This window comes from Schistocerca cancellata, chromosome 5 (assembly GCF_023864275.1).
Source record: "Schistocerca cancellata isolate TAMUIC-IGC-003103 chromosome 5, iqSchCanc2.1, whole genome shotgun sequence".
NCBI classification, from domain to species: Eukaryota; Metazoa; Arthropoda; class Insecta; order Orthoptera; family Acrididae; genus Schistocerca; species Schistocerca cancellata.
Window position 1 is genome coordinate 529,585,086 of NC_064630.1, and position 72,089 is coordinate 529,657,174.

General features: G+C 41.9%; 1 protein-coding gene across 1 annotated transcript; it reads right to left on the reverse strand.

Moving 5' to 3' along the window:
• Window positions 1-24,021: 24,021 nt before the first annotated feature.
• LOC126187802 (uncharacterized) lies at window positions 24,022-53,423 on the reverse strand. Its single transcript, XM_049929087.1, has 2 exons — window positions 53,391-53,423; window positions 24,022-26,454 (listed from the first exon to the last, which is right to left on the reverse strand). The coding sequence occupies exons 1-2, from the start codon at window positions 53,409-53,411 to the stop codon at window positions 26,095-26,097; spliced, it is 381 nt and encodes a 126-aa protein (XP_049785044.1). The 5' UTR covers window positions 53,412-53,423; the 3' UTR covers window positions 24,022-26,094.
• Window positions 53,424-72,089: the final 18,666 nt, after the last annotated feature.

A 72,089-nucleotide genomic window follows, 5' to 3' on the forward strand; every position in this document is an offset into this window, starting at 1 on the left:
AGAAAGAACACTTCCAGATCTCCAGGTGTCATTTTATGTACATTTTATGCAAAACTGTGCCACAAAAATCATGACAAATTCCTAAAGTTGTTGAAAATGATTTATTTTGTTAGAATTTCGCTTAGCAGCATTTAATTCGGTTCATGAGAGAGACGCGTTACGCTTAGTCACAGCTGAACGCACGACTTAACGGTGCCAGTTGAAGCGAACGTTCCGCTGGCTGGGTGCTAAGAGACGGAATGACTCGTCGGCATCCGCAGTTCGATAATTGCCGGAGGCTGCGAACTCGTCGGCACACAACAGGTGGAGCGATGACTCCGCAACGCAGAGCCCAGCTCTCGCAAGTGCTGAAGTGAGCCTATTGTCTTAATGAGCTGTTGACTCTCCACTTACAATGCTTCCCTAGTTAATCGTGGCCGCACACTCCGTGACAGCTGCGTCTATTTGAGGAGCACTCGACGGGCTGAGTAGTGCAGCTCTCTCACGGCCGAGTGTCGCTGCACCTGGGTAGCGGCCGTTTCGTGTTTTCACCTACTGTCTGCAAGGGTGTTGCGCCAGGGTCGGACGTTGTTTAACAGCGTTTTCCAGAACGACATCTTCACTCTAAACTGAAGCATACTGTGTAGTGAAGCTTCCAAAGTGACTAAACCTGTCTGCTGGATCGGGTATCAACTTAGTACATCTACATCTGCATCTACATGATTACTCTGCAATGCACATTTAAGTGCTTGGCAGAGGGTTCATCGAACCTCAATCATACTATCTCTCTACCATTCCACTCCCGAACAGCGCGCGGGAAAAACGAACAGCTAAACCTTTCTGTTTGAACTCTGATTTCTCTTATTTTATTTTGATGATCATTCCTACGTATGTAGCTTGGGCTCAAGAAAATATTTTCGCATTCGGAAGAGTAAGTTGGTGACTGAAATTTCGTAAATAGATCTCGCCGCGACGAAAAACGTCTTTGCTTTAATGACTTCCATCCCAACTCGTGTATCATATCTGCCACACTCTCCCCACTATTACGTGATAATACAAAACGAGCTGCCCTTTTTTGCACCCTTTCGATGTCCTCCGTCAATCCCACCTGGTAAGGATCCCACACCGCGCAGCAATATTGTAACAGAGGACGAACGAGTGTAGTGTAAGCTGTCTCTTTAGTAGACTTGTTGCATCTTCTAAGTGTCCTGCCAATGAAACGCAACCTTTGGCTCGCCTTCCCTGCGATATTATCTATGTGGTCTTTCCAACTGAAGTTGTTCGTAATTTTAACACCCGGGTACTTAGTTGAATTGACAGCCTTGAGAATTGTACTATTTATCGAGTAATCGAATTCCAACGGATTTCTTTTGGAACTCATGTGGATCACCTCACACTCTTCGTTATTTAGCGTCAACTGCCACCAGCCACACCATACAGCAATCTTTTCTAAATCGCTGTGCAACTGATATCACTTCAGTTTTACTCGATGATTTGCCGTCTATTACTACGAACTGCGACCTTCCTGACAGGAAATCACGAATCCAGTCGCACAACTGAGACGATACCCCATAGGCCCGAAGCTTGATTAGAAGTCGCTTGTGAGGAACGGTGTCAAAAGCTTTCCGGAAACCTAGAAATACGGAATCCACTTGAGATCCCTGTCGATAGCGGCCATTACTTCGTGCGAATAAAGAGCTAGCTGCGTTGCACAAGAAAGATGTTTTCTGAAACCATGCTGATTACGTATCAATAGATCGTTCCCTTCGAGGTAGTCACACCGTAACTCAATGCCTCTTCAGTACTTTACAAAGACTCTTCGGAATAAGGACCATCACACCTCAGCGGTGGTAAAGTTATCAGTAAATGAAAAATTATTCGTTAGCTATACGGGGACCAGTATACAGTTTTAATGTGGCAGAAAGTTTCAAAACAATTACAAGTTTTCAGGAGACAATAAGTAATATTTACCCTGTGAGCTCTGAAACAGGGCTGCAGCAGTTACGACAAAGCACAGTACAATGCTGGATCCAGTATACGTGTAAGAACGTCGATTCACTTTCTAAGAACGATATTATGACGGATATAGTCTCGTGGCAAAAGTAAGTTACCCCATGAAGAGAAAACAAACTGTTAAGAAGGGTAAATAATTATAATTTTTGATATATCGTCTGAATGATACAGACGAAGAAGAGATATGAGAGGAAAAATAGCGATATTTTTTGCATATCAGGTATTCAACATAGTCAGTTAAAGAAAAAAGTTGTGCTAAATCTACAACAGGAAACTGTTACTACTTCAGTTTTGTGAATTAGTAATTTGTCACTCTTTATTTGCACCCAACTTTTTTTCAGAAATTTCTTTAAATTTTATAAAGTACATTTCATCCATTCCATTCCCTTTTAACTAACACTTTATGAACTGGTTATTTGATTAAAGATATTAATATAGATGTCAGGTAGAAAATAGTTGTTCACATTTGAAAAATAGTATTAGGAAATATGCATAATCTGATCTGTTTTAAACTACTGCTTGCTATCTTAGTTCAATGGGCGTTCAGACGAATGACGTTAAGAAGTCATGTCAGTTGAGATGAAAACAAAAATTATCAGTAAAGGAGCCGTTCACAATTGAAAAGTTTGAAGATATGCCATAAAGCGTGTGACTTTTTTTCCCCTGAGAAAGGTCCATTCTTCTCCGTCGTAGCATTTTATTGGAGGCTAGAACATCCATCTAGGTTTACTAATAAGTGAAATAAGCGTATTTCTAATATTTTTGAAGAAGTCCATCGAAGGAAGGTTGTTTTTTCACTAGCACACAACACTCAAGCACAATAACACTCAAGTATTGCTTTGGAAAAAAAAATATTTCTTCCACGACGAAATCAAATATTATAGTCATTGAGAAAACAAGAGATCTCCTTGCACGAAACAAAAAAAGAAAGAAACCATCAAGGAAGTTTACAGTTGCTCAATATTCAACTAAGTGGCACTGAACATGAACGAAACAAATGGCATTAATTACAGTTTGAAGAGGAAATGTGACACTGTTAAATTAATTACAGGTAGTTCCTGCATGGATGCGTGATAAACAGAGAATTTTTAGGAATCAGTTTTGATTCTCAGTTGAGTTGCTGTGAACACAAAGAGATACTTGCAAACAGAATGTCAAATGTCATCAGCACGTTATGCCCTTAGAGTCTTGTCATCAGTATATAATGTCAGTGTCTTTAGTTACAGGTTGACAATTATTGAACGACTCGTATATGGAAAATACATAATTTAGTTACAAATTACGATGTGCACACACTTTATTCAATATGTAAACGTCACTACAGATATTCGGATTTATGTTATGACATGTTCGATATTCCTGCCGTCATTGACGATGATATGGCGCAGACGAATAACGAAGTTATGATTGGCCCGCTGAACTATCGGAATATCAATGCGGTGAATGACTTCCTGAATGGCTGTTCTCAGCTCAGCAATGGTTTTGGGGTTATTGCTATACACTTCGTCTTTAATATAGCCGCACAAAAAGGATTCGCATGTGTTCACAGCCGAAGAATATGGCGGCCAACCGAGGTCCGTACCAGCGGTCTCTGGGTACCCCAGAGCCAAAATGCGGTCCCCGAGGTGCTCATTCAGGACATCACTCTTCTGCATTGATGGGGTCGAGCTCCGTCTTGCATGAACCACATCCTGTCAAATCAGGATGACTCTAGATAACGGGGATGAAATCATCTTCCAAAACCTTCACGTGCCATCAAGGAATATCGTGATTGGATACTGCAACCACACAGGCAATCGTCGAGGATGAAGAGACTTCTCGATCGCAAAATGCGAATTCTCAGTCCCCAAAATGCGCCAATTTTGCTTATGACGAACCCATCCAAATAAAAGTGACTTTATCGCTAAACCATGCTCATGCGCACACTAATTCCCATCATACCCCGGAGCCAAACATGCGTTTGAACGTCCTAATGCAAACCGTTCAGAAGTTCTGATGATTTTATTTCATGTTGTTGTGGTCTTCAGTCCAGAGACTGGTTTGATGCAGCTCTCCATGCTACTCTATGCTGTGCAAGCTTCTTCATCTTCCAGTACCGACTGCAACCTACATCCTTCTGAATCTGCTTAGTGTATTCATCTCTTGGTCTCACTCTACGATTTTTACCCTCCACGCTGCCCTCCAATACTAAATTGGTGATCATACCACCCGATCCCTTCTTTATTCAAGTTGTGTCACAAATTTTTCTTCTCCCCAATTCTGTTCAATACCTCCTCATTAGTTATGTGATCTACCCATCTAATCTTCAGCATTCTTCTGTAGCACCACATTTCGAAAGCTTCTATTCTCTTCTTGTCCAAGATATTTATCGTCCATATTTCGCTTCCGTACATGGCTACATTTCCTACAAATACTTTCAGAAACGACTTGCTGACACTTAAATCTATACTCGTTGTTAAGAAAACTTCTCTTCTTCAGAAACGCTTTCCTTGCCATTGCCAGTCTACATTTTATATCCTCTCTACTTCAACCACCATCAGCTATTTTGCTCTCCAAATAGCAAAACTCGTTTACTACTTTAAGTATCTCATTTCCTAATCTGATTCCCTCAGTATCGCCCGACTTAAGTTCATGTAGTTCAATAATTGTCACCCTATACTTCCTACTCAATGAAAATTCAATTATTAGCTGCGAAATACTTTTCTTGGGAACATACGCACAAAATATGATCACAGTTTTCAAACTACCAAAACGCTCTATAAAAATTATAACCGAAAATCGTAGTCGAGCTCATTGTAAAGATCTGTTCAAAACACTGGCGACTTTTATTTTACCATGTAATACGTTTACCAGTCATTTTTGCTCACCAACAATGACATTGATAATTACTGCACATACATCTCCCTACCACAGGTACTAGAACTCGAATGAACTTATACTTACCAACAAGAATAACCAAACAAACTTATTTATTATAAATGCAGTTAACAATAATCATTAAGAAAACACACTATACATTGGAGGTAGTTAAACAATTAGAGTACTGGATGTGTAAAAATGTAACACATATCGATAATAACAACAACGATAATAAGACGTGTTGTTTCACATATCACCTTTACACAATGTTTTCTCTTCTCCTTTTTCTACTTGAAAAACTTAATCCCAAAAGCTATACAACGTATAATACTAGCACCTTATACCGTTTCTGAGTTCATCATCGTGACGTCAGATGGTGGTGTGTCCAGTGTTGTGTTTGAAACAATGTATGTAGTGTGCGTAGTATCTCGAGTGACGGGCGGTGAGAAATGAATGCACAATCTAGCACTAACCTTTTACATTATTAAATAACTTCTTTGTAAAACAGTATTGTACACTGGGTATAAACCGAATGTGGTAGGTTTTAAACAGAGAGGCCTTGTATTCGGGAGGGTGGAGGCTCCGTGCTTCATCCTGCCATCTAGGTTTAGGTTTTCTGTGGTTTCCCCATATTGCTCCAGGCAAATGCCGGGATGGTTGCTATGATAAGGCTACGGTCTACTACCTGTCCCATACTTGTCAAACTAAATATGTATGTAGATGCCTGTATACATGAATCACGTTGTTTTTATTGTTCTTAAACTGTAATATGGAGACATGTCAAATATCTTTGTAGTAGCGATCTACCGATGAATAAAATTGCTACTTCTATTACTAGCACTAATGCTGAAATGGAGTACCCGGTACATTGTTGACATTCTCCCATACTTCTTAAATATCAGTTCCGAGATTGCTAGCTGAAAGGATTTACTACGCATATGGTAGACGGAACCCAAATATAAACACACGCCCGCCCAGCGATTGGTCGTCTGGTGGAGCGCAGCTACAGCACATATTGATGTGCCACTGGAGAGAGAATGTTGTTATGTATCAGTTATGAATGGCGAATGAGGCACACGAAAAAGCACTGAACTTCTTTAGTGTTTTCACAGATCACCGTGTTGAATGATCAGCTCGTGTAGTTCTCGGTTGGACGTTGCTCCCTTTGTTCCGCCAGTGTGATCATGTGGTCTTGTCGTTCCTAAGCGTCATGAATATGTGTGCAGTTGCTGCGTTTTCCATGGTGAAATACTTGCGAGGAAAATCGGATTGTTTTTAATGCCTACAGGAAACTTTTAGAAAAGGAAAAACCGTCACTATCGATAAGGCATATTTAAGAAATAACATCTGAGTCTGCAACACCTTCGAAAGAATTCATTTCGTGGGAAGAAAAATAGAACACAGGTAAACTATCTACTGCTGAAAAATGGCAAAAAAAATTTCAGAGGTCGAAGTCATTAGAGCCGGAGCTCAAGCTCGGATTGATTCGAATTGTTTCGGAGGAACCACCCGGCATTTTGCTGGACCGATTTAGGGAAATCACAGAAAACCCAAATCAGAATGACCGGACGCGGGTTTGTACGGTCGCACTCCCGAATGCGAATCAAGTGTGATAAACACTGCGCCACCTAACTCGGTTACAAGGGCATGAAAATGACAGTCGCCTCTGGTAGGAAAATGTGACGATTTTGTGAAAAGTGGTCAACAGTGCTTGCCTGCGAATTAAAAAGCTTTACGGATACTGTTGTAGATCGGCTCTTCATCTCTGTAGCAGATCAAAGTCCCAGTTATGAACAGGAGTAGTCGAATTTTACAAATGAAGGAGCTGAGAGATTACCAGGCGACTGACTGACTGTATGTGTTGCCTCCTGTGGTTTCAATACTGGATTATACCATGAAATCTCGATAATATGCTTTCATAAAGCAAATTTGACGCCGGAAAACATCCCATGGTAGCGACACGTTTTCCTGCTCCTCGCTTGCTCTCGTAGGTTCCGCTTGATACCTTGCGAAGCGTATTAAGCAATATTAGAGCATATTATTTCATCAATTATACAGGAAATGTGCGTTCTGTTGTTCGGCTGTTGCTATACATTAATGCTACAGCCTACAGCTGCAGCGTAATCCTCACCTGTTGCAGACACCAGTAGTGTGGAGGGCACCTCGGCTGCAGGCTTAATGCGCCTGTAGGGCGATGTACTCGTTTCGTAACTGCAGTGCAAACGTACCGTAATAATCGTACACGACTGTATTCGACAGGGCGTGATTTCCTTTCCTTGGGAAAAAGACACTAATGAGGTAACAACAAACGAGAAGGAACACAAACTGCAATGTTTCCTTCCGTGTTAAACTTACGATTAACAGATAACAGTGAAAGATTTTTTTTTCTGTCAGAGGGTCGCAGAACAGAACAACGGTGCTCTCATTATCTTGGCTGTTTGCAGTGAGAGAGATGTGCAATGTGACCATATTCCAGAAGTATATTTTACTGCGTCTATTTCAGTCTCTGATTCTGAGAGCACAGTAAGCCATCTATAACACTGGTGAACTGCTCTTCGTGATGCATTTTAATCTAAATCCATCAGCGACAGCACTACCCCGGCCCGCGTTAATTGCTACTGCCAGGCATCCAGCGGTACTGAGACGCAGCTATACTGCTGTTTATTCTTCCTGTTTTACTGTCCCAGTTAACGTATATCCATAAAACAAGTATCGGATTAGACTAATTTGGGACCGCTGTATCGAATTCCGATTTAAAAAATATTTTGTTGCTAATGGGAAACAAACCGACGCTTTCTGTAGAAACTGGGCGTCGCATGAAGACGTGACGAGAAATAATTGTTTGGACTTCCTCCAGCTACACAATGGAAAAACTAAATTGGAAATATCTGCCGAAACACCAGAGAAAATGCGCGTAACGGTTCTTAGGAGAGATACTCGGTAGGTGGGGAAAAGTTATCCCTATGATACATGTATCGACAATGTAATATTAAGACATAAATATGAATATTATTTCACAAATATCGATATTTTCCACACGTAATGTGGCCGGGGAGCTAGAAAAGTATGGAAGTTGATAAATCCTTACCCTACGGGGTTTCACAGTGAGGTAATGCTGACTATGCTGTCATTGAATATATGGAAAGATGGCAGACTGATTGTATAATAATTTATTACATCACCACCGTTTCGTACATAAAAGTTTTTCAATATTACCAGTTTCGACCAATGATTGCCATCTTCAGACATGCTTAAACCACTAAAAGGCTTAATACAGGTGTGTAAAGGAATATAGATAGGCACTCTGAGCATCAGTGAACGTGAATCATATCGTCACATGACAAAAAGACTCAAACGTGAGCATCTCTCAGTGTTATTTTATAGGGATATAGAAAAGACAGAGTGCAGGAAAATTTCTGGACGGGTGAGGCGTGGATTAACAGGAGTAGGGGAAAAATCGTGGTCAAAGCAGGCGGATAATAGTGTACTCTATAATTGCTAATGTTTTCTGTAGTCAGTCATGTTAAACTGACATTTTAGAAAACAAACATGGGCAAGAACACAAAAGATTAAAGTTATAAAATTTTGAAAATTTGTAACTTGTTTAAAAAAACTGAAAAATAAAATAATTACCCACGTATTAGCGACAGTCGTATCTCAAAATCATAAAAAATTATTTAAACTTTTCTACGATTAATTTAATATTAAAAGCAAATTTGTTAAAAAGGATTGTACAAAAGCAAATTCTCATGTGAAACGGCTCACTTGCTTAAAAACAAAAGACTGATAAAATCATTTTTAAGTACATTTTCTATGAATATGTGTCATTAACGAAAAACATTAAACAGAAAAGTGTCATTGAAAATAAATTGGAAACGTTATCTGTGTTATATAAAGAATACAAACAATCGTCATAAAAACAGTTAGAATGAAATTATAATTTAATGAAATGACATTAGGCTTAAGACGCGACAGTCGATATACTATCATTCGCATATATTAAATGACTCATGCTGTTCAAAGTGCCCGACTATATTTGTTTATGTGTTTGTAAGAAGCATTTTAGTGGGTTAAGCATATGTAAAGACGGAAACTGCTTGCCGAAACCGGTAATGGGAATATTTTTGCTCGTCTAAACGACCATGACGTAATAAATTATTATGCAAACATTTACAAAACTCTCATTTTTCTAGTTGGCAGTATCTCAGTTTTTTCGAAAGGCAGTCTGACTGTTTGTTTCTTGCGGCTTGTGATCGATGTCTCGTTTCGAGTAAAGCTCTTTTCTGGATTCGGAGGGGTAAGAAAACACCGAGACGGCTACTTAATGGAAGGTGGGCGGATGGCAGGATGGCACCAAGAAACATGTAGGAGCGACGTGGATGCGTAATGCATGGGAAGTGCAGTGAAGTATTTTATCCAAGCAGGCGGTACCATACTGCTAAATAAGATGAAGATGACGATATTAGTTTCATTTACAAAAATGCTCTTATGTAACTCTGAAGTCATGAAATTATAATGGTGTCATCTTTGTGTTTATTACGTTGACGTCAGTGTTGCAGAATGGCCACTTCTACCCCGAGGATGGTGTTTGTGGGAAGTTTGGGGGTTGAGTGTGGTGTTAAAATGCTGGCACAATGAAGGATTCTTTACTGTTCAATGATTCTCATGCAGAAGGTCGACTTCTACGGCCTAGTTGTTGACCGTGGATAATAGCAATGAGTGGGTCCACTGAGACAGCGGAATGATCAGACAGTGTACCAGACGCGACAGCGGCCTTCCCGCTGCGAGACGGTGACACAACGAGCTCACAGCAGTGGTGGCATATTCAACCCATGGCCCAAGGCGGTTGCCAGGTGCGTGAAGACGCCCCGAGTCGTTCCCACAAGGGCTCTCTATGGTTGGCTAGAGAGTCAGGCGATGATGACTAATGAGATGCCAGATCGGAGGCCGAGCTCTAGGTGGCGCCTTATAGACCAACGGCTTAATCTAGGTGATATTACTGAGTAATGAAGCTGCAAATGCTTGACTACACATCTCACTGATAACTGATGTAGAGACTTCACAGAGAAATGTACGTCGCCGATGGAATGGAGCTGCTGGCTAGACTGGGACATATACGAGGAGCATGAGATACGAAACGCAACACACCCTCCTTCTGGAAGCAGGTTGGTTTTATTCAGTATTCCAAACGGTACATTATTGCCCATTATTCTGGCTACAAAACCCTATCTCTCAACGTAATCTCAGTTCAGTGCGACGGCCTTACGCAACCTTACAGTGACGGCCTGTATACCCGCATGGTAAGACTCTATTGGTCGACGCTGTAGTCAATGTCTTCCTGCGTTATAGCCTTCCCGTCATCCACGTACAGCATCTCGAGGAATGCATCTTCTATTGGGCCAAACAGATGGAAGGTGCGAGATCCGGGATATAGGGTAGATAAGGACCTTTGAGTACCCCAACTGGTAGACGACTGTGTCAGCACTACGTGTGGAGACGTCCAGTTGTGCAGCGAGGTGTTTGATTGTGATCCGTCGATCACCACGGATGAGAGTGTCCGCACGTTCCAACACTGCAGGAGTCACAGCTGTGTGACCGACCTGCACGCGGGAGGTCGCGCAGGTTTGCGCGACTTTGTTCCTATGATGACAGATGACACGCTTAACAACTTACCCTGCTTTTGTTCACTGGAAGGTCTCCATAGACATTCTGCAAGCGACTACGAATACCTACGATGCTCTATTTTGCGCCAAAAGAAATTCATTGCAGTTCTCCGAATGGAACTCACCTCGGTTACAGTCGCCATTTTGAAGGCTACGTTTAGCGCTGCCACCGAAAGGAACTTCATGATACTCTAGGGGCGAAGCGAGAATATTCCTCGACGTCCCTCAACAAATTGCTCTTTTTCTGAACCAAAATTGGCAGTGAGAAATAATGAATAACTTTACTTATTGAGTGGCCCTCGTACTTGTTCTGACCGTGTGTTGTGAAAGTGGCCGAGTTCCTATCACACAGCCAGCTGCGAAACGTTGCCTTTGCTACAGCATGTAGGAATCCATCCCATTGGTGCAGAGGGCTATGCCAAGACTACTGCAATGCCCAATGACAAAACTACGCTGGCCCGCAATGACCTTACCTTGTTGGTGTGATCTCCCTGAGACAGGATGCTATAACAATCTATATTGCTAAAACGCTATCCCGGAACACGGAACCCAGAACCCAGAACCCGACACCAGTTGCAGCGTAGTGGGGGAAAAATCCAATATTTCTCGTAATCGTCGAACGAATATTAGAATTAAAATGCTGTCGTAATGTACTCATTAAGAGGTGTAATCCAATGTTAAAAGTTTAACACAGAAAGACAGATATTACAACTACGACCTGCTGATTTGCGGCCAGGCAGCGTAACAGATGCAAACGCACGGAATTCATGGATCCAGCACTTGAAAATGGGAGAAACTAGGGCTTCTTAAAAAATTTACATGTCGTTTCAAACCTCTACGAAACTTTTACTTGCTGACACCCTTCCACCAGCCCACCATCACCACCACAAAGTGTCAAGAGAAAAATGTTTATCACTTACATTTTCACTCTTCACGTGAACTTCAACATAAGGTATAACGTTATAATTTAGTACTTATTAACTAGTAAGTTTATTCGTAATAGAATTTGTAGGTAGTACCCACATATACCAATGAATGTACTTGCAAACAGGAGATGTGACGTCATAAACGTTTAGTTCCTTTACAAAGGGAAACCCAGGAGTGTTGTCCCAATTTAATTCTCGTATCATCGACGATAAGAAACAGCTGAAATAGTCCAAACTAGCCCGACGGCTCGATGGAATCCCTGTCAGGTTCTATACCCAATTAGCAGCTGAGTTAGCTCCTCTATTTACCACTTTCTGTCTTAGGTCCCTTAAACAAAAAACCCTGCCCAGTAGCTAGAGCAAACAACAGGTCATACCTGTTTACGAGAAGGGTGACAGAAGCGATCCACATAACTGTCGTAAAATATCCTTGACGCCAAATTGTTGTAGCATCTTAGAACATGTTCTCAGTTCAAAAATAATGAGATATCTCGAAAAGAACGATCTCTTCCATGTGAACCAGCACGGATTTCGAAAACATCGACTATGTGAAACCCAGCTCGCACTGTTCTCGTTTCGAAAGCCGTGGATCAATGCAGTCTGATAGATGAAGTATTTCTCGATTTCCGGAAAGCGTTTCACTTAGATCACTCCAATACTTATTATCAAAAGTACTATCAAATGGGGTATTAGATGAAAGACCTGACTAGTCTGAGGATTTATTTTTAGGGAGGGCGCAACGTGTTATCTTGGATAAAGACTCATCTTTTGGATGTACCTCAGGGGTGTTGTGGCTATTCCTGTTCATGTTGTTTATTAATGATCTTCTGGACATTATTTATAGTAACCTCAGACTTTTCGTAGATGATGCATTTATCCACAACAAGATACACTCTGAACGAATTTGTACAACTATTCAGTCACAACTCGATAATATTTCAAAGCAGTTCAGTGTTTTGCAACTTGCTTTAAATGTTCGGACATATAAAACTGTGCACTTCACAGAACTAAGAAACACGTGTTCTATGAATATAATATCAGTGAGTCACAGTTGAAATATGCAAACATGCAAACCTATATACAGTAAATACTTGAGTGTAAAGTGGAATGAACGCATTGGTTCAGACGTGATTAAAGGATGTAGCAGACTTCACTTTATTCGTGGAATACTAGGAAACTGCACTTAGTCTGCAGAGAAGATTTCTTACAAATCACTCATGTGCCCCACCCTAGAATATTGCTCAAGCGTGTGGGCCTTGTGCTAAATGGGGGAACAATCACTTTTTCCGCACTCCATTCGATAATCTAACGGAAAAAATCCCTAATAACTGATACAGTGCTACGTACTCTCTGCTGTGCACTTCACAATAGCTTGCATAGTATGTATTTAGATGTAGGTGTAAATGCGTGGAAAAGCTTTGCGAGCAGCATAACATGAGCATCAGACCTGAAGTTATAATTCATTACTTCTTTACCATTAACACTATTTGCGACGTAGTTTTCAGATATCCACGTCCATCACTGAACGTACAAAAATTATGTCATTGTACGACACATAATTCAGAAAATATGCCGCCATGAACATTGACACGCGTGGAAAACAGCTTTTGCTAAAAATGGAGCTCAAATTTTGCAGTTTATATTAATTCAGTGATTAATAATAAGACCACATGGCGACTTCCAACAAAATTTAAACATAATTTCAAACCTTTCTTAAACGTTTTCGCGCTCACGTGCTTAAATATTTATTTAGCAGGGTAACTCATTTGCAACGTACTCAGACGTTTGAAGCTGTTTTATACATGACAGTTGGAGTCTTTTACTGGTGCACACCGTTACTTTACAGACTGTTCTGTAGAAGTCATTTGCTTTCCGTGTATTTGACCACGTAAAACTCGTTGCTTCTTTTTAGTGTTGCTTTCGGTTGGACTGACGTATCATTGAGGAGGAATACTTAACTCCGCAAACATTGTGTAGAGATCCCATCGCGGAATTTAAGACAGCAGCGCATTGTGGTATATATGCAGATTCCAGAAAATTACGGAAAAAAAGGGATCAGAAGAAAAACTTCTCCATCTGTCTTTGCTGGCATTGTCAGCAACTGTCATTCAGTGGAGAAAGTTGCCTTCGAAAAATTATAGTGCCGTTAACGGTCGATTTTTCACTGCGAGTGTACCAACAATTTGAAAACACATAGTTAATTTATTAAATCAATTATTAGCACAGCCGTGTGACAACTCATTATGAAACAGTATGTGAAGATTACGATTACAGCAGCTACGTCTAGGGTCATATTATGCATTCAGTTTCTTAAGTAGTTTGAAATCCCACCTTATTTTACATTCACTACCCAAATGCTCAATGAAGGTGAGGTACGTATACAGTTAAATAAGAATTTTTGCAGCCAAGATCGCGGGTTGAAATAATTTTATTTCCTCATTGATTGTTTTCGAAAGGCGTAGCTGCCATCTTCGGGACTTCTGTAGATAACATTATTATGCATGAATCGTACAATGATAACGAGAACACACTACATTTGTAAGACAAATACGCCACATTCGCTTGTCAAGTACATAGAAGGGAGTAATTAAAGAGTAGATAGCATCAACAGTGTGCCCCGCGGAGGATCCGTTGTTCAAATGGTTCAAATGGCTCTGAGCACTATGGGACTTAACATCTATGGTCATCAATCCCCTAGAACTTAGAACTACTTAAACCTAACTAACCTAAGGACAGCACACAACACCCAGCCATCACGAGGCAGAGAAAATCCCTGACCCCGTCGGGAATCGAACCCGGGAACCCGGGCGTGGGAAGCGAGAACGCTACCGCACGACCACGAGATGCGGGCGGAGCCGTTGTTGCTACGGCCCATCAGGAAACACTCAGGAATGTTATTTCCAGATCTGAAGATGAAAGCCAGGTCTTTCGAAAACGGTCATTGAGGAAATAAAATTATTTAAGCACCCGATTTGGCTGCAAAAATTCTTATTTATCAATAAAGATCAGATCGCACCCAGCGACCTGTGCAACTTATACTATACATAGGGTCCGTAATTTGATACCTCTACTTAAGTAAAATGCTATGTGATAGGAAGAGATTCTCATAATCTGCATACAACCTCACTACTGCCTCCAAAGTATGTGTGAAGGTCACACTTCAATAATTATGTGTGACTGGCTTCAGGGCTGCTACGAATCCATACAACCTCGAATGACGACGAAAAAGTTATTTGGCTTCAATTAAAAGAATTGAAGAAATAGGAAATTGACTGTAAATTTGTTGTTGGCTACAAAGTGTTACAAAATTCTGGAAGTAGTGTAGCCCGCAGCTACGTGTAGGGTCATATTGATGCCTTCAGTTTGTTCAGTCGTCTCAAATCCCAGCTTATTTTACATTCACTACCCAAATGCACAATGAAGTTGAGGTACGTTGTATAACACTATAGTGATTAGATCTTTTCGTTATAACGCACATGGTATTTCTCATACAAAATGGATGGAAAGGGCGATTTGCAATCTTGGATTTTCTTCAGCCAGTTGTCAGTGGTTCTGGATTTTGGAGAATAGTGTGTGTGTGTGTGTGTGTGTGTGTGCGTGGCAGCGACGGTCATTCTATAAATTTAATGAAGGATGTAACTGGTGAATGAATAAAATTTCGATGTATTGGCAAATAAAGTATAATGAATTGTTTCACACAACATGATTGTATTGTGTCTCTTTCGTCTTTAATACCAGTTCCGGCATAGATCGTCGTAAGGGGCTACGGGGGACATGCCCCTCTCTCTCTGGGGACCATTTTACTATAACCGTTTATGCTTTTAGGAATAACTGTTTCCAAATGTCTTAGTTAAATTTGGAGTACGAAGAATAATGAGAGTCTCGAAAGTCGCCAGCAACTATAGAAAATTAAGACCTATACGTAATTCAGAATACGTTTCAGTGTATGTCTGAGTACTAGCGCATGCCTGACAGAGATCAGGAACATTCATCCAGATTAGGAGGACCTATCACAGACTCACCGTAACTATTGCCAACAAGAAAATCGACACAGTTTGCAAATCCACTAGCTGAATCGTCAAACCACAGGAAGTTAAGTAACACAAAACAGAAAAGCAAAGATCCTCCTCTAAGGAAAGATCCTACTTTCCCGAACGTAGGCGGATGTGAGGTCAGTCACACGCACACATAGCCATGTTTACCAAATCTGCTTTCACAATCGTACTACTCAATGGAATACTGATACTGGGAAATGCGCACTAAGATTTTACATCACGTAAATCACGCAGTTGTCAAAACTGTTCAAAACTGTTGCTATTAAAGCTCTTAATTCAGACGCATGACACAATTTTCGAACAAATGGTCCTAAGATGCTCTGAAATATACTTCTCGTAAGCAAATTATTATTTTGTCTTAAAATATGTTTTGATTGTTAAAATTCTAACTATTTGTGCACATCAAAATTGGGAGCGGTAGAGACAAAAACAAGCAGTGGAAGTCCCACAGTCAAAAGCGACCCCTTGGTCCATGCCTGACTCTATTCGTTGGTCGTGAAAACTTCTACTACAAACAGGGAGGGGTGGGGATGCTGTAAAGTTCTAGAACAGCTATTCCTTCGAGTAAGAGTTTCACACTGCCAAGAGGGTACCACCCACTAATTTGACAGCAGAGCAGAGCTGTCTCATAAGTTTCAGATCTATGTGACGACGGTGACGCTGTTCTTAGCAGTTGTGCCCCTTATGCGATCTCGCTTGCTCCAGAACTTGCGTGGACACCCAAACAGTGTAAATCTTTATTTTCGAAAATCCGTAATCGTATCAGTGTCAACCTGACCACATCAGTTTGTTCCCAGTAGCGACAGGGTGCAGCTCCCTCAAAATTTACGCACGGTTGCTAATTCGTACCACTCTTAGACTTCGGTCACTCTTACAAAGTGAGTAGAGGGAAGGATGCATTAAGCTGCTCCTCGGCTTTAGGTAATATTCAAGAAAAGACAATATGTAATTTGTATGTGTTTGCAGAGCAAGTGACAATAGAGCATGAACCTGAAGGATTAAAAGTGTGGTGTGCCAGACCGGAGACTCGAAACCTGGGACTCGATAGAGTACTTGGCCGCTAAAGGCCAATGTCTAGCTTCGTGTCCCATTCCGGTAGATAGTTTTAACGTACCAGGAACCTTCAAATTGTGCACGCTCCACAGCAGAGTGAAAAATTCATTCTGATTAAATAATATTTTCGAGTGAAGCCTCAGTTTCAAATCCCTACTTTCAATTTTTCAATCCCTCATCGTTACATTCCTTATTAACAACACAGGAAAATTTCCAGCGACTTTGCGTTGCCTTGGTGTTTGAGTTGAATGAAGCCATACAACAAATTTGAATGTCAAAAAGTTCATCCTTCATCGATCTAACGATTTTTTTCTGTTGCATATTACTTCTTTTATCTCTGACTATTATTTGAAATAGATCCTGATGCACCACAACATTATGACGGCTCACATTAGATAGAATGCCACTTGGTGGCGTTAAGACCACGTTAAGCGGTAAGGAAAGTCACAAGGTGATTCTGTCACGATATTACAAATTTTGAGGGATGAAGGAGAAGGTTCAAATGGCTCTGAGCACTATGGGACTTAACTTCTGAGGTCATCAGTGCCCTGGAACTTAGAACTACTTAAACATAACTAACCTAAGGACATCACAAACATTCATGCCCGAGGCAGGATTCGAACCTGCGACCGTAGCGGTCGCGCGGTTCCAGACTGTAGCGCCTAGAACCGCTCGGCCACCCCGGCCGGCGACGGAGAAGGATCATTTGTAAATTTGAGGTAAGGGACTCTGGATCGGCAATGACAGAGTTGAAAGTTAAAAGCGAAAATCGGTTTTATACTTCTGAGGGTGGACCTTTTTTACTGGAAACTGTTTGCTTTCCATGTTTTCTGAGGAGACAGTATGGTCCAAAACAAGAAAAACTGTCTAGTAATCTTTGTTCTTGTGAAACATATCTCTTCTGAACAAGAGCTCATGCCTCTTAAAGTGTGCATTTTAGAACCTATGTTTAGTAGAATATTTTTTATTGTTTTGTTCCATACTTTCTCCAAAAATATGCAAAGCAAGGAGCTTACAGTAGAAGAGGCCCACTATCAGAGGCACCAGAACGATTTTCGCTTGTATCTGTCGACTCTGTCACTTCCGAACCAAGGTCTCTTACCTCAGACTGATACATTTACCAGCCGGCTACTGTGGCCGAGCGGTTCTAGGCACCTGAGTCCGGAACCGCGCGGCTGCTACGGTCGCAGTTTTGAATCCTGCCTCGGGCATGGATGTGTGAGATGTTCTTAGGTTAGTTAGGTTTAAGTAGTTTTAAAGCTACGAGACTGATGACCTCAGACGTTAAGCCCCATAGTTCTTAGAGCCATTTTTGATACATTTACCTGTATCCGTCATTCCTGAAAGTTTGTAACCAGCACAGAATATCTCTGTATAAGCGGATCAAAGACGAATTGTAAATCATTCTAGCAACGATATGGGCGACAGATCGGGAAATTCCTTGGCATAGACCACTTTAAGAAAGAGCAGATTGTTGTGGTCCGGCCACTGCGGGAATCTTGGAAAGGTGAAGCAGTTTGGCCGTTCGCCTGCCACTATCACGAGCATCTATATAAAGTGATAGAAGGACTGTGAAACCACATGTGGGTGACTGTCTTACAGTTCTAGCTTTCATGGACAGTGTCTTTGGTAACTTTTGTTTTATGAGCTTTAGGCCGTGGTACAACGTAAATTTTTGTGCCTAGCGTTTCCTGTCCTAGTGTCAGAGAACCATCAGAGACTGTAAGGACTCATCTAGCACTCTGAAACTTATATAAGTCCATTTATACGTATACATACGAAGGTAGGTTTGTGGCGTTATCAGACCATTGTCTGATGATAGCGGAGTCTCGCAGACGTATGTTGTGGAGCTGCTAGTAGGGAAGAGTTGGCCCTGTTTGCTTTATTTAGTTCTAAGAACCACAAGTTGTCTACTTTAAACCCTCATTATTTGCTGTCAGTGTTGTTATTAACACCATAGTCTCTAAGAAACAAATTTGTGGCTCCCTGGTCCAATTGCATGACCTGCTACCGTCGATTTACCCATATTTACAGTACTGATGCACCTTTCTTGATAGTTTGAGCACTGTTTCAATACCGTGTCTAGTTAGCACTCTACTGATGCGATCTGTAACTCTTTTTTTTCTTTTACGAATGGGAGGAAGTCAACAGAGATGCATTCAAACACGTTTGTTGCATCACGGCGGGTTTAATTCAAAACATCATGTTATACTGCCAGCAGTCCCCACAGTAAATCCACGCAGAGTTGTGTCAATATCACTAATTAAGAAGTGTCACATCTCTGTGGGGATTTGGTATGACGAATGTTGGCAGTGTAACCAGATAATGTAACCGGTCCTGACATAATAAACGTATATCAATACTGCTGCAGTGGTGTTTTACTAATATTAGCAAGAATCGGTTGTGGAGCCGAAGATGACTAAGAAGCTCCACTTATTGTCCTTTTCTTCTTTTTTTTCACTAGAAGCTGGAGATCTTTGAGGTTGTAGTGCCCTATTGTCTTTGACAACGTATCCGTTTCTTCTGAAAGTAGTTGTGATAAGATCGAATTCCTCCAAGTATTGTGGTACGCAGGTTCCTTTAGCCCGGTCCATCAATGTTTTGATCGCTCCTCTTCTCTGCTTGGGATGGTAGTAGACATTTTTTGTGTAGGAATCTACTCGTGTGTGGACATTCTATAGACATTGCGCGCTAAAGCTCCATCAGTTTTTCGAACTACTTTGACATTCCACCCGTAAAAGCAGTCACATTTTTTCTTTTGGCATCCAGTGATGAATAAAGGCCTCCTCTCGATTTCCCTAAGTATTACACTCTGTAACTGTGTGCACCCAAGCGGCTCCTGCATGTTCCCTAGGGTCATATTACCACCTTCCATTAGATAGCCATATCGTCTCTCGAAATACACAAAAGTACTATCATCAATTCAATGAGCGCGAGCTCATGGAAGCTCGACCATGGATCAATGGCAACGTGTCGCCTGTTCATATGAACCACGTTTATTGTTGCAACATATCAATATTCGTATCTGGATGCGCCGGTGCCCAGGAAAACGGCTGCTCGAAATATGTACGGCGGGATGTACACAGGCCGATGGCGCTTGTATTATGCTACGTGGACTTCACTGGGATCTGTGATAGCAATCGATGGCGTAATGACAGCTATGGACTAGCATCCCTCTACGCTTTATATCTTGCCCGGCAGTGATGGCATCTTCCAGCAGGTTAACTGCCCATTGCACATGGCCAGAACTGTGCTACAGTCGTTCTAGGAGCGTGACAGATAACTCACGTTGACGTCTTGGCCACCAAATTCGCCTGATCTCAACTCGGTGGGATGCATCTGGGACGGTACCAGATACCAGCTATGCGACCACAATCCACCGGCCTGTAATTTACGTGTATTTGCGTGACCTCTGTGTAGACTTCTCGTGTCACATACCTCCGGGAAACTACCACGGAATTGCCGAATCTATGCTAAACACAATTTCTGGTGCATTTACTTTAACCATACTATCTGTGAGAATGCCCTAGAGTAAATGTCCTAGAGTAACTTTCCTGGTTTATACTCAGTCTAACTTTTATACTGTGCTAACTTTCATACCAGGCTTGGTCTCAGTGAAACAATTAGACTCTATGATGATCTGATGTAACTTTACGCTGACTGGTGGCTTACGCAACCACTAACTATACTGCATATGAAGCTTCTGTGTTTCAAAGTAAATACGCGCAATATTACGTATATTATATGCAGTCCTCCAGAATGAGAATTTCACTCTGCAGCGGAGTGTGCGCTGACATGTAACATATTAGCGCACACTCCGCTGCAGAGTGAAATTCTCATTCTGGAAACATCCCCCAGGCTGTTGCTAAGCCATGTCTCCGCAGTATCCTTTCTTTCAGGAGTGCTAGTTCTGCAAGGTTCGCAGGAGAACTTCTGTAAAGTTTGGAGGGTAGGAGACGAGGTACTGTCAGGAGTAAAGCTGTGAGGACGGGACGTGAGTCGTGCATGCGTAGCTCAGTTGGTAGAGCACTTGCCTGTGAAAGGCAAAGGTCCCGAGTTCGAGTCTCGGTCCGGCACACAGTTTTAATCTGCCAGGATAGTTTCATATGCAGTCCTGATGAACACAGCATCTGACCTACCACATTTCAATATTATGTTGCTGTATAAACTTTGTAAGAAATCTCAATATTTTGACTCTTCAGTGCAAAGCACTTATACAAGCACTGAACTGAATAATGTCAGAAAATATTTCAAACCGATTGTTGTTTCACTGCATGCAATCTGAATAGACAGCCACTGTTCCCTAATTATGCAAAATATTATTTCATTTTGCCCTTAATAATCACTTGGATCGATGAGTTACACTGTACAATCGCACTCCACTGCTGCGAGCTGAAATAAAATTAATTGAATAGGTCTTGCGTGTGCAGTGCAAGAGTGTTACTCGTCAGTATAAAACACAGTTTACAGTCGGATCACGTTGGCTGAAATGCGATTCCATACTAGTTTATTTTAAAACTTTTAAACAGCGTAAAGGATGTGGAGGCTCAAAGTCAAATAATCTGTAAATTAACTGCACTCCTAGCTTTTATTCACTAGAAGAAGTTAGATGATATGGACATACCTGAATATATGAGTTTACGACATATTGAAGCAAAAATACAGTAACAGTCAAGCAATGCAGGTTACGAAATTTACAACACATATCTGAAAATGTTCCCTAAATGCAACATCTCATTTTCTGCAAAGCCAGCGCACGTGGCAATAGCATTCTGAAATTGGGTCACCAATACGCACATCTGCTTCAACCAACGCTCGACATCCAAGTCTCTCCGTCTCACGCGGACTGACTACTTGACGACAACATAATCTTCGGAATCCAGAGAACCTCCTTCATATATGCACTCAGGAAAAGTGTTATCTGTGGCCAGTATCACGTACAAAAATGCCACGTCTCTTAATGTAACAACGTCTCATACCGCAACAACCTTTTACACAAAATGAAAATCATCTGTTAAATATGTACAGCCTACTTGTGAGTAACCGTATTAGCAGGCGTTAACAATGGTCATTAAAAAGATTATATTCATTCGAAAGTAGCCACAGTTTTTCATAACAGAGAGACAAATAATGGTCATGTTGTGCAACATCACTTCCGCCTTAAAGCGAGACTTCGTTTTAAAGCCTTCTGTGTTAGTGCGAAAATCTTAGTATTCATCGTAATTTTATAGTTACTTTCCCATAGTATCTCTAACCATTTTGATGTATTTAACACAAAAATGAAAATACTTAAACGGATGAGTGCTGCGTCAAGTAATTAGCAAAACATTCTCGCAAGCACTAAGAATCTGAACCCACTGTATTGCAGGGGTTTTACAAGTTCATTTCAACAATATTTACTATCAATAATTCAGGTTCTAAATCTGCAATTTCAAACAAGTGAACCTTGAAAACTTCGTAAACATTACTGTTATCCTCAAAAAACGAAAATTTTGTCACATACTGTTTACTCTTCGGTTACGGAATGTTCTTTTCAGTTTGATTGTGACCGTTAAGATATTCAAACATACGGTTTTACTTAGGTAACATTTAAAGAGTCCTCTTCGACTCCGGCATAATTAGCTAACTCTGCAAAAAGCTTTCTAATACCCTCAGATGCCGTTGTGGAGTTGGTCCAGTGGTTAATCGACACCAAGCACACTCAGCAGATCATCTCTTCATGTCTCTGTGTCTTCAAGCCCAAAACACTGTAACGTTCTCCACAGTTAGTTTCTACTCTTGTGTGCTCCATTAAACACCGCACTAATTACGTACTGTGAGATCGTTGAAATGTAATCACGATGAATGGGTAAATAAAATACTTTAGGTGGTCCAGGACACAGTCTTCGTGCGGAGCGGTATGGTTTTCGATGTCCATTTTTCCTTTACTGACGACTGTGTCTGACAGCGTAGCTCGTTTCAGCACGGTGAAAGGTCACTAGTGATAATCCTCAGGTTTTAAATGAACCACTGAGCGAGTTAGATTGTGAAGAACTGAGCAGAAGTAGAAATCATGTCTGAACTACAGTGGACCCGTCTTCATGTAGAATGTTGGTTGAAATACTTGGACCACTCTCTAGGCAAAGATAGGCTGATATTTAACCTCTCACCAGCGTCGGAGCCGCGACAAAGTATTAATTTAGGTGAAGTATTTTTTGGGAAGGAAAAGAATATCTAAGAAAGTTTTCAGCAACCGATCAAATTTTAGAGAAACAGTTGGAAACATAAATTAGGACGGCTGAACGCGCGTTTGAACCTTTCTTACGAATACACTTGCAGCCTCTTTATCATTGGACAATGTTACTTGACCTCAAAGTCACATTTTGCATTTCCACGTGAGTTACGCATAAGTGATGCGTCTATTCAACTCTCGAAAACTGGTTAGTCCACACTAAAATTCTAGAAACCAGCTTGGGCATATTCTCTTTGACAACTCATTGCGCACTACATCTTATCACGACTAACATCACTGGTGATGCAATCAAACTGATTTTCGATGCTATCGGTCTCTACCAATCGTGGTACTCTTTTTCCACGGCACTCTAAAATAAATTGGTCCTCACCTAATTCTTGATCCAGGGAACCTGACAAACGTCTGCATCATTTTTGTTCTGCTAAGATACTAATTCAGATACTGATTCTTTCCGAAGACGAAGAAGAAGTAGAGAAAAAATTACTGGTACGAGCATTGCCAACGTACAACTTACTAAATTTTCAGCTTCGTGAGACAGTATTCTCATATTCATTTAAGTCGCATACCTCTGATTTATAGTGAGTGTAGGAATAGTGATGCTTATAGGTCAATTAAAGCGTTTCAACACATTAGCTGGACAGCTAAGAAGTAAACTGAAAAAGCAAACCACTCAATGAGCAACATTAAATGTTGATGTATACACAAACTCCAACAAAGTTAGGTATTAAGCCGTCACTTATCTTTGTTCTTTACGAACCTGTTCATCAAATTGCTCATGATGTTCCGATTGTCTACGCTTATACAAAAATTACCTCTATAAATGGCCCATAATCTTACTTTAATTTGCAATTTCATTATAATCTGGCTTTGTAGTGCCGCCTTTACATACTGTTGACGCGTAATATTTGACGTCTGTTCATATGTGTGTGTGTGTGTGTATGTGTGTGTGTGTGTGTGTGTGTGTGTGTGTGTGTGTGTGTGTCTGTCTGTCTGTATTAGCGTCAGTATCAATGCTAGCTTTCCGCTCTTCAGTTACAGTGTACGAGTATTTTACGCTATTAGTGTTATTTCAAATGCATTTTGATTGTCATGTACAACTAACAACTTTCTGAAATTAGCAACGCTCAAGGTTGCTTTCAATTCCTCATATTGGTGGAACAGTTATTGAAGCAGAGATTTTACAGGCAAATCACTGCTCACTATGACAAGTGAGTGAATCGTATAGTATAACAGTAGGTTTATTCAACAAAATCCTTACAAATGGTCTGTTAAAGCATGTAAATTATTATTACTAAGATACAATGCAGTGGTGTCGAATACAACCAACACTTTTTTTAAATCAGTTACACTCAAAGTTGTTTTCAGCTCTTCCAATTACTGAAACTACTTCAGCGGTGAGTATATCACACAATATAAAAGTAGGTTCATTATAAAATAAATCAATACAAAAGTTTTGCCGAAGCACGTACTAAATTACTAATGACAGTTGTTATTAAGTCGCAATGCGGTGGTGGTACTATTGGCCAATTTTCCCTTTCGTCTTCAATTTCATAGACTTGCCTTCAAGTACGAAGTTCACCAGTCTTAGGGGATACATAGAAGAACTCTTCTAGTGTTGTTTGGTGGTTATCATGTAGCATTGTTCATAACGCAGCAGTAAGAAAAACAGTGAGGGTGGAATTCAAAGTATTTATAGCGTGCATATGGTGATCACACCATTTCACTTGAGACAAAGGAACCATGCATCTGTAAATGCAGGGATATTCATGATGCCCACTGGGTTGCAGAGGACGACTGGACGAATACTACAACACATACACAAAACAGACGTATAAGTGGATGGAGGATCTTTCCAAGCTTTTACGTCACGTTGCAGATGTTCAGTATGAGCATTGTTTGTGACGCAGAAAACGTCAAAACAGGCGCAAGAGCACGTACGTGCAATTCACTGAACTCACAATCGCTGCTGCCTGGGGAGGCACAACGCCAGCAACCCGCTTTGGAGATCTGCTCACTAGTCTGCCTACCTGCAGGAGCGAGCTAAATCAATGCGACGCTACGAAGCAGCAGATTTGTCTACATCTTTGGTCATCAAGCTGCGGCCACAATCAAGTATTCGTGCGAACCGCGGCTCTCAGCCGTGTTTTACGAAATACTCGTATGCATATAGCAACTAACACCTGAATCCAAAAACGTCAATTAACGTTAAGAGCTTCTGAAGAGTATAGTTTCCCTCGTGAGTAACATATAAATCTACTTACAGAGACAATAATGTTTTAAGAGATGTTTCATTTAAATTGACGCTGATGAATTCGGCTAAGTTGACCTCTTACCACAGGGGCTGAGGGGTAAGTAGCTTCGTTCTTCCGGAGTTACATGATATGAGGAGTTAATGTTTTGTTTCTCTTCCATTACTGACGACTCAAACGAAAGTAACATGTCATGACTGTACGTTACAGACTATCCTCAGAAAAAGCGGTACACGTCTGTAGCAAGGAATATGGAATTAAATTAAGGATTTTGTCATGCAATACAATGGGTAACAGAAAAATGACATTCAAAACATGTAGCAAACATGGGTGATCTTGTCTCATATTGCATAATTCATTTAAGTATAAATACAATTACTGTTATTAATCAGTTAATCGTCCATACATACAGACAAAACAGCAATACTTCGTCCGGTAATTATAGTGTCTCAATTTTCGAGTCGCTAAGGTGGCAGCAATCTGGAACAGAGCACAGGCCACACGAAGTGTTCCGAATGGTGGCGACTTTTACCGATCAGTACTTTGGGGGTGGGCGCCAATCTCATCGTGTCCATCCTTAACTCGTCCATCGGAGATTCATAACACAGTAATTTATCTAGGTTACCAATTAATAACAAGCTCGTTACATTTACGACCCGAAGTGACGCCGCACGATGTCAGCACTCTTGAGCACAAAAGTTTGAGGACCACTGGCCTTCATATTCTGACACGTTTGCCTGCTAGTGTTGCGCTTTGCGACTACTCTGCAGGTCGTATCACGAATCAAAACTTGGAGAGATGCTGTATCCACTGAAACCTGTATCTTTCACTGTGTGTTGTAGTTTTCAGGCAGTCGTCTCCTGAATTCCCCGGAGGTAATTTAAACCTGTAACTATGTGAAAGCCCTTTATTGGCAAGAAAGGAACTCGATGAAGAGATATTGACAAATGTGGAGTGGTGCAGGTACAATACAGCGACCTCGTGTACGCTGGTTCCTGGACGTGTTACGCTGACGGCACGGCTCGCCAATAGACGATGCTGTCGGCTCGGTCCTAAGGCGGCGCATCACCAGTGGTTCCTGCTGCTGCGGTAGCGGCGCTCGGCGCGCATCCGCCGGCGGTTCCTCTGCTGCGCCCGGTAGCGGAACAGCGGCCGGAACGCCATGGACGCCGCGGTATCCATGTCGTCGCCGCCGGCAGCGTACTCGTCTTCCACGCCGGTCGGTGCCGCTGCGTCCGTGTCATTGCCGTCGTAGGTGTAAAAATAGGCGTCGTCTTCCTCTCTGTTTACAGCGTGCTGGTCATGTCCGCTGGTCTGTGGCAGTTCTGCACTCGGTGAGACATCGATTCCAAGTGCTGAGTTCGTTGTGGCTGGTGTATTCTGGGCCGGAGCGGCAGCAGTGTTGCTGAGGAATGCAGCGAGCATCTGGCAAACAGAAAAGTTGTTATTACATTCTGTACTTCTTAGCCAAACGAAGATCAACACAACCAAATGCAACAAGGAAAGAAACGTATTTCTTCTTATAATGGTACTTTGCGGGCAGGCGTGTCAGTTAGCATCATATTAATTAAAACCGTGTACCCGTGGTCTAGGGGTAGCGTCTTTGATTCATAATCGAAACGTCTTCGGTCCCGGGTCCGATCCCCGCCACTGCCTGAATTTTGATAAATAATCAGCATTGGCGGCCGAAGACTTCCGGCATAAGAAGTCAGCCTCATTCTGCCAACGGCCTTATCAAAGAGGGCGGAGGAGCGGATAGAGGTTCAAGGCACTCTCTTGTCCTAGGGGTGGAAAATTGCCCCTAAAGGCGGAAGAATCAGCAATGATCAACGACATGAGGATGCAGAAGGCAATGGAAACCACTGCATTAAAGACACGTAACGAGTATCCACAGGGCATGTGGCCTGTAATTGAAGAAGTGTCATGATGATCTCTCCATGGGCAAAAGATTCCGGAATAGTCCCCCATTCGGATCTCCGGGAGGGGACTGCAAGAGGGAGGTTACCATGAAAAAGAGATTGAATAATCAACGAAAGGATAACGTTCTACGAGACGGGGCGTGGAATGTCAGAAGCTTGAACGTGGTAGGGAAACTAGAAAATCTGAAAAGGGAAATGTAAAGGCTCAATCTAGATATAGTAGGGGTCAGTGAAGTGAAGTGGAAGGAAGACAAGGATTTCTGGTCAGATGAGTATCGGGTAATATCAACATCAGCAGAAAATGGTATAACAGGTGTAGGATTCGTTATGAATAGGAAGGTAGGGCAGAGGGTGTGTTACTGTGAACAGTTCAGTGACCGGGTTGTTCTAATCGGAATCGACAACAGACCAACAGCGACAACGATAGTTCAGGTATACATGCCGAAGTCGCAAGCTGAAGATGAACAGATAGAGAAAGTGTATGAGGATATTGAAAGGGTAATGCAGTATGTAAAAGGGGACGAAAATCTAATAGTCATGGGCGACTGGAATGCAGTTGTAGGGGAAGGAGTAGAAGAAAAGGTTACAGGAGAATATGGGCTTGGGACAAGGAATGAAAGAGGAGAAAGACTAATTGAGTTCTGTAACAAGTTTCAGCTAGTAATAGCGAATACCCTGTTCAAGAATCACAAGAGGAAGGGGTATACTTGGAAAAGGCCGGGAGATACGGGAAGATTTCAATTAGAGTACATCATGGTCAGACAGAGATTCCGAAATCAGATACTGGATTGTAAGGCGTACCCAGAAGCAGATATACACTCAGATCACAATATGGTAGTGATGAAGAGTAGGCTGAAGTTCAATACATTAGTCAGGAAGAATCAATACGCAAAGAAGTGGGATACGGAAGTACTAAAGAATGACGAGATACGTTTGGCTCAAAATGGCTCTGAGCACTATGGGACTTAACATCTGAGGTCATCAGTTCCCTAGAACTTAGAACTAGTTAAACCTAACTAACCTAAGCACATCACACACATCCATGCCCGAGGCAGGATTCGAACCTGCGACCGTAGCAGTCCCGCGGTTCCGGACTGTGTGCCTAGAACCGCTAGACAACCGCGTCCGGCAGATACGTTTGAAGTTCTCTAACGCTATAGATACAGCAATAAAGAATAGCGCAGTAGGCAGTACAGTTGAAGAGGAATGGACATCTCTAAAAAGGGCCATCACAGAAGTTGGGAAGGAAAACATAGGTACAAAGAAGGTAGCTATGAAGAAACCATGCGTAACAGAAGAAATACTTCAGTTGATTGATGAAAGGAGGAAGTACAAACATGTTCCGGGAAAATCAGGAATACAGAAATACAAGTCGCTGAGGAATGAAATAAATAGAAAGTGTAGGGAAGCTAAGACGAAATGGCTGCAGGAAAAATGTGAAGACATCGAAAAAGATATGATTGTCGGAAGGACAGACTCAGCATACAGGAAAGTCAAAACAACCTTTGTTGACGTTAAAAGCAACGGTGGTGACATTAAGAGTGCAACGGGAATTCCAATGTTAAATGCAGAGGAGAGAGCAGATAGGTGGAAAGAATACATTGAAAGCCTCTATGAGGGTGAAGATTTGTCTGATATGATAGAAGAAGAAACAGGAGTCGATTTAGAAGAGATAGGGGATCCAGTATTAGAATCGGAATTTAAAAGAGCTTTGGAGGACTTACGGTCAAATAAAGCAGAAGGGATAGATAACATTCCATCAGAATTTCTAAAATCATTGGGGGAAGTGGCAACAAAACGACTATTCACGTTGGTGTGTAGAATATCTGAGTCTAGCGATATACCATCTGACTTTCGGAAAAGCATCATCCACACAATTCCGAAGACGGCAAGAGCTGACAAGTGCGAGAACTATCGCACAATCAGCTTAACAGCTCATGCATCGAAGCTGCTTACAAGAATAATATACAGAAGAATGGAAAAGAAAATTGAGAATGCGCTAGGTGACGATCCGTTTGGCTTTAGGAAAAGTAAAGGGACGAGAGAGGCAATTCTGACGTTACGGCTAATAATGGAAGCAAGGCTAAAGAAAAATCAAGACACTTTCATAGGATTTGTCGACCTGGAAAAAGCGTTCGACAATATAAAATGGTGCAAGCTGTTCGAGATTCTGAAAAAAGTAGGGGTAAGCTATAGGGAGAGACGGGTCATATACAATATGTACAACAACCAAGAGGGAATAATAAGAGTAGACGATCAAGAACGAAGTGCTCATATTAAGAACGGTATAAGACAAGGCTCTAGCCTTTCGCCCCTACTCTCCAATCTGTACATCGGGGAAGCAATGATGGAAATAAAAGAAAGGTTCAGAAGTGGAATTAAAATACAAGGTGAAAGGATATCAATGATACGGTTCGCTGATGACATTGCTATCCTGAGTGAAAGTGAAGAAGAATTAAATGGTCTGCTGAACGGAATGAACAGTCTAATGAGTACACAGTATGGTTTGAGAGTAAATCGGAGAAAGACGAAGGTAATGAGAAGTAGTAGAAATGAGAACAGCGAGAAACTTAAGATCAGGATTGATGGTCACGAAGTCAATGAAGTTAAGGAATTCTGCTACCTAGGCAGTAAAATAACCAATGACGGACGGAGCAAGGAGGACATCACAAGCAGACTCGCTATCGCAAAAAAGGCATTTCTGACCAAGAGAAGTCTACTAATATCAAATACCGGCCGTAATTTGAGGAAGAAATTTCTGAGGATGTACGTCTGGAGTACAGCATTGTATGGTAGTGAAACATGGACTGTGAGAAAACCGGAACAGAAGAGAATCGAAGCATTTGAGATGTGGTGCTATAGACGAATGTTGAAAAATTAGGTGGACTGATAAGGTAAGGCATGAGGATGTTCTACGCAGAATCGGAGAGGAAAGGAATATGTGGAAAGCACTGATAAGGAGAAGGGACAGGATGATAGGATATTTGCTAAGACATGAGGGAATGACTTCCATGGTACTAGAGGGAGCTGTAGAGGGCAAAAACTGTAGAGGAAGACAGAGATTGGAATACGTCAAGCAAATAATTGAGGACGTAGGTTGCAAGTGCTACTCTGAGATGAAGAGGTTAGCACAGGAGGAATTCGTGGCGGGCCGCATCAAACCAGTCAGTTGACTGATGGCAAAAAAAAAAAAAAAAAAAAAAAAAAAAAAAAAAAAAAAAAAAAAAAAAAAAAAAAAAAAAAACGGGGAAGAATTAAAAAGGGGAAAGTAATACAAAACTTAAATAACTGCACAGTATTACTAAGAACCAATATAATGAAAAGTAATAAAAATCAAAGTAACAAAGACCAAGCGGAACAGAAAGATATAGGGGCGCGTTTGTTTTTTAGTACATATAAAAGCACATGTAACACATTATTGAGCTCTCTACCTACAGTTATCACGATCGGGGTAGTCGATGAAAAAGTGGTACGCGACTGCGAAATTCGTTAAGGAAATTATCTAAAGACTCTTCAAGCACGTTTAAAATACATTACGTGTGACGAAGTGATCAGAGGCGTTTATTGTCGGGTGAAGTGAAAATGATTCCGACAACGTAATTCGAACTTTGTGTTAGCTGGTAAAAATACTCTTCGGAAACTATTATGGTTGTGGAACCCACGAAAGTTGTACGCAACGAAAAGCTATAGCTTACGTAATTCTGCATTTTTTTTAAATTGTGAAACGCGTGTGCGCGGAACATTAAGAGAATCTTATCATTGGACGGTTGCGGGGGTAACTAATACATAAAAATAGTCCGCTTATTAACTACCATATATTAATTAACGGGCACCTAAAATACTAAAAACAGTGTATACACCGTTAAATTGAACCCTGCGTGTGAAAGACAATCACATCGAACAATTCGAGAGCGAAGAATAAACATTTAAGTGCCGAATTGATAGCCTGGGTCGTGTCGATATTTGGACATTATATGACACGCGTTATTCAGAACACGTTATCGACCATTTTAATACTGGAAAGAAGGATAGGATTATCACCCCCAATCCCGATTCATATTTCATATTTAGTTAGTGAGAAGTAAAGTGATAATAAACAAACTACATTTCAATTTTATCCACGATTTTAGCTTCATTACGTAGTCTTGACTACATGATAAACAATATCTGTAGAAGTTGTATACGACGTATCGTCATAATATTTAGCCAACCAATATTGTGGGACACCAAAAATATAAATACATGAAATTGTTCTTACAGCGGATGTATAATGTGTGAGTGCGACGAACTGTATTGAGAAACTGAACATCCATTACGTACTTGCATGTTTATCTGCGAAAATGGTCCTTGTCGGTACATCAGCATAGAGTTCGAAAAGAATCGCTGGAACATTGATAACCATTCAGATTAATTGAACACCTAAATACGCATAATGCTGGTATCACCAGGACGTGTTCTTTCTCCTCACCCCCGTGGCAGTAATTGAGCTATGAGTCAGCCGGGAATAACATTTAACCATTAACATTAACCATTGAGCTAGCGTCACGAATTTTCAAACGTCCACTGCCATGTATGAAGGTGAGTGACATCACGAGTGTTAACGTCGATCGAGGGGTGTCGTCGTGATCGTATTGAATGACATTGAGCGGTCACATTCTACAGTGAATAAGGAAACTGACGACATTGAACGAAAGAAAAAAGTAATGAAACAAACTCCATCCCTTAAGTTGACCTTTCTTACTTTTTTTTCTTTCCTCTCCTACATTACCGGTGCTTTAGTACCGTGACTCAGCATGAAGATACTCGATTATACAGCTAAAGAAGATTCTGATACAGGAGGAACGACATGATCGCCGGAAGAATAAAAATAGTTAGGCATGAAGAAAATGTAACTTATTTTTATTTGTGCGAGGCGCGTTTTTTAAGTAAGTACCGTTTTGAAATTAAAAAAAGACATGCTAAGATATGTCAATAATTTTATTTTTACATGAAAGCCTGTAGCTTAATCTACTTTTCTACATAACTTCCCTCAATGTTGAGGCACTTGTCATAACGTTGTGCCAGTTTTTGAATACCCTCCTCATAGAAGTCTTCCGCCTGGCTTGTTAACCACTGCATCACCACTGTCTTGACTTCGTCATCGTCTTGAAGACGCTGAACGCCCAGGTGTTTCTTCAAGTGCAGGAACAGATGGTAGTCACTGGCCGCAAGATCGGGGCTGTACTGAGGATGGTCTAGAGTTTCCTATCGAAAAGATGTCATGAGATATTTGGTCTGATTCGCCACATGCGGACGGGCATTGTCGTGCAGCAAAACGATGCCCTTGCTCAACTTGCATGGGCTGTTGCTTCGATTCTGGTGTGACGTAGGCCACCCATGTTTCATCGTTCGTAACAATTTGGTTTAAGAAATCATCACCGTCGTTGTAGTGCCACTCAAGGAAAGTCAATGCACTGTCTAAACGTTTGGTTTTGTGCACAACCATCAACATTTTCAGTACCCAATGTGCGCACAATTTTCGGTAATTCAAGTGTTCGGTCACAATGCCATACAAAACACTACGAGAAGCATTAGGAAAGTCATCCCACAAGGAGGAAATCGTAAAGCGTCTGTTTTCTCTCACGTTATTGTCCACTTTCTGCACCAAACTTTCATCAACGACCGAAGGACGCCCACTCCGTTGTTCATCATGCACATTTGTGCGGTCATCTTTAAATGCTCTCATCCACTTTCTTACCGTTCAATCACTCAATGTTTTCTCCGTAAACTGCACAGATCATGATGAATATCGATCGCTTTTAGGCCTTTAGCACTAAGAAACAGCCCGTACTTCACAGTCGTTGGGACTCACGATTATCAGAGGCATCTTAAACACTCAGTACACAACGTAAACAAGGAAAAATTAGACTGTAATGGCGTCATTGCGTAGATTAAGGTACAGGGTTTCATGTAAAAATAAAATTATTGATATATCTTAGCACGTCTTTTTTTAAATTTCAAAACGGTACTTACTTAAAAAACACGCCTCGTATTTTGGAGCGTCATTTTTCAAAAATGCTGTTATAACCAGTCTTGACTTCGTACCACGTCATCCTCAGATGAATTTTTTAAAAGGAAAGGAAAAGATAACGGTAAAATAGTGAGAAACTTTAATCATCATTTGGTTTTGAACCACAAGCCACAGCCATGTTTGCAGACTAAGTTACTGGAATTCAGGTCCTTCTGTTACGCAAACACTTGTTCATAAAAACCAAGGTATGTATCAGCATCTTTATGTTACCAGCTGTGGGTTCTCTTATTCAGTTCTGTGAAATGCAAACGTGGTTTAAGTAACAACTATTCTAAGGAAACTGGACCTAAAAGCAGTTTATATCATTTTGGGTTATTACCATATTTTCTACATTGTTGGGTTCTGTAGAAATTTTTTTACATTAGTGTGTATGAATAGCGTACCTTCTACTACTTATAATGATACTGTGAGTCTGACTGATGAGTTAACAAAAAAAATGTGTGTGAAATCTTATGGAACTTAACTGCTAAGGTCGTCAGTCCCTAAGCTTATACATTACTTAACCTAAATTATCCTATGCCCGAGGGAGGACTCGAACCTCCGCCTGGACCAGCCGCACAGTTGATGAGTTAACTAATCAGCGTATCTATATAGAGAGTTTTGTTATTCGAAACGACTGCGTGCTGTTCAGATGACCAATGGTCCAAGGTCGAAACGTTGACATGAGTGACATATAAGCATAATTCCGACAGACCGTGCAGAATTGGCTGCAGTTCCTTGCCTCAGGAGCGAGTGGTAACGATATTTGTTCAGGATAATAGTGTGACAAGAGAAGTAGGCATGGATCCGTCCAGGAGATCTGTTTGACGATAGGATTGTCTGATTGTCTCTGACGAGTATATGGATGACAACAGCTGACATCTTATCTGAGGCTACAACGGGGAGGGTGTCATTACGAACCATTGCCATCAAATCAGTGGATGATGGGTTAAGACCTCGAGGTGCGATACATCGTTCGCTGACATAATCCCACAGGCAACAGAGATTTTAATGGCGTAATGCCAGATTCAACTGGGTGGTGTTTCGCGATGAGCCTCGCTTTCGTTTGAGGTCATCGCCTTGACGCCAGTGTGTCCGCTGACGACATAGCGCCTCTAAGAACAATGATTCGCGAGACCGCTACCTCTGCATCTCCTGCAGTCATGGTGCTGAGAAGTATCTGATATGACAATAGTATTGATTTGGTAATTATTGAATTGAGACCGAAAGCTTGCCAGCATGTCGCGAGAACTGTAAACCTCGTTGTCATAACTTTCACAACCAGAGTGCCAAATAGGATATGGCCGTAAGATAATGCAAAACCCGACTCTGCTGATCGAACCAAAATCCAAGGAACGTACACCGAGCGAGGTGGCGCAGTGGTTAGCACACTGGACTCGCATTCGGGAGGACGACGGTTCAATCCCGTCTCCGGCCATCCTGATTTAGGTTTTCCGTGATTTCCCTAAATCGCTTCAGGCAAATGCCGGGATGGTTCCTTTGAAAGAGCACGGCCGATTTCCTTCCCCATCCTTCCCTCACCCGAGCTTGCGCTCCGTCCCTAATGACCTCGTTGTCGACGGGACGTTAAACACTAATATCCTCCTCCTCCTCCAAGGAACGTACGGATCCTCGTCTGACTTACTTAGTAACCCCTTTTTCACCTAGAGAGCTTGTCTGGGACGTGATCGCGAAACGTTTATTTTCATACCGGTCTCCGTCGAGCAGCCTTCGTGTTCTGACAGCACGTGTTCCTTGCGTGGTAAGAAATTTCTGAAGATGACATTACGAGACTCTCTGCATCAGAGGCACAACGAATACAAGCCATACTGATGTTGATGAAGGAGATCAGTTCAGATTGTAATTACAATTTAATTATTTAATATCCCTTATGTTATTAACGGCTACACAAAGTTTGACAAATATCGGACTGGTACTTCACGATACAACACTTTCCATTATCGTCGATGTAGAGTGGACGTGTCTTGTATGACTAGTGGAGCTGGCTGAAGAGGTAATGTACGCGCAAGAAATGGTATACGAGGAAGATTTTTCTATATAGCTTTATACATAAACGTGATACAAAGTGTAGTTCTGTAGGACTGCAAATCAAAATCGTTCATTACAACACAGCTAATAGGTATAATGTGTACTGGGCTAAGCTGCTAATGGTATATCATGTCACTAATAACTTGACGTTCTCCTGAAGAGACACAAACAAAATTACGCAACAATCTATTTCGAAATTTTTCTTTCTCCTTGTACGTCTGATAGGTATGATGTACGTGTGGAAAAAGATCACGTGGGATATGATTCGTTAGTCCAGTTCACATACTCCTTCTAGAAAATTATCTTTATTATTGTTCTTGTGACTGCCTTATTTTCTTCCTGTTCCTAACGAACAACGAACGGGTGTCTACTGTGTTAGTGTCAGTTAACAAGTTTTAGTTCCGACATGATACGTTGTACGCTTCGGATCTTTGTGTTACGGGCTGCGTGCCCCTCCAGGTGTTTAACGCATTTACCCGTTATTGATATGGAACATGCGACTACGATGAATAAAGGTTTTCAAAAATAATTGCAGCCAGTCGAGTTGTTGCAGCTAGTTCTGAAAACCTTAAACCTCATTTGTTTTGCATTGAATAACGCAATCTTCGTTTTATCTCCATATCAAGTACATTTTTAAATCCATAAATGATGTGATATTTGGTGCTTGTAAAACTGAACGTGATATTTCCGTTAATACACGGGAAATGTTTTACGAAGCGGCGACGAGAAACACGGTACGCTCATTAATTGTGCCCGGACAAAATAACTGATCGCATTTCGCCCTAGAGTTATTACTCGACGCTAAGTATATTCAAGACATCTGGTGTATTGAAACTAATCTTACCGTCAAATTGTTTGTTAATGTTGTCAAGAGAGGTAGAACACTTGCTAACTGCTAAGTAGAAAAACTAGTTGCAAACTCAAAGTGGCCTATCAGGTGCATAACGCCCAGTCCTAGTAAAAGGTTGCCTCCCTAACGGCTTCTAGGGGCAACAAAAAATTGATTATCAATATTTCATATTGTTACGGACTGAATTTAAAAATTTAAAATTCTTTCATAACCTAGCCATTAAGAGGTACACTCTCACGCTAGCCGCACGGGATTAGCCGAGCGTTGTAGGGCGCTGCAGTCATGGACTGTGTGGCTGTTCCCTGCGGAGGTTCGAGTCCTCCCTTGGGCATGGGTGTGTGTTTGTCCTTAGGATAATTTAGGTTAAGTAGTGTGTAAGCTTAGGGACTGATGACCTTAGCAGTTAAGTCCCATAAGCTTTTACACACATTTGAACATTTGAACCCTCATGCTAAAAGTTTAACCAACTAAGACAAATATTTCAGCTAGAATCAAAGTACACTCCTGGAAATGGAAAAAAGAACACATTGACACCGGTGTGTCAGACCCACCATACTTGCTCCGGACACTGCGAGAGGGCTGTACAAGCAATGATCACACGCACGGCACAGCGGACACACCAGGAACCGCGGTGTTGGCCGTCGAATGGCGCTAGCTGCGCAGCATTTGTGCACCGCCGCCGTCAGTGTCAGCCAGTTTGCCGTGGCATACGGAGCTCCATCGCAGTCTTTAACACTGGTAGCATGCCGCGACAGTGTGGACGTGAACCGTATGTGCAGTTGACGGACTTTGAGCGAGGGCGTACAGTGGGCATGCGGGAGGCTGGGTGGACGTACCGCCGAATTGCTCAACACGTGGGGCGTGCGGTCTCCACAGTACATCGATGTTGTCGCCAGTGGTCGGCGGAAGGTGCACGTGCCCGTCGACCTGGGACCGGACCGCAGCGACGCACGGATGCACGCCAAGACCGTAGGATCCTACGCAGTGCCGTAGGGGACCACACCGCCACTTCCCAGCAAATTAGGGACACTGTTGCTCCTGGGGTATCGGCGAGGACCATTCGCAACCGTCTCCATGAAACTGGGCTACGGTCCCGCACACAGTTAGGCCGTCTTCCGCTCACGCCCCAACATCGTGCAGCCCGCCTCCAGTGGTGTCGCGACAGGCGTGAATGGAGGGACGAATGGAGACGTGTCGTCTTCAGGGATGAGAGTCGCTTCTGCCTTGGTGCCAATGATGGTCGTATGCGTGTTTGGCGCCGTGCAGGTGAGCGCCACAATCAGGACTGCATACGACCGAGGCACACAGGGCCAACACCCGGCATCATGGTGTGGGGAGCGATCTCCTACACTGGCCGTACACCACTGGTGATCGTCGAGGGGACACTGAATAGTGCACGGTACATCCCAACCGTCATCGAACCCATCGTTCTACCATTCCTAGACCGGCAAGGGAACTTGCTGTTCCAACAGGACAATGCACGTCCGCATGTATCCCGTGCCACCCAACGTGCTCTAGAAGGTGTAAGTCAACTACCCTGGCCAGCAAGATCTCCGGATCTGTCCCCCAATGAGCATGTTTGGGACTGGATGAAGCGTCGTCTCACGCGGTCTGCACGTCCAGCACGAACGCTGGTCCAACTGAGGCGCCAGGTGGAAATGGCATGGCAAGCCATTCCACAGGACTACATCTAGCATCTCTACGATCGTCTCCATGGGAGAACAGCAGCCTGCATTGCTGCGAAAGGTGGATATACACTGTACTAGTGTCGACATTGTGCATGCTCTGTTGCCTGTGTCTATGTGCCTGTGGTTCTGTCAGTGTGATCATGTGATGTATCTGACCCCAGGAATGTGTCAATAAAGTTTCCCCTTCCTGGGACAATGAATTCACGGTGTTCTTATTTCAATTTCCAGGAGTGTATATGACATGAGGCAGCATAACTAATCGCGCCCAGTTACCAATAAATTTTTCTTCGAGTATTTGAGAATAAGAGCAGGTAGCGATTTGTGATATTCGCTATTTTTGGCTTAATTAAAACAGCAAATTCAGCCAGAAGGCAAATACTTGTTTATAAAGAATGATTAATATATAATGAGGCGTCGCATAGCGACGGTGGAATTTTCTAAATAATGTAATTCGTCGTCTTTGGGCGGCAATATAAACAGAAAAGTACTGATAGATATGCGATCCTTCACTATTTTGTTCGCTGGAGAACAAATGAAGCCTTGAGCGCTAAAAAGACTTGTACTGTTTTTCTCGAGTGGGACGGACGCGGATTTGTGGCGGTCTGATCTAATTATTTTTACTAAATGTATAAAAACGTGTTCCGTCTAAGTTTGAGTGAAGTGTAAGAAGAACTGTTAAAACTTATCGTGACGACGCACGGGTGACTCGAAAGGACAATGGCTATATAAAAGAGCGCTCAATGGACATGATATGGACATAAAAATCTACCGTCATTGTAGTATTAAGCTTAAGGTACGATATATGTTTTAGTTATAATAAATATTTGTTCTGGGAATACTGAATCATTTAGCAGTGCTCATTTCTATTATCTCCTCAGTATTATTTTCATTTTAATTATGCATTTTTCTGATATTACAGACACCAAGATCAGCAGTCCAATGTGCGTGTTACATTGATAAAAAGAAAACTGTTTTATCGTCTTCTTGCATCAGCTTTAATATTGAATTTCCCTTTTGTGTGATGTTACAGTTGTTTTTGCGCCCTTAAGAACTTTCTGGTCCCTTAGGAAATTGTTTTGTCATAACAATAACTTCACAACCGGGTATGATCGTATCTACGATCATGAAGTAATTAGAAAGACGATAACGCAACTTCTTAATCAATAGCACGCTAGTTGTGACTGCTTCAAGCCACGCGAAACTGCAAGTAAAAACTATTCACATCTCATAATGCAATATTTTATGACAATGGTCAATCCATGATTCTTACGCCAATTGTGATTGATAAAACAGTAAGCTAAATCTCAATTTCCAACTTTTCCACTGAATAACAACGTCACTTTTATTTTGTAACATCACAGATTCCAAACGAACAGCCGGGCGCTGTGGCGAAGCGGTTCTAGCCGCATCAGTCTGGAAACGCGCAACCACTACGGTCGCAGGTTCGAATCCTATCCTGCCTCGGGCATGGATGTGTGATGTCCTTAGGTTAGTTAGGTTTAAGTAGTTCTAGGTTTTAGGGGACTGATGACCTCATGTGTTAAGCCCCATAGTGCTCAGAGCCATCTGAACCATTTGAACCAACAAACATTACATGTTTGATTAAGCCTTTACGAAACATTTTCTCACTGAAATCCTCCGCAAAATGATGGAAGGAAGAAAAATTTATCACTTACTATACTTCCCCTGGTCATGCAGTAAAACTGACGCATCAGGCACTACGTTTTTATTTGTCACTTGTTTAGTACAAACAATTCACAACACATTTTGCAGAACACTGACAATCCACTATTTAATTAGCATGTGTGAAACTGTTTTCCTTAGCATGCTTAAATATATCAGTGACAGTATCCTTAAAATAGCCGTGACTGCAACGTAAGTATCGTAGTAACCTGAACTATTTTTGGCAGACTCACGTACCGCCAGAAAGAGACATTGAAACACTGCGAAAACAGGTTGTAAAAAATCACAAGAAATTAGCGGAAGGAATCACTCACGAGTTCCACTTTATTACCAGCAGTCCAACTAGCATACCGACCGTGTAAGGAATTAAAAGCAATGGGGTACAATGTTCGAGCAGCTCCACAAAAGCTACACATTCCTACAGTCAGTGCTAAGCAGCGCTTGAGGTGACGTAAAGAGCGAGGCTGTTGGCAGCAGAAGCCTGGAAATGCGTAATTCGGAATGATGAATTATGTTGTAGCCAGTGAGAAACCAACAGAAGGAATTTGTAAATTTGTGGTAAGTTCCTGTGGGACCAAATTGCTGAGGTCAACGGTCCCTAGGCTTACACACTACTTAATCTAACTTCAACTAACTTACGCTAAGGATAACACACACACCTTCCATGGGGAGAGCCGCGCGAACCGTGGGAAGGCACCCTAGACCGTGCGGCTACCCCGCACGGCCCAACAGAAGGGTTTGACTTTGGCGAGTGGCTAGAAACTTTACCTGTCATCATGCGTAGCGGCAGTTTTGAAGTACAGAGGACGTGGTGTTACGGCAACAGTGTTCTCTGTTATTGGGCTTAAGGAATCACTAAATGTGGAATGGTATAAACGCGTTTAACAGCATTGTGTACTACCTACTGCAGAGAAACAGTTCGAAAACGATAATTGCTCGTATCAACATGACGACGCCCCCTGCCCTAAAGCATGGTGTGTGAGGCAATGATTTGTGGATAATAACATTCTTGGAATGGACTGGTCTGCCCAGAGTCCCAGCTTCAGTTCAGTGGCACACGACTGGGAGGAGACCCTGTGTCCAGCATCACTACATTCTCTGATTCCGGCTCTTGAAGAAGAATGGGCTGCCATTCCTCTATAGTCCTTCAGAAAACTCACGGAAGCTGTCCCCAGCAGAATTCAAGCGATCTAAAAGATGAAGAGTGGACTTCCCTCGTTAATGTCTACTAGCAGGTGTCCGGAGAGTTTTCAACAGATAATGTACGAGGGGTGTTCAGTAAGTAGTTCAACATATCTTTTTTCCTCAAAGAAGGTTGGGTTTCTTCAGAATTCCCATAACCACATTATTCCCCACTCCTTTGGCTACAAAAACCCCATTGTTCAACGCAATCTCCTTTCAATGTTGCGCCACCGTACTGGGAGGGCCTGTATGTCCGCATACTACTGGTTAAGCCAATGTCTTCCTTCATCAATAACTACCCCATCGTCAACCTCCTGCTTCCCGCGGGGTGCATACTTCATTGGGCCAAAAAGATGGAAAATGAAAGGTGGCAGATGTGAGCTGTGAAGCAGATGAGGAAATTCGTGAGCTCCTCTCGGGTGCGAAAATTTGTGTAAGGCCTTACAATGCCATAATAGAAGGGAAGCTTGTTTGCAATTTTGTGGTGACAAACATTCTGAATTCGTGAATTTAAAAAAGAAAAAAATATATTCAGATGTGTTTGCATTCCTGTGGGACCAAACTGCTGAGGTCATCGAGCCCTAGAGTTACACACTACTTAAACTAACTTATGCTAAGAACAACACACACCCATGCCTGAGGGAGGACTCGAAACTCCGGCGGAAAGCAGCCGCGCAATCCGTGACATGGCGCCTCTAACCGAGCGTCCACTCTGCGCGGTAGTCGTGACTTCAGTTTCCTGAGGGCAGCACGGTCAATCTGAGAGCTGATCGTTGCACCATGTGGGAGGACATCAGTCAGAATAACCGCTTCAGACTTCGACAAGACCGTCGCAATGACCGGCTGAGGGTGCGGCTCTGAACTTTCTCTTCGGAAGAGAGGTGTTGTGGTGCCACACTATGGATTGCCGTTTTGTTTCCGATTCGAGGTGACGAATCAGTGTTTCATAGTCTGTGACGATGTTCGAAAAACAAATGGTCCCGATCAACGCGCAAGTAATTTCGCACATATACTTCTTCGTTGCTCTTTTTCTCTTCTGTTAGGCCTCCAGGAACCCAGCGGACGCACACCTTTGAGTACCCCAACCGGTGGACGAGTGTGTCGTTACTACCCACAGAGGCGTCCAGTTGTGCGGCGAGGTGTTTGACTGTGATCCGCCGATCACACCAAATGAGAGTGTCCGCACGTTCAAACATTGCACAGATGTGTGCAACCGGCCAGCTCAAGGGACATCGGAAAGGTTTGGGGTAACATGTTTCGATGATGACAGACGCCTCGCTCAACGACTCATCGTGCTTTTTTTCCACTGATAGGACTCAGTAGACATTCTGCTAGCGCCTATGAATATCTGCGATGCTCCGGTTTTCCGTCAGGACAAACTTAATGACAGCTCTCTGCTTGGTACGCACCTCCGCTAAAGAGACCACTTTGAAGGCTATCACTTATCAGAACTTCACGAAACTGCAGGGGCTCAAGTGAGAGTATTCCACGATTTCCCACAGTAGATTCCGTTTTGGTTTAACCGCAACTGGCCGAGAAAAGATGTGTAACATTACTTACTGAACGCCTCTCGTATTTAGCTATCAATACAATTTTTCCTATTCATTACCTTCTCCTGTGCATGACGTCTAAATCAATTGAGGGAAGGGAATCACGATGAAAACTTCACCACTTTCTGTTGAGGCACATGATCACTTAAATTACTAACCTAAGCAGAGACATAACATATACAGGGTGATTCAAATAGCTCTAAGCACTATGAGTCTTAACATCTGAGGTCATCAGTCCCCTAGACTTAGAACTCCTTAAAACTAACTAACCTAAGGACATCACACACATCCATGCCCGAGGCAGGATTCGAACCTGCGACCGTATCAGCAGCGCGGTACTGGAATGAAGCGCCTAGAACCACTCGGCCACAACGGCCGGGTATACAGGGTGATTATAATTAAAGTTACACTTTCAAAACGCTGTAGAAATAACACCACTGATCAGAATGACGTCAAATTTTAACGGAATATTATGGGAGAAGGGAGAAAATGTATGGCAGAAGAAGAAATTGATCAATAGATGGCACTGTATGTGTCAGAATACGTAAATGAAAACACCTGTCACGCACACGACCCATTGAAATTGGTATAAACACCCCGGGTACACGGCTTTTCCCCGTTTCGCGTCTGCGACGTTCGCCGTGACTGGCTCAATGCAGGATCGCACTCTGCTACTCTGCTTGCAAAGCTGTGTTACAAGAATGATGACTGTGCACACGTCGCTCTGCAGAAGTGCCGGACACTGAAGGGTTTGAAAAAAAGATGTTGGTCCGATGACTTCCGTGGGTCTGGAGAAAATTACTCGGAAATTCGAAAAGACGGGTTCTTTTGGTATGCAATCTGGTAGAGGGAGGAAACGAATTGATTAAACGTTAGCAGAAGCAGTGGCCACAGCAATGCAGAAGGAGACGAGTAGTGATGTGCAAACATGTAGTGCACGGAGAATTGCCCAAACATTGGAAATGCCCGTGAGCACGGTCCGTAAAATGCTACGAAACATCCTTCTTTGTATCCATTCAAAATTACCCTTGTGACCAGAGAAACACTTCGATCAGTTGTGGAACCGATTTTTTTCAACCGATTTGATACGACCTTGCCGTGATGGATGGTATTACGTAACTAACAGTATCACACCTGTACACCCATGCACACTGATTAGTACAGTTTGTTTAACGTCAAACGGACACCTTTAGCATTGTTGTATGATTCATTTGTCATTTGTAGTCCACTATTAAATTATGTTGCTTACAGCGCCATCTATTGCTACATTTTGAAACTATTTTCTTTCTTTTGCCATCCGCCCCCTCCCCCTTTCTCCGATAATATTCCGTTGCAATTTGACGTCATTCTGACTAGTGGTGTTATTTCTACAGCAGTTTGAAAGTTACACTTTAGTTATAATCACCCTGTATACCTTAATCTTCTTTTGACAATGAAAAGTTAAGGTTTCTTCTAGCACAGCTCTGTTTTCCAATGGATCAAATGCCTTGAATTAAGCACATGTAAAGTCTACTCACAACTTCTGGCTACATAGATTCGGTACTTGAAAATACACAGGGTCAAGCCGCGCTGCAGTCATGGACTGTGCGGCTGGTCCCGGAGGAGGTTCGAGTCCTCCCTCGGGCATGAGTGTGTGTGTTTGTCCTTAGGATAATTTAGGTTAAGTAGTGTGTAAGCTTAGGGACAGATGACCCTAGCAGTTAAGTTCCATAATATTTCCACACTTGACCAATACACAGGGTCATATCTCCAACGATAAGCAATCGATCCAAGAACAAAATGTTATTTTGAAGATGAGTTTGAATGCGCAAATCATTCTATGCTATAAATATGTCCCGAAAATTAAAAAAAAAGTAAGAGTTTGTGAATTCGAAAACAAGGAAAATAACCCGAATTTCTTCATATTCTGCCATGTATAGGGGTAAAAGACAGTCAGATATGCAAAACATGGGTAATTAACGTTGAGAGCAGTCAATTTAGAAGAGAATGACGCAAAAAATACCGGGTTCTGGCTCCAAACCAATATGCTGTAATAATGTGAACGTAAGCGCCCTTAGATAACTCAGACTGACTCTTCATTATATACAATTCTAGCTTCTCTGGGAAAATCAATTTCGGTTTTGGAGAAATTCACCAACATGGGAGGCAATACAAACTCGACGAATTATTTTGGAAGACAGCTGGAAGAGATTAAAAACTACGTTCATAGCATTGGTAGATATAAAATAGGTTTGTCACATTGTTGACTGGAATATACTGTCACGGATAAAACGCAGGAAATAGAAGTTTATCTACATCTTGTTCTGAAAGCAGAATACTTCGAAGAAACTCCAAGCCTGAAGACATTTTTCATCTTCTCCGTTCCACGATATTTCGACAGAGCACCCGTCACTCATCCTCAGGTGAATGATGCAAGACGTCATCCGCTCATCCATCTACAGCGCGCTGTGACTATTCCTCGCATGCGTCAAAGTCGTGTTTCCAAACGGACCATACTTCCCGCTGGTGGAACTCGCAAGGGGACCATAGGTGCAGCCTTTTTAGAGAAAATCGAGTTTCATTCTTTTAGACCTGCGTATACTAACGCGTGGCCGCTAGCAGACACGGTGTCCGTGGACAGCTGAGTACGTGTTATAAGGGCAAGGTACCTGGTTTGCGTGTCGCTGCAGGTGCTTTTTATTATTATTACTACCACGTAACTCTAACAACAGATTTATTATGACTGTCCAAAATATCAGTATTAATGATTCAGTTATTATTTGTACAATGTTTGTCCTGAAGAACATCAAATATTTAATGTTGTAAGTTCATCGGAATCAGATCAGTATAGTATTTTTAATTGACATTATTGCACCTACATTTGTGACACGTATGGACACTACACGAATAAGGACGATACTTATCGTAGAAAAATGTAAAACAACAATTATTGTGGCATACAGCGCACGAAATGAACGCCGAATTTTTCCATGAGCATGGTTTTTCCAATTTTTTTGCTGCAAAGCACGGTTATCACAGAATTTCGCGGCGTACCACACCTATCTTATCATATCACCGAATACTTATGCAGATAACTGGTGATGTACGAATTTTGTGCAGTCTTCTCTTGAAGCTATCTCTCTATTGTATTCGACGATGTACAATCAATTTTACAGTCGATTTATACGGATTTTTCCCTGTATGTAAAAGGCACAGGGCTGCATCAACAATGTACATTTTTGAGGAATTATTTTAATACTCTACTTTGGCATCCCCTATCCATGCTGTAAAGTTTTAGTCGTACAAAACCAGTTTCGTTTGCCCCTCCTACGCATTAAGGAGCAAAAAAAAAAAAACTGTTCTTCTCTCACTTATGGCTTCAAGACGCCAATTAAATTTCCTCCATAGTGCTGTTGTGAGTTTGCCGGACTTTGAAGACGTTATCATAACGTTTTTGTATTTCTGTACGTAATCGTCAGCTGATTTTCACATTATTTGTCCAAAAGAGCTTGTGGTCTCTGGCAAGCAAGAGAAGACCGTTGGTAGTAATTTTGCAGGTAAGGTGACAGCATATTGTGCAGTGCACGAATGTGTCGCCTTGTGCACATCCTTTCGCAGCACAAGATCCACCTTTGTTCCGCGTTCGACTACAGTTCAGTCATAAGCTGACTGATACTGGTATCCTAGAAACAGTAACAAATTAGCTTGTGTGGTCTATAAAAATAGTATACCAAAAATGAAGTGAGCGTATGGCGTCGTTGGCCGGGAGGCACCATTCGGGGATATTCGGCCGCCAGGTAATAGTCTCATTTCATTATTTTACTTTAAACGTAATAGCTAGGATATGTGTAAGATTCGGAGGAAATAACTCAAAATGTCATATATAAATCTCAACCGTAGGTGGAAAATTCTCACACTGCGTATACATTCAACAAAATATCTGGCAAAAATATCGCACACAATGGAATTTATCTAGCATTTGTCTCATAAATGTATGGCCACAAAAGTTATCTCTACGGTATTAACTCCATATCACATCGTGTCTCGATATTTTACTCATATAATGATCGTAATCCTATACCAAGGAATGTTCGATACGAGTCGTCGACTTTGACCAGTGACAGGAAACATGCGTCAAAGATCATAAAAAGTATGGCGACTATAACGTCATGTTATTGGCAATTTTTCCAGATGGGTTAATGTACAGATACGTTTGTCACCGCAATCAAGTCTTCCTCCTTTGGCGTATTTCGATTTGTCATGCGTAGCAACAACCGTTATGCACCATTACTGTTAAATGTAAATACACGTGTAAAATTGTTGAAGGTTCGATCTTAGAGTGAAATTCAAACAAACAGTGTTATTTTGAGTCATGAACAATTTCATCTCGATGTTGGTGTCAGACACAGTAACATGCTCACTTAGCAGTCCGTACATCTCAATGAGAGACTGTTGTTGTTGTTGTGGTCTTCAGTCCAGAGACTGGTTTGATGCAGCTCTCCATGCTACTCTATCCTGTGCAAGCTTCTTCATCTCCCAGTACCTACTGCAGCCTACATCCATCTGAATCTGCTTAGTGTATTCAACTCTTGGTCTCCCTATACGATTTTTACCCTCCACGCTGCCCTCCAATACTAAATTGGTGATCCCTCGATGTCTCAGAACATGTCCTACCAACCGATCCCTTCTTCTAGTCAAGTTGTGCCACAAGCTCCTCTTCTCCCCAATTCTATTCAATACCTCCTCATTAGTTATGTGATCTACCCATCAGCATTCTTCTGTAGCACCACATTTCGAAAGCTTCTATTCTCTTCTTGTATAAACTATTAATCCTCCACGTTTCACTTCCATACATGGCTACACTCCATACAAATACTTTCAGAAACCACTTCCTGATATTTAAATCTATACTCGATGTCAACAAATTTTTCTTCTTCAGAAACGCTTTCCTTGCCATTGCCAGTCTACATTTTATATCCTCTCTACTTCGACCATCATCAGTTATTTTACTCCCCAAATAGCAAAACTCCTTTACTACTTTAAGTGTCTCATTTCCTAATCGAATTCCCTCAGCATCACCCGACTTAAGTCGACTACATTCCATTATCCTCGTTTTGCTTTGGTTGATGTTCATCTCATACCCTCCTTTCAAGACACTGTCCATTCCGTTCAACTGCTCTTCCAAGTCCTTTGCTGTCTCTGACAGAATTGCAATGTCATCGGCGAACCTCAAAGTTTTAATTTCTTCTCCCTGGATTTTAATACCCACTCCGAATTTATCTTTTGTTTCCTTTACAGCCTGCTCAATATACAGATTGAATAACATTGGGGAGAGGCTACAACCCTGTCACACTCCCTTCCTATCCACTGCTTCCCTTTCATGCCCGTCGACTCTTATAACTGCCGTCTGGTTTCTGTACAAATTGTAAATAGCCATTCGCTCCCTGTATTTTACCCCTGTCAACTTTAGAATTTGAAAGAGAGTATTCCAATCAACATTGTCAAAAGCTTTCTGTGAGAGATTGTGGCACGTTATTTAGTGTACAATGGTGTGCCACGCTGTACTACTAGTCACAATGTTTTGTGTACGGGTTTTGCATTCGAGAGACGATGTGCATAATATCTTGTGCGTTGTGCTCAGAGGTAATATTACTTCTGGCTATAATTGCTAAACGCTAACATTTGATGATTAGTTCGTAATTTGCTTGGCTACTATCCAGTATGAAATGCATAAAGATCAATAATGCAACGACCATGCACAAATGTAACAAAAGTGTTGCCATTAGAACTTGCTATGAGCTACATGTTAGACGTCAAGCATTACCTATAAATAAAGCCATACTTCATTGGCAAGGTACTTTGTAAATTCCAGCCGTCCAGAATAACGATCTGTCGTTCACTAATCCTTGCAGTTGGGTAATTTATAATTAGTGGGTAAAAAACACTATCACCTGATAATCACGGAGGGTTGTTGCTATTTCAGATGAATTTCAGACGTAGGGAAGAAAAGCTAAGAAATTTGCTGGCGTGCCATCCTCTTTAGTCAAATCCTGGTTCCTGGTTTTAATAATCCTCTCTTTAAGTTACCGAATAGAGTATACATTATCCAAGGAAACTGTCTTCAGGCAGATGAGCTCTTCAGGCAAGCTGTCTGCCTCTAAGACTGTGTGTGCTCCCTCCTTATAGAAGTGTTTTAAGCACACTGACAGTTTGGACGGGTGATGACAACTCGACGATTGTAACTACAAGTCCATGTGTAGACTTGCAATAAACTGAATGTCCCAGAGAGGCATCGTTCTTATGTGTAATCAAAACATCCAGTTAAGGCAGACAATCTTCGTTTTCTAACTTCATAGTGAACCTGATGTTGCAATAAATGGAGATGTGACCTAGCACGCCGAGGAAGAACGCTGCACTGAACAACAAAATTGCATTCACCATTTGCAACCAAGCAAATCTGTTACTGCCTTACCTTGTCTCCAACACCATTCATCTGACTATGATAAAACAGTAATTCTGGCCATAGCAACATCTTTTTGGGACTGAATTGTTAAAGAAACAATGGAGATAAGCATACGGAAAATCTGATGAACCGTGACAGCGGCTACCAGCTGGGTAATGCTTGGAACCGTTATCACCTCCACGATTTGCTAAAATCGGAGATTACAGAGTGCTCGTCGAGTGGCAACGCTGACAAGGGAACGGTACGTAGTTGCCCTCACCGATTTGATTCATGTTGCTTGGGTGCGTGGGTCATGGCTAGGACTTCAACACATGTAAAAACGAAGGCGCAACTCTCAGTCGTTTTAGAGTAATGTAGTTTGAAAGTTTTACGCATGCATGTGTGTGATCGCTAGCAGACATGCAAGCGTGAAACTTTCAAACTACATTTCCCTAAAACGACTAAGTGTCGTTCCTTCGCTTTTATTTATGTTGAATTCGTGTCCGGTCGCTAGCAGACATGGAGTCCGTAGCTCACAGAGTAACAACAAGAGTACGTGAACCTGATTGTGAGGTCGAATAGCTTTACAGCGAAGTTTCAACAGGATGATTAAAAACGGCACCTGTGTACAGTGAACAACTCCTGCTCCAAAACAATCTCAACGTTTCGAAACCTTCTGCATTAATAACACAAGAACACATGGAAATGGAAAAAGAACTATTTCACAGAGTTTTCGAAATTATACCGGAGAAAAAACTCGTGGTACAAGACGGACTAATTGCCCACCAATACGTCGATGGAAAGGCTATTTGAAGAGACTGACGAAGTCTCTTCATCTTCATCAGAGAAATATAATGCCGTAGAGAAGCAGTCGCAAATGGACGGCGAACATTTTTCCGCAATATTACAAAATTAGTGGTCGTCAGTGTAGCGAGAGAGCATCCAGGAGAGAGTTTGGCCATTCTTCGTACAAAGGGAACTTCACCCTCAAAACCATGAAAAGTTTGAAAAGATTAGAATAACATATAAAACAAGATGGAAAAAGGCACGAACAGCTTAAAAAGCTGATTCGTGGACCCTATGATTTTTTCATAGAAACTCGAGAATGTAATCAGAAAGTGACGACGAGAAACCTGCATCAGTGGGCTCTCGCTGCTGCTAGCCGATATCCTGATTTAAATTTGAAAGCTTCTGACACATGGGCCGTGCTCCTCAAACGAAGACACCGGATTCGTCAGAGAAAAATCACCAGATTTGTATCCACGAGGGAAAGCGCTCCACTGCAGCAACTACATGATGCAGCAGCAAATATCCGAATACATAGGGGAGTTTTCGTACTAAAATACGACAAGCAGTTTGTTATTAATACTAATCAGACAGGTATTACACATAAAAATACACGATTAATTTACATAAGTTGCAATACTAAGCCCGCCTGCTTAGCTCGGTGGAAATGTGCTTGCCTCCGATGCAAGCGGGCCCGGGTTCGATTCCCGGCCGTGTTGGAGATTTTCTCCGGTCGTGGACTGGGTGTTGTGTTGTCCTCATCGTCATTTCATCCTCATCACCGGCGCGCAAGTCGTCCAATGTGGCATTGTTACTAATAGTACAGCATGGCACACCATTGTACTCTAAATAATGTGCCACAGTCTCTCATTGAGATATACGGACTGCTGAGTGAGCATAAGTTACTGTGCATGACACCAACATCGAGATGAAATTGTTCATGACTCAAAATAACACAGTTTGTTTGAATTTCACTCTAAGATCGAACCTTCAACAATTTTACAGAAGTGTTTACATTTAACAGTAATGGTGCATAACGGTTGTCGCTACGCATGACAAATCGAAATACGCCAAAGAAGAAAAAGTTGGTTGCGGTGACAAACTTATCTGTACCTTAACCCATTTGGAAAAATTGCCAATAACATCACGTTATAATCGTCATACTTTTTATTTTGTTTGTCGCATGTATCCTGTCACTGGTCAAAGTCGACGACTCGTATCGAACATTCCTTGGTATAGGATTACGATCATTATATGAGTAAAATATCGAGACACGATGTGATATGGAGTTAATACCGTAGAGATAATTTTTGTGGCCATACATTTATGAGACAAATGCTAGATAAATTCCATTGTGTGCGATATTTTTGTCAGATATTTTGTTGAGTGTATACGCAGTGCGATTGTTTTCCACCTACGGATGAGATTTATACGATATGACATTTTGAGTTATTTCCTCCGAATCGTACAGATATCCAAGCTATTAAGTTTAAAGTAAAATAATTGGAATAGGAAACCTCACTGCAGCTAGTTATTACTTGTATAATGGTTGCAGGCTATCAATATGTTTCCCTAACAATGAACGTAGATTAAAAATATTGTACCAGGAAGAAATAATAGCAGAATGTCGTCCAGAAAAATATTTCAAAGTATGATAAATAGCGGAAGCCGCTTGTCATAGCCACAAATTCAACGTTTTCGAGAAGCTTTCAGTTCGAGGTATTACGTGAGCCATTCGATACTGCCACCACAAGATATTATATTACAAGAGAGACTCAGATATCCGATAAAGAGCAGTAAAAATCTATAAAATGGTGATGAATATCTCTTTTTCCTATAAGAAAAAGAAATAGCGCTCTCTGAGCTGTAACTGGTCGAAGACAAGTGAAATACCCTTGCGTTTATCTCTTCAAAGCTTTAAGGCAAGTTCATTCTAGCTATAGGATGCTAATTGCTAAGATGCCTACGAATTGCGTGTACAAAATTAACCGTGATTTTGTACGGAATGTTCCTGTACTAGTAACATTTAAAATATTCAAGGCACTTACAATTATGGTAAACCCCAAGACGTACCATAGCGGTGTGACTTTGGAGATGTACGTTTTTGGCAAAATTTCTGTTCTGTGCATCTGAATGCTCACTTCACAGATATTCCTATTCTGTGGTACTAACAACGGTACTAACATTTTTGAAGCGTCAGCTCCAGACACAAACAAGACTACACTGAAAGACATAACGTAACTGTAACACTCGAGTGTACGTGCGAAGTATATGACAATGTATGAAGAAGAAGCATTTTCAACATAACTGTTAACAATTGTCATGCATATTCGGCTTCTCATTTAATAAGTTCTCGCAGCTGAAATTTTAGCACCAATCAATATAGAAATTAATCTTATTGCAAAAGTGTAACATGTAATTAGAATTGAAACAATTCAACAGAAGATACTGCAATGATTCGAATGAGCTAATTGTTAGTGTATTGTTTTGAAACTTCCCCGTTATGTTATAACGTGTCGGTGGGTAAGTAATATTCAACATTCGCAGTTGAGAGTATGTGTATTATTGTTCGAGATGCTATCCAGTCAATCATGTTCATGCTAAGAATTCGCTGTGTAAGTAAATCTCACACCTACTCCTGAAATCATAAACGTGTTACATTAATTTTAATGTTCCCTGGATGGTACACACTGTGTGCAACAGGAATACTCGACATGTATTTCATACGAAAACCTTTGTACCTATATGCCGGAAACGTTGTGTGCTTTCCCAAATTGTTTCCTAAATGAAGGCGTTCCGGTAGAGTAATTTACTCTTAGATTCGAGCAACGCTATAGCTACATACCCGTGGAGAGCTAATTAATTTACTGGAACACGTTGCAGTGCAATTAAACGCACTTTGACTTCGATACACAGTATTGACGTAGAATTCGGAGAACACACTTTAAGTTTTCATCGCAATACCGTAGGGACTGCGTTTCGTTACCCCAAACCGAGGAACAACACATCATTTACAGACTCTTTCTGATCAACATTTGCATTGAGACGTACGTTTCTGTTTGTGGCTTGACTGGCTCACTTATGTAAAGAAACGAGGAAGTTTCCTCTTTTAATTAGTCCACCTCAAATTTGAACACTTTATGTTGCAATTTTTCTTCCGTCAAATGCCCAAGACTTGAACTTGTTTTAACTTTACCTACAACTTTACACGGCAGCGTCCTAGTATGGAAGTAGGTATTGGAGCTCTGTCCTACATTAACGATCGCTGGTATTTGTTACAGGCATCTACGAGTAGGTTGTGGCTTTTAGAGACATCTGCACATATAGCTCAGAATTTCACCACACACAGCGGCAAACTCAAAAACGCTCAGAACAAAGATGATACTAATCGCAGATATGAGTAATTTTGCAGCAGAGAGGCAAGAACACTTAGTTATAAGAGCACGAAATCCACGATGGTCCAGTTTCCACCACGAATAGCCCCAAGAAGCGAAAAAATGAAGTTAGTTATGTTTTCAAGCTACGTCGACAACGAAGTGATTTCTTACGGATCGCCGGCTGGGGTGGCCGAGCGGTTCTAGGCGCTACAGTCTGGAACCGCGCGACCGCTACGGTCGCAGGTTCGAATCCTGCCTCGGACATGGATGTGTGTGATGTCCTTAGGTTAGTTAGGTTTAAGTAGTTCTAAGTTCTAGGGGACTGATGACCTTAGAAGTTAAGTCCCATAGTGCTCAGAGCCATTTGAACCATTTTTCTTACGGATCACAGACTCGAATGGACACAGATGGCAAAAATCCGCCAAGAGGTTTTCAAGGGAATCAGCCGAAGTGGTCGAGAAGAGACTGTGAGAGACCTAAAATGAATAAGATATAATGCATTAACGGTTTCATCACGGAAGTCGAAGCTGAAACCGTGACAGACTTGTCTTCCGCGGACGGTGCTTTTCCGTTTTCGACGCACGCGTTACTAATTCTACAAATGGTGAGGGACTACCTTACCCAGAAGATTCTTTCGTGGTGTACCACGGATCCTATCAAGAATGAGAGTAGAGATCTGAAAGGAGGCGGACGACGGAACGGAAGAAATGAAACCGGGTCAATATAAATTCAAGAAGACTTTTACAGAATTTGTATATGAGAGAGAATTTAGAAGACGTTGAAAATCCAGCACGTGACAGCACTTACCAGAAACGCCAGATATGCCATTCTGTTACCGCCTTGAAGCAGACTGTGCAGCGACAGGCGAGATTAGCGGTATTTAAGACTTGACGAGCGACTGTACACCTCAGGGGAATTCCCCGAAACACCTATCAACCCATGGCTAAGATCTTTGGAAGTTGTCCGGGGAACAGCCAGTGCCAGGTGACACGTCGTCACTTCATGGAACACATGCCTGTGGCGCGGCCACTGACGAAATCCTCAGTGCTGACCACCGCTTCCGGGTTAAATTCCGTCGTGTTCGTTGTCCGGTTGGTTTTCGAAACGCACCCATAATACCGTAAGATAACTCGGTTTCATTCTTCTACGTGAATTGCAAACTAGGCGTAGTGATCTTGATAATTTATTTGGTGAATCATATGGATCCAGACAATTAGGCTGTGTATGTGGTGGTCCCAACAGACCTATTTTAATGAAACGGCGTTCCTTTTGTAACAACGTTTCAGAGTTATTGAAAACTACAGTGCTCTGACGATACCTCTGTAACTCCCGCAGTTGTCTCTAAATCTTCTGTATGTAAAGAGCAAAACTGGTAACGCAGTGAGCTTTCATCTCAATTGCCGCATAAACATTGCATAACTTGCCTCAATAATTCAGTAAATAAAGAAGTAAATGAAGCAAACAGGATAATAGGTTCTATCATGATTCGTTATCTTAAATTGTTTTATAATGTTATGGACAAGAAAATAGCGCGGGGCAATCTACGCTGCAAATCAGTTAAAGATTAAATAACTGTGCTTGATACTATACCCAAACGACACTACGTATCTGCATTTTGTGAACTGCAACATGTTACGTTTCCTGTTGTTTAAAGCAAGTTGTCAACATTTGCACTACATTCAAATCTTGATCTGTCTGATTATTTGAACGGCCTGTTTTAGGACGGTATTTATTACAGAGAACTGCATCGACTGCAAAAAGTATGAAGTTACGCTACGGGCCATTAAAATTGCTACACCAAGAAGAAATGCAGATGATAAACGGGTATTCATTGGACAAATTTTTATACTAGAACGGACATGTGATTACATTTTCACGCAGTTTGGGTGCATAGATCCTGAGAAATCAGTACCCAGAACAACCACCTCTTGCCGTAATAACGGCCTTGATACGCCTGGGCATTGAGTCAAACAGAGCTTGGTTGGCGTGTACAGGTACAGCTGTCCATGCAGCTTCAACACGATACAACAGTTCATCAAGAGTAGTGACTGGCGTATTGTGAGGAGCCAGTTGCTCCGCCACAATTGACCAGACGTTTTCAATTGGTGAGAGCTCTGGAGAACGTGCTGGCCAGGGCAGCAGTCGAACATTTTCTGTATCCAGAAAGGCCCGTACAGGACCTGCAACATGCGGTCGTGTATTATCCTGCAGAAATGTAGGGTTTCACAGGGTCGTAACACATCTGAAATGTAACGTCCACTGTTCAAAGTGCCGTCAATGCGAACAAGAGTTTACCGAGACGTGTAACGAATGCCACCCCACACCATCGCGCCGGGTGATACGCCAGTATGGCGTTGACGAATACGCGCTTCCAATGAGCGTTCACCGCGATGTCGCCAAACACGGATGCGACCATCATGATGCTGTAAACAGAACCTGGATTCATCCGAAAAAATGACGTTTAGCCATTCGTGCACCCAGGTTCGTCGTTGAGAACACAATCGCAGGCGCTCCTGTCTGTGATGCAGCGTCAAGGGTAACCGCAGCCGTGGTCTCCGAGCTGATAGTCCATTCTGCTGCAAACATCGTCCAACTGTTCGTGCAGATGGTTGTTGTCTTTCAAACGTCCCCATCTGTTGACTCAGGGATCGAGACGTGGCTGCACGATCCGTTACAGCCATGCGGATAAGCAGCTAGTCATCTCGACTGCCAGTGATACGAGGCCGTTGGGATCCAGCACGGCGTTCCGTACTACCCTCCTGAACCCACCGATTCCATATTCTGCTAACAGTCATTGGATGTCGACAAGCGCGAGCAGCAATGTCGCGATACCATAAACCGCAATCGCGATAGCCTATAATGCGACATTTATCAAAGTCGGAAACCTGATGGTACGCATTTCTCCTCCTTACACGAGGCATCACAACAACGTTTCACCAGGCAACGCCGGTCATCTGTTGTTTGTGTATGAGAAATCGGTTGGAAACTCTCACCACGTCAGCACGTTGTAGGTGTCGCCACCTGCGCCAACCTTGTTTGAATGCTCTGAAAAGCTAATCATTTGCATATCACAGCATCTTCTTCCTGTCGGTTAAATTTCGCGTCTGTAGCACGTCATCTTCGTGGTGTAGCAATTTTAATGGCCAGTAGTGTACTATTCATACGGATAGCAGTGCCGCTAACATTCAACGTGAATAACAAGGGTCCCAACTCACTTTCATAGAGCACTCTTGAAGTTATTTTTACATCTGTCGATCAGTCTCCAACCGAAATATGCTGCGGAGTAGAAACACTTTCCGCACGTCAGTGTATATTAAGTGTGAAATTTATATTCCCTTCATTGTGTGTTTTAACAGTTTTTGCTGAGTTTATGAGAAAGACGTGGGTAACTAACAACGAATTCGTCTAAAGATATGATGAAAACCGCCTCGAAACAGCACCTAGATTGTCCAGTGTACCAAATCGGCGGTTGTTAATCCGGCTCAATGTTTATCCATGTCCTGCTGTTATCAAGCCTTTCGTTAAACTATCTTACTAGGTTATAGTGCATTGATAATAATGTACTCCTCATATCGTACCAAAATTATTAGACATTTTCACATAAGACAGAAATAATCTTCCTTTCATCTATCACACAATGATGTGGAAATTATGGAAGAAGTTCCTTTATTCTGTCATAGGAATGCTAGTTTTGTATTTCGTCAAACCCACGACGATATAAAAAATAGTGAAAAATCCGAAACGAATGTCAGTAACCCGATATTTTTTTCAGAGATATGCCCTAAATGCCCAAAATTCCCTTTTAGTGAAATAATAGAAAAATTATGTCATTTACAGCTACGTACAAGTAATTTATTCCCTCGCGCTAATTTGTTACGTTTGTGCGAGGAAACCTGAAGTGGTGGACGGGGATGGTCGGGTACAATAGGCTGAAAGCCAGAGAAGTTTTTGGCTTGTTGCTCATTGTCACCATTGACAATCACTGTTCATAGAAGAGGCAGTGAGAGAAGTAAAAAAATTCGTTAATACGAGGATGGCTTTATTTCGGCAGAAAATGTAAGTATTAATATTTGCTAACGACATAGCATCGTCACCGGAAGTGAAGAATTGAGATGTACTCTACGGCTATTTTATACCGCGGTCTGTCCCCTCCATGGTGCACTGTATCGACAGCCAAATTACCACATATCCATCAGCTAGAGCGACGTTGCACAGCCCGCTCTGGGTCTTCCCTCCAACGGAGTCAACAACAGATTAGCCATAGAAGGCAGTACTAGCCAAGCAGCCGTAGGCAGGGCGGCTGGTGGACGGGACACTCAGAGTGTCCTCCCTCATCCGGATCGCGTGCGATCCTTTATCATGCCTCACGCGACAACGCCGCCTTCTTGCGAAGCGCCAGGAGAACGCAGTACCGAACGCGGCCGCATACATTTCACTGCCGATGGCGGACTGACTCCGCAATCTTGCGGTAACAATTCAGCATCCTATCGTTTGAACGACAGTGACTTGATACACCTGGCTAATATTGTGAACGGCCCCGCGAGCACGCAGAAATGCCACAACACGTCGTGGCATGGACTCGACTAGTGTCTGAAGTAGTGCTGGAGGGAACTGACACCATGACTCCTGCAGGGCTTTCTATAAATCCATAACAGTACGAGGGGAGATCTCTTCTGAACGGCACGTTGCAAGACATCCCAGATATGCTCAATATTGTCCATGTTCGGAGAGTTTGGTGGCCAGCGGAATTGTTTAAACTCAGAAGAGTGTTTCTGGAGCCACTCCGTAGCAGTTCTGGACCTGTGGGATGTCGCATTGTCTGTCGGAATGCACAATGGACACGAATGGGCGCAGCTGATCAGACAGGATTCTTACGTACGTGTCACCTGTCAGAGTCGTATCTAGACGTATCAGGGGTCCCATATCACTCCAACTGGACAAACCCCACACCATTACAGAGCCTCTACCAGCTTGAACATTCCACTGCTGTCATGCATGGTCCATGCATTCATGAGGTTGTCTTCATACCCGTAACGTCGATCCGCTCCATACAATTTGGAACGACACTCGGCCGACGCGGCAACTTGTTTCCAGTCATCAACAGTCCAATATCGGCCATGCGTAAAGCTTCGTGTCGTGCAGTCATCAAGGGCACACGAGTGGGTCTTCGACTCCGAAAGCCCATATCGGTTATGTTTCGTTGAATGGTTCGCATGTTGACTGTTGCCCAGAATTGAAATCTGTGGTAGTTTGTTCAAAATGTGTGTGAAATCCTATGGGACTTAACTGCTAAGGTCATCAGTCCCTAAGCTTACACACTACTTAACCTAAATTATCCTAAGGACAAACACACACACCCATGCCCGAGAGAGGGCTCGAACCTCCGCCGGGACCATCCGCACAGTCCACGACTGCAGCGCCATAGACAGCTCGGGTAATCCCGCGCGACGTGGTAATTTGCGGAAAGGTTGCACTTCTGTCACGTTGAATGAGTTCACTTCAGTAGTCGTTGGTTCCGTTCTTGCAGGATCTTTTTCTGGCCGTACCGATATCGGAGATTTGATGTTCTACCGGATTCCTGATATTCACGGTACACTCGTGAAATGGTCGTACGGGAAAATCCCCACTTCGTCGCTACCTCGGAGAAGCTGTATCTCATCGCTCATGCGCCGACTGTAGCACCACGAGCAAACTCACATAAATCTTGATAACCTGCCATTGTAGCAGCAGTAGCCGATCTAACAACTGCGCCAGACACTTGTTGTGTTATATAGACGTTGCCGCTCGCAGAGCCGTATTATTCCTGATTACATATCTCTCTATTTGAATATGCATGTCTATACTAGATCCTTTGGCGCTACGGTGTAAAAACAAAGACATATGTCCCTGTAAATTGTTCTACACAGTGCTGACAATGGCAGTAATCTGAAACTATTGGATGACCGTATTTAATTTCAATTTTGTATAATCTGCTCATGAATCATAATTTGCAATTAGTTTTAACCCGCACTTCATCCAGCAGCTAATTTAAAACAAAATGAAACGGCAGCAACGTATTACCACAGGTCGTCTGCATCAATTAAATATAGTTATTAACTGTATAATGACGTCTGATTCACACATGTGCGTTAATTTGAGTGGTGACACGATTACGTGACTATATTCTATTGTTTCGCTAGCTATTTTTCACATAGCAGTTTGATTAACATGCGGTGTTTTCTACAGCATTTTAGGAACGTGCGACATTTTAATCGACATTGTTGTACATCTGAACAGTTGTTTATTATAGTCTATAAAATGTTTCCCTGTCTTACTGTGTTCCCAGAACATTTCAAAATGATCTGTGACTGGCAGCCAGATACTACCACTCCAACACACGTCCATGGCAAGTTTCATAGCTAGTAAGCACCAAGACTGACGAAAGACTACTTTTCAGAAAATTTTGCTGCTTATAACACTGAAGTGGTGAGAACGTATCTCCCTGTGCCTACTTCGGCATAGTTTCGTGTGGTATTTACACGGCCTTGTTTTAATACGAGGGCTATTCGGAAAGTACGGGAACGATAGTCCATTGTGTTTTTCGACAGACTTGGGCAATTTTAGCAGGACAATGCATCACCCAACACATCCAGAATTGCTACAGAGTGGCTCCAGGAACACTCTTCTGATTTTATATTCTTCCGCTGGCCACCAAACTTCCCAGGCATGAACAATATTGAGCACATCTGGAATGCCTTGAAACTTGCTCTTCAGAAGAGATCTCCACCTCGTGGTACTCTTACGGATTTATGGACAACCCTGCAGGACTCATGGTGTCAGTTCCTTCCAGCACTACTTCAGACATTAGACGAATCCATGCCACGTCGTGTTGCAGCACTTCTGCGTGCCCATGGGGGCTCTACACGATATTAGGCAGGTGTGTCACTTTCTTTGCCTCTTCAGTGTACTACAGACGGTATAGAAAAGGCATAGATGGATTTCAGTTCCAGTAGCATGCAGTCTGTTTCACTCAGGATGAAAAGATCCGTTCCATCACATAACGCGTGTAGCAATGTGGAAAGCCGAAATACACCTATTACCCGCCAGATATGCTCGTTCCACGATATGCATAAATTTAATCATAAATAAGTTCATTCGTGTTGAAGTTCCTTGGCCGGCCGGTGGGGCCGTGCGGTTCTAGGCGTTTCAGTCTGGAACCGCGTGACCGCTACGGTCGCAGGTTCGAATCCTGCCTCGGGCATGGATGTGTGAGATGTCCTTAGGTTAGTTAGGTTTAATTAGTTCTAAGTTCTAGGCGACTGATGACCTCAGAAGTTAAGTCGCTTAGTGCTCAGAGCCATTTTTGATGAAGTTGCTTGTAAACATACATCCGTTAAGTCAACAAAGTAGTGACCTACCACCTACTAATTTAACCATATTGTCTCACAAGTCCGTTATGAAATGCCGTTGTGTACTACATTGTCCGTTGACCTTCTGCTTAAGGATTTAATTCCACAGAGAAAATAGGATTCTAAAAATTCAGTAACTGATAAATGTTATTGTAATATTGTTGTTAAATGCATTATGTTCGAAAACATGCTGACATCTATTTGTTTGTTATACAAAGAGTAAGCAATTGGCAACTGGTATAATACCACTGCAGTACGTACCAGATGATGAGCGCTATAGGGCAAAACAATCTTTTCTGGTATAGTAACAAATTTTAAAAAACGTTATATTTGCTATACAGCGTAATTCAAACTTTGGGTTTATAAGTAGGGTGTGCTTCTCATATCGATGGAGAAGGTCTGTGTACCATAGAGGCCAGTTTTATGGATATAGAAAAGAAAAGATATTAGAAGAAATATTAAGAGCAGATCCTGCCTAAATTACTTTCGTTTACCGACAGTCAATCACAGTAGTAGTCAATATTGGCTTCCTGCACCACAAACTTCAAGAGGAGAAGATGTTACAACTTACGTGCACATTTAGTAATTGTCAAATCTGTTACAGTAGTTTTAACGCAACCTGAAATTATCGGATGCGACAAATCAAAAATTTAGCCATAATCATTCCAAATGATGCAATGACTATATCAATACACTGAGGTGACAAAAGTCGCGCGATGTCGATGTGTACAAACATAGATGGCGGTAGTATTAAAGGGCACTACATTGGCGGGGCTGTTATTTGTACTCAGTTTGGTCATGTAAAACGGTTTCCGACGTGAGGGTATGGCCGCACGACGGGAATTACCAGACTTTGGACGTGAATAGTGGCAGCTAGACGCATGAGACGTTAGGGAATTCAATATTTAGAGATTCACAGTTTTAAGAAAGTGCCGAGAATACGAAATTTCAGGCATTCCTCTAATCACAGACAATACAGTGGCCGATGGCCTTCACTTAACGATTGAGAGCAGCAGTGTAAGCGTAGAGCTTTCAGTGCTAACAGGCAAGCAGCATTGTGTGAAGTAACCGCAGAAATCAATGTGCGACGTACGACAAACGTATCCGTTCTGCTGTTAATGAGCTATCGCAGTGGACGACCGATGTGAGTGCCTTTGCTACAAGTACGACATCGGCTGCAGCGCCTCATATGGGCTCGTGACCGTACCTTTTGGACATTAGATGATTGGAGAATCGTGACGTGGTCACATGAGTACCGACTTCAGCTGGTAAGGGCTGATGCTAGGGTTCGCGTATGACTCAGGCCGCACGAAGCTATGTACTCACGTTGTCAACAAGGTCTGTACAAGCTGATGGTGGCTCCATAATGGTGTGAGCTGTTTTTGCATGGAATGGACTAGGTCCTATGGTGCACTGAGTGGATCATTGATATGGACATGTTTGGTTACTTGGAGACTATTTACAGCCATTCATGGACTTCACGTTACGGACGGCAGTGCGTCAAGTCACCAAGCCTCAATTGTTCGCGATTGGTTTGAAGAACGTTCTGAACAGTTCGGACGAATGATTTGGCCACTTATCTCCCCCCTACATGAATCCCATCTAACATTTGTGGGACGTAATTGAGAGATCGGTTCGTGCACAAAATCCTGGACTGGCAACACTTTCGTAATCACGGGCAGCTATAGAGGCAGATTAGCTCAAAATTTCTGCAACGCACTTCCAAAGACTTGTTGAATTCATGTCACGTCATCTTGGTCCACTACGCCTGGCAAAAAGGGTCCGACACGACATTAGGACGTACCCCATGACTTTTGTAACCTCAGTGTGATTGTAGATTGTGAGATGACAAGATCACTTCCAGTAATTCTACGAAAATATAATTCATCCACATTGGATATCAGTTACCAAATCTTCATTTCTCCATCCCTCTGGGGACCGTTACTGGGCTGTTTAATGAAGGATGTAGGGAAGAACTAGAGAATAGCTGTATCATTCAGTACAGATTCACTTACAACGATGATACCGTGGAAACCTTTTACATGAATTTATGTGCGTTTGTGTGAAGGTTGATTTCAGCATGGCTATGGAACGCGTGGAAGAATTTCAACAAAACTGTGAACACATTTGCTATCAACAAAATGATACTATAGAACACAATTGTCCCTTGCCCACCTAGAAGACTAAAAATTTCCTCTACGACTATAGTAATTTTAAACAATCTTTGTACGCATAAAGCTAACAATGTATATGCGTATAAGACACCCGTATCAAGCAAGGACTTGGGGGTGCTACGGAGTGTAAGGGGTTTTAGAGAGTGGGTCATGACGGGAAGGGGGGTGGCAAGTAAAATTAACGTAATTCTCTGACGGTTAATCAAATTTTATAAAACACGACATGATAATTGGAAAAATATACCGTCAGGCTCACATAGCTGTAGCTCTCTAAAGAGTGGAGTAAGTACAGCTAATACATATTTTTTAAAACTCGGCATTATTCTGGAACGCTGGTAGAAACTCCTGCCAAAACTGGTTAATACCTAGAAAGGAATATTATCGGGAGAACAGATCCGAGTGATAGGAGTGAGGAAAGGCACTGCGGAAACCCTACAGCAGTTTTAATTAAACTTTGTGCAGCCATGCCGTATCTGGGAAAAAACCTATAAAGCTACGACACACGATCTCCGACCATGGAAAGAACTATAGCAACTGAACTCGCTTTCCGCTCGGAGGTTTTTGTGTTTGTCGCTGACCACCAAAGGCCATAGTTCCAAAGTATATCCTTCGTTCCTCTACTTGGAAAGTCTAACAACAGTTACGTGGTAGTTCGTCTGCATGATGAAATTGCTGAAATGTGGTTACGCAGCAGGGCGACTATAGACCGAAGATATCTTAAGCGGCTTCCCACATCCGTATCCTTTTTCTCAGCTATCACTACCAGGAATTAAGTAGGGTCACTGCCATCGTAATAATCTTGTGGGACAGGACTGACAGCTATTCTACTACCACACTCCGCTCACATATGTGACCAGATGAAAACCTGAGACTGTACACTGCGTTATTAAAAAAATTGCAAGTTCCTTTTGTTTTACCTACAAAAAAGTCTTACACAATGTAAGAGGAGCTTTCAGTCTTATTGATAGAAGGTCAAAGGCGAAAAACTGGTCCCCAAATATGAAGTTATGTCGTGATTGTTTTATGTGATAAAAATGTTTCAGATAAGATCTATCAGCTTCCTCTATGAAATGTACAAATTGTTCAATAAATAACCAGCAATGGTTAAGAAAAAAATGGACATTAACCAGGCGGTGGGAAAAAATAGCTTTGAAAATTGATGTAGCAGAATTTAAAATTTACAGATCGTGGATGGAATCATCGAATGGACCAATGTTCATGAATTAACGCCTGGCCTGGGATTCATAAATTCTGAGACATTTTTTCACTAGGCTTTTAAAAAACATGTACTAATAGTGATTCATAAACGAAGCATTGGTTTCAGCTATGTCAGTGTACTCAAGAATGTATATCCTGTGACCAATTTCCATTGTCAGGATAACGGGAAATACGCAACTGAAAGAGCACTCAGACAAGGAAGTTACATACAATATGAGTAGTATCGGCATCCTTAATGGATATTGTCACAATTTCAAACTGGAAACTAGGAGAAAGAATACTACCGAGACTACACAGTAATGAAAAGCGGGTACAAAACATGCAGCATCAGCACGGACGTCTATCGCTGAAAACTGTAGTTCCTAGAAAAATGACGTGCCGGGAACTTTCACTTGGTAGTTGATCCTCATCATGGTGCACAGTAGCTTACTACGGCTCCAAAAGTTTGACGAGACTTGTGAAATGTGCTAAACAACGGCAGAGATTTTCTCACATGATTAGGCCAGAATATTTATAAACCTGAGGATACGGGATAAAAACGAGAAGTTGGATAAGAGTGCAGCCAAATCTCTGATCTGTCTTTTAATGATTCCACGCAGTCAGAAATGCTCTACTTTTGGTTTGTTTTCTGCTATCGTACGATTTCGGCCATAGATCATTTTCAAGTAACCGGTAAGAAGTGTTTTATAAGAACAATAACAGTTTTTCATGGTCAGACAGGGAGAACGTTCAGCACTCATGCTGAACACCCCACAATGACGTATGATAGCAGTCCTTTCGCTTTTTAGCACATCTAAATGAGTCAAACTCTAACGTTCTTAGCATTAACGACCCCATGAAGAACCTACACGTAGTAATGGAGGCAAATTAACAGACTTATAGGAGGAAGTATAAATTTTAACCTTATTCAGAAACCAGTCTGATAGGGTTATAAGACAACAGAAAGGGTTACCGATTCAGAAAATGTTTGCCAATTCTACGTCGACGTTTTGCACCACCTTAGTAATCGCAAGCTTTATAATGATTCACAAGACCGACGCAGATGCGGAAAATATGACAAGGAAGATACGTACATGTAAGGTACTACCATCTATTTTATTATTTTATTGTAATTTATAAATCATGAATTGCTGTAGCTGCAATAGGCATTAAAGTTACTGCACTCATCTTAACCCTATATGCACGCTCTAACGTAGATACTGATTATTTGCAATACACATTTGTGTCATCTAACTGCGTAGGCTTCCGCGGCCAAAGTCGGCCGACGTAAAAAGTTTTCTGGGTACAGTACCGCGTCATAAAGTATAAAATTACTGCTGCTGGACAAAAACCATTAGACCCAGAAGAAGGCTGCTGTAACCATGTCCGAAACGTTGATTTTTGACCACCAGCAGTAATTTTATACATTATGACGCGTACCATGCCCAGAAAACTTTTATATCGATTTGTGTCATCCTTCTAAATCTGCAGCGCATTCTGGGCATAAGATCTTAGGCGTACCGTCTTTCACTACTACACGAAACGTCTGATTCTTGCTTTCGGACCACCTTGTCAAAAAGGGCGGAGGAAGGGACAGAGGTTCAGGGCACCCCCTCTTGTTCTTGGGGTGGAAAATTGCCCTTCAAGATAGCATAATCAGTAATGAACAACGGCAAGAGGGTTCAGAAGGTAATGTAAACCACTGCTCTAAAGACACACAATTTAGATTATAACTACAGAACAAGTGACCAGTATTTGAAAAAAGTTTTATAATAAACTCTACAGTGACAAACATCCATCATTCGTATCTACGGGAGTGGACTGTTAAGGGGGGTGACCATGATAAAAAGATCTAATATCCAACTACGGAATAACAACTCACGAGTCGGAGCACACAACGTCCGAATTTGAACATGGCAAGAAAGTTAAAAAATCTGAAACGAAACCGTAAAAGCACAATCTAGATGTAGTGGAGGTCAGTGAAGTGAAACAGAAAGAAGGATTTCTCATCACACGAATGAAAGGTAAAATCAACAGTAGCATAAAAACGTATAATGGGGTCGGATTCGTTATGAACAGGAAGGTGGAGCTGGGAATGAGCTACTGTGAACAGGTCAGTGATAGGGTTTTTCTCATCAGAATCGACAGCAAACCAACATCCATAATGGTAGTTCAGGTATATATGCCGAAACCGCAAGTAGCAGATAAAGAGGTAGAGAAAGTACTTGAGGATACTGGACTGGTAATTTTCTACGTAAATGGAAATGAAAGTCATATAATTATGGAAGATTGGAACGCAATTGTAGGGGAAGGAATGGAAGATAGGGTTATGGCAGAATATGGCCATGGCAGTAGTAAAGAGAAAGGAGAAAAAGTAATTGAGAGCTGCAATAAATTTCAGCTAATAGTTGCTAATACCCTGTTGAAGAATCACAAGAGGAGGAGGCATACTTAGAAAAGACTGAGAGGCTCAGGAAGGTACCGTCTGGGTTGCATCATGGCCAGAAGTCAGATATTGAAGTGTAAGTATAGTCAGGTGCTAATACAGAGTCTGATCACAGTTTAGTGATGATGGAAAGTAGACTGAAGTTTAAGAGAATCGTCCGAAACAATCTATACGGAAGAAATTTAGGTACCGAAGAACTGAGGAATAACGCTAAGGATATCTACACAACTGTAAGAAACACAAAATTAGGCAGGTCAGTTGCAGAAGAAGGGAATCACAGATATTGGAAAGCAGAACATAGGTACGAAGAAGGTAATTACGAATAAACTTTGAGTGACAGATGAATTATTCCACTAGTGAATGACGGGAAGTACAAAAACGTTCAAGGAAAGACAGAAATACAGCAATATAAATCCCCTGGGAACGAAATGGACAGCAAATTCAGGGCAGCCAAGGCGAAATGACTGCAGAAAAGATGTGAAGCAATTGAGAAGACTGATCCAACATGTAAAGAAGTCAAAAGTTAAAAAGCAAAGGCAGTAACATTAAGAGTCCACAGTGAATTCCACTGTTAAATGGAGAAAGGAGAGCAGGTAGGTGGAAAGCGTAAACTGATGGCATTTTTGAACGGAAGGACTGGTCGGTGACGTGTTAGAAGTAGAAGAAATTTGTGTCGATAGTGATGGCATAGGGTATCCAGTATTAGAATTTAAAATACTCTGGAAGACTTGATATCAAATAAAGTAGAAAGGGTAGATAAAGTAGAAGGGGTAGATACCATTTCATTGAAATTTCTAAAACCATTGGGGGAATTGGCAACCAGGCGACTATTCAAGTCAGTGTGCAGAATCTATATGGCTGACGTCGTACCATCATAGTTTCGAAAAAATGTCATCTATACAATTCTGAAGAGAGCAAGAATAGGTAAATGCGAAAAATACCGCACAATCAGCTTAACACCTCAGGTATCCAATCTCCTGGAAAGAAATGTACAGAAGAAAGCAGAAGAAAATGTTTTACAAGACGATCAGTTTGGCTAAAGGAAATGTAAGGGCTCGGGAGAGGTAGTTCTAACATTGCACTTGATAAAGGAAGCAAGACTGAAAAAGAGCAAAACACGCTCATAGCACTTGTCAACCTAGAGAAACAGTTCGGCCATGTGAAATGGTTCTAGATGTTCAAAACTGTCAGAAAAATGGAAATATGAGTAATTTAAAATATGTATAATAACCAAGAGGTAACGGTAATGTTGGTAGACAAAAAACAAAGTGCTTGGCTTAAAAGCGTATAACAGGGATGCAGTCTTTCGCTCCTACTGCTCAATCTATTTATCGAAGAAGCAATGATGGTAACAAAAGGAAGTTTCAAAAGTGGATTAAATTCGGGGTGAAAGGATATTGATGATAAGATTCGCTCACGACATTGCTATCATTAGTGAATGTGGAGTAGAATTACAGGCTCTGTTGGATGGAATAAAGTCTAATGAGTACAGAATATGGATTGATAGTAGACCGGAAAAGACAAAAGTAATCAGATACTTCAGAAATGCGAATAGAAAGAAACGTAACATAAAAATTTATGACAGTAAAGCAGACGGAGTTAAGGAATTCTGCTACCGTGGAAGTAAAATAACTCGGGATGGACGTAGCACGAAGGACATAAAAAGCAGACTACGACAGGCAAAGAGAGCATTCCTGACTAATAGAAGTCCGCTGGTATCAAACATTGGCCTTAACTTGAGGAAGAAATTTCTGAGAATGGACACTTGGGTCATAGCATTGTACAGTAGTGAATCACGAACAGTGGGAGAATCGGAATACTCGTAGAAGAGAATCGATGCGTATGAGATGTGGTGCTTCAGAAGAGTGATCAAAATTACGAGGACTGATGAGATAAGGAATGCCGAAGTTCTCCCCAGAATCGGCGAAGAAAGTAACATATGGGAAACACTCATAAGAAGAAGTGACAGGATGGCAGGGAATATGTAAAAACATCAGGGAATAGCGTTTGCGGGACTTGAGACAGCCGTAGAGGGTACACACTGTAGCTAAAGACAGAGATTTGAATACATCCGCCAAATAACTGTGGACGTATTGCGCAAGCGCTACTCTGCGATGAAGAGGTTGGTGCAAAGACGAATTCGTGGCGGACCGCATCAAATCAGTCAGAAAACTACTAACCCAAAAAGAAATATCTTTATACAGTCACTTTCATTTCAGTCATACGTCGAGAGTGATTATATGATTTGAGTAATATATGATGGCTATCTTTTTTTGCCTCCGATCTGACGCACAAGGGAAACAACAGTGCTAATTCACAACCGTTTCTTTTATGTGGAACATTTAGCTACACTTTCCAGCTACTTCTCAAAATAGTCGGCGCTCCGAGTTAGACGTTTGTCGTAGCGTGGCACCAACTCTCCAATACCCTCGTCATACAAGGTAGTGAAATTTCTGCCGACAATTACCTGCGCTGGTCTGTAGCTCGTTATCGGTGACAAAATGCTGTCCTCATAGCCTGCCATTCTTGTGAGTGAACAGATGAAAATCAGGGAGAGCCAAGTCGGGGCTGTATGGTGTGTGATCAAACGCTTCCCGTCTAAGATGCTGCAGGAGCATCTTCGTTGTCCCTGCAGAGCATGGCAGAGAATTGTCATGAAGAAGAAAACGCCTGACAGTTACGTTCTGCTGGCTACATGACATAAAGCGAAACTCTAGCAGGCATTCATACTTCGCAGGAGACACTATTTTCTAGGCATCTTTACGTGCTTGCTGTACACTCAGAAATGAAAAGTGCACACTAGAGAAACTGCGCAACACACCTGCAAAAGCTTAATCGGATTTTTACTCAGACACTAATTCGCGAGAGATCAGAGGTTGAAAAAAAGAAATAACTCTGTTTTTGTTTTATCCTAGTAATATGCCGCTGTATCAATAGTGCTAATCCTACACTTTAATAGTAGTCTTATATTCGATAATTGCACTCTAAAGTACATGGATATGCGACACACAAATTGTTTCATTAGGAACGACAAAGACCACCAGCAAAACGCTGTTGCTGGAGCACAAAAAAGGTGAATATGTTACTCTTTAAAAGATTTTGACAAAAGAGTGGGTAACTAGCTGCCTCGAAGCTCATTCCACCTCCATCAACAAAAATTTTGACATGAAAACGTATTTCCTCTCTTTTGGCACAGGACGTTTTAAATATTTAACTCAGTCTCCCTTGGTAGTTAAGCCTTCACACCCAACATCTCACTCTCACTGCCTCTTTCTACATACATATCTCTCTCTCTCCTCTATTCCTTTTTCTCCCATTGATTTACAGTATATCTTTCCCTCTGCCACTCTCTCCTCTCAAAGTTATTCTACCTCCGTTTGTTTTTCATTACCATTGGCTCCGTTTCCACCATACCTCGTCAGCTTAAAAATTTTGCGGTACCAACTTATTCTTTCCGTTGTACACCAGTGTTTGTTTCCGCTATATCCACATGTTAAAGTTCGTCGGTCTGGGAGGGCCCAGATCCTCTAAGGTCATTTACGGTCTGCACTTACCTGAATGTTTCATTCCAATGTCTCCTTTCTCTCTTTCTCTCTCACTGCCACTGTCTCAACACTCTTCCATCGTCACTGTCTCTCTGTTCCTCTCTTTCTTTCTGCACAAAAAGCGAGAGTATGTTTGCATGTCAAAATTACTGACGAGGAAGGTGGATTGAGGCTGGTGGTTCCCCACCTTTCCGTCACAATCTTTTAAACAGCAACATATTCGATTATTTTCTACTCCAACACATGCATTTTTCTGCTGGTTCCCTTCATTTTCCTGCTACAGCAGATTACTCTGCTTATATAAAAAATTCTATAGGTCCGTAGAGTTTTGAACGTTGATTTATATACTTTGATACATCTATGTACTTTGGTTCAAATACTGAAGACTCAACGAAACTGTTACACCTTCCTAATATCTTGTACGGCCCCCGCGAGCACGCAGAAGTGCCGCAACATGACCTGGCATGGACTCGACTAACGTCTGAAGTTGCGCCGGAGGGAACTGACACCATGAATCCTGCAGGGCTGTCCATAAATCTGTAAGAGTACAAGTGGGGGGAGACATCTTCTGAACAGCACATTGCAAGGCATTTTAGCGTGGTAATGTTCAAGTCTGTGGAGTTTGGTGACCCGTGGAAGTGTTTAAACTCAGAAGAACCAGTCTGTAGCACTTCTGGACGTGTGGGATGTCGCATTAACCTATTGGAACTGACCAAGTCCGCTGGAATGCACAATGGACATGAATGTATCCAGGTGATGTGTCTCCTGTCAGTCGTATCTAGATGTATCCGTGGTCCCATATGACTCCAACTTCACACGCCCCACACTAGTACAGAACTTCCACCAGCTTGAATAGTCCCCTGCTGATATGCAGGTTTCATGGATTCTTGAGGTTGTCTCCATAGGGGGTAGAGATCCCTTCTGAACAGTACTCTGGAAGGCAACCCAGATATGCTCAATAATGTTCATGTTTGGGGAGTTTGGTGGCCAACGGAAGTGTTCAAACTCAGAAGAGTGATTCTGGACCCAATCTGTAGCAATTCAGGACATGTGGGGCGTCGCATTGTCCTGCTCGAACTGCGCTGTTCACATCCAACTGCCCAACACTGTAATAGTGGCTATTCGAACAATGCCAAGCAACCTAAGACTGCACACAGCACATTCAGTGATTTTCATACAGAGCGCTATGTGGCGTCACCAACATAAAAACAAAGAAGTAAGAATTCCAGCGTAGCGCTTCGCAGTTGGAGGTGAGCCTACTTACACTGATAATCAGGGTACATACGGGAAAATCCCCACTTCATCGCTACCTCGGAGATGTTGTGTCCCGTCGCTCGTGTACCGAGTATAGTATCACTTTCAAACTCACTTAAAGCTTGATAACCTGCCGTTGTAGCAGCAGGAACCGATATAACAAGTGCGTCAGACAGTAGGTGTCTTATATAAGCGTTGCCGAACGCAGCGCCTTTTTCTGCCTATTTATGCCTCCGTATTTGAATACTCATACCAATTTCAGTTTTGTTTGGTGCTTCAGGGGGTATATAAACAACAAACAATTGTGTATAATATAAGATTAACACAAAACAGTGTAATTTACATTTTTTCTGGGTAACTTACTCATCGAAAACGCTCGGCTAATGGTTTATATCTTAAAAGAGTAAAAATGTTGTCACAAATATTTCACGGAATTTGCAGTATTTCGAGTTTGAAATAATTTTTGACCATCATTTTAAGTTCTTGTCAGGCATGTTAATACTTTTTTCAGCTTATTTTTGTCACTGCAGTGTCACATTTAGTGTATTTTCATAGACGTGAAGTGCCAATTATATAGAGACAGCGCGTCATTAAGTTTTATTGGTGATAAAATGCTGACTGAAAGCACAGTTTGGTGACATAAGAACTCTTGAGATAACCCTACACCCCTTGTCATATGTTCGCTACTTCAATTAAAACTACATTTACTCCTCAGATCGGATATTACGTTCATATTTTCCGTGTTTTAGTACGATAACTTTAAACCTCCAGATCTCAGTAACAGATAATGACACCGAAGAAAGCTCCATGGTTCGGAGAGGACATCACCTTAAGAAATCGTGGTAAAAATTTCGACTATTTTGCAGGAATAGTAATTACAGAGGTTGTCATCGCCACAGTACGTATCTGTGGCACCCAAAAATCAAGGTTTTTGCTGTGGTATGACGAAAACGGATACAGGTTTTCGAAAACGTGAGAATTGTCTTTGTATATCAATGTCTGAATAAAGTACATTTAAAATTAGACCCTTCTTCTATGGTTAGTAATTTAGACAACAACGGCCCACGGTGCAAAAACGGCAAAAACCCGGTTTTTGCTGTTCTCTGCATCAGATCAGTACGGTAACTTTGAAGCTCTGGATCTCGGTAATCGATAAAGACATCAAGGAAGTTTACGAAGTTCCTCAAGAATATCATCTTAAGAAGAAATGGTAAAAAGTTCGACGATCTACCATTAATATGAATAATTATAGAAGTGGAAATCCCCACAATTGGTAAATTACGCACTCAAAAATCATAGTACTTCGGGGATTCCTCAGGAACAGCCCATGAACAAATGATGCTTTTACAAGCTGCCTAAAGCTCACCCTAGACCATACCTAATGCAAAGGAACAAAACGATTCACTCAGTTTGCCTGAGATGGAGGAAGTGTTTATCGTTTAATTTTTGAACCTGTCGTGTGGGATACCTACAGTACGCCGGTTCCTCCGGTAGGTATACAG

Excerpts from the sequence above, each read along its gene's own strand:
- LOC126187802 (XM_049929087.1), bottom strand. The coding sequence starts at position 53,411 with ATGGCATATCTGGCGTTTCTG. Across the intron at positions 26,455-53,390 it reads TGGCATATCTGGCGTTTCTG|ATGCTCGCTGCATTCCTCAG; the intron begins GTAAGTGCTGTC and ends TCTGTTTGCCAG.